The sequence below is a fragment of the Bombina bombina genome, chromosome 3 (genome assembly GCF_027579735.1).
Source record: "Bombina bombina isolate aBomBom1 chromosome 3, aBomBom1.pri, whole genome shotgun sequence".
Classification (NCBI taxonomy): Eukaryota; Metazoa; Chordata; class Amphibia; order Anura; family Bombinatoridae; genus Bombina; species Bombina bombina.
In genome coordinates, this window is record NC_069501.1 from 820,653,663 (window position 1) to 820,725,751 (window position 72,089).

A 72,089-nucleotide genomic window follows, 5' to 3' on the forward strand; every position below is an offset into this window, starting at 1 on the left:
ACAGCCTCCCAGACACTGTTCAGAGAGGTGTACTGTTTTCCCTCCTTGTAAATCTCACATTTGATGATGGACCACAGGTTCTCAATGGGGTTCAGATCAGGTGAACAAGGAGGCCATGTCATTAGATTTTCTTCTTTTATACCCTTTCTTGTCAGCCACGCTGTGGAGTACTTGGACGCGTGTGATGGAGCATTGTCCTGCATGAAAATCATGTTTTTCTTGAAGGATGCAGACTTCTTCCTGTACCACTGCTTGAAGAAGGTGTCTTCCAGAAACTGGAAGTAGGACTGGGAGTTGAGCTTGACTCCATCCTCAACCCGAAAAGGCCCCACAAGCTCATCTTTGATGATACCAGCCCAAACCAGTACTCCACCTCCACCTTGCTGGCGTCGGACTGGAGCTCTCTGCCCTTTACCAATCCAGCCAGGGGCCCATCCATCTGGCCCATCAAGACTCACTCTCATTTCATCAGTCCATAAAACCTTAGAATAATCAGTCTTGAGATATTTCTTGGCCCAGTCTTGACGTTTCAGCTTGTGTGTCTTGTTCAGTGGTGGTCGTCTTTCAGCCTTTCTTACCTTGGCCATGTCTCTGAGTATTGCACACCTTGTGCTTTTGGGCACTCCAGTGATGTTGCAGCTCTGAAATATGGCCAAACTGGTGGCAAGTGGCATCTTGGCAGCTGCACGCTTGACTTTTCTCAGTTCATGGGCAGTTATTTTGCGCCTTGGTTTTTCCACACGCTTCTTGCGACCCTGTTGACTATTTTGAATGAAACGCTTGATTGTTCGATGATCACGCTTCAGAAGCTTTGCAATTTTAAGAGTGCTGCATCCCTCTGCAAGATATCTCACTATTTTTGACTTTTCTGAGCCTGTCAAGTCCTTCTTTTTACCCATTTTGCCAAAGGAAAGGAAGTTGCCTAATAATTATGCACACCTGATATAGGGTGTTGATGTCATTAGACCACACCCTTCTTTGGGCAAAAGTCAGTATTTAGTGTGATCTCCCTTGGCCCTAAGCACATCTTGAACTCTTTTGGGGAGACTGTCGTGAAGTTTTCTGACGTAATTTTCTGTTATATTATACCAGGCTTCTTTCAGCACTTGGCAGAAATGCAGCCCCAAACCAGGACAGACCCTCCACCATGTTTCACTGAAGGCTGCAAGCACTCATTCTTCCATATTTCTCAAAATCTTCTTCTCACCTATTGTCAACGATTGACCCAAAAATTTCAAACATGGATTCGTCACTCCATAATATTTTTTTGCACTGATCTTCATCCCAATCTTTGTGAGCTTTAGCCTACCAGCCTCTGTTCCCCTTCCGAAAAATTGATTTCTTGGCTGCTACCCTTTCACAAGCTGATCAAGCTTCTTCGGACAGTAGAAGGGTCAACTTGGCATCCCGATGAAGCTGGCTAGATGCTCAGCCACGTCCTTGCTGGACTTCTTCCGGTCTCTCTCAAAGAAACTCTGAGAAACTTTTCATCAGATTTTTAAAGTTTTCGTGGCCTTCCAGTCCTTTTTTTGTCCTTGACCTCTTCTGATTCTTTAAACTTCTTTATAACAGCTTGAATACCACGAGGCATATTTATCAAGCTCTGTATTGAGCTTGATGCCCTGCGTTTCCGGCGAGCCAACAGAAGTTATGAAGCAGCAACTGTAAATCATGGACCTGCTGCATTGCTACATTGTATCTGCCTAGGAGACCCTTAAACAAGATGACGCTTTTGTGATGCGCTTCTAGCAATGGTCACAAGATTGAGCTTTAAAGTACATGCATCTACGTTATTGATCTTGTAAACTGGAATGAGCATTTGTGACTGTGAGTTCAATAATGCTTGTGCACAGCGCTGCCATCAGGGGGTGACAGGGGTTAATTTTGTCAGGGGCCCAATGGGCCAGGGGGGGCCCATGAGGCAAGAACTAAAAAAAAAAATATATATATATTTTGGCAGCCACCAGTGGGTACTACAGCAGAGTGCTAATTGAGCATGGGAAATGTTATTACAAGGAGTAAAGTATTAGCATTTGAGAGGATTTCTGAGTGTGCACTAAACCAATATGCACAGTGTGAGACAGACTTGGCACTGGCACTGTACAGTGTGTGCCTGAGTCAGACGGCAGATCACTTTCATTTGCAGAGGAGGTAGTACTTACTTAGCAAATGTTTTTTTATTTCTTTGTGCAATTTCGGATTGTAACTTCAGTGTGGTAGTAGTTGTATGGTGGTGCCATGGGTCCATAAAAACAATTTTGTTTAGCAGCAGTATATTTATGATTATTTGACAATGCTGTAGAATTTATATATTTAAAACCATGTAGAAATGGTTTTAAATATATGTCCTCAATACACAAATGGTAGGTGCCCTTTTGGCAGATTTTTATATATATATATATATATATATTACATTCCAGTTTACTGCCCCTTTTATGCAAGGACTTTCCAGATGCAAGGAGGCATTTTATCTTAGATTTTTACATCTTCATAAAATGTTATACTCTCAGACTAAGATTGCTCAGTGTTTGAAATGAGACAGGTTAACTTAAAACTGTTCAGTTTACACTACAGTTGACTTAATTTTGAAATACATACCAACAAGCCTAAATCCTGCATTTAACCAGATCTAATGGTATGAGTACCACAGCTTATGGATCCACCAAGACCATATAGAGTACAGCATTTTCAAAATCCATAAGTACAGCTAACAGATGGGAACATTTGTACACTATATTTGAAGTTGTGCTCTTGGTTGGGGAAAATGGGGAAAAAACAAACAAACATATGTCAACCTTTTAAAAGTGCTTTTCTTCATCTAGCCATTTACCCAGATCATTAATGTACAATTTTGAATTCACAAATTATTTTTGTTTGCACATTTACAAATATGATTCTTTAAAAAATGATCTCTTAATGTCTACATTTTTTTCATGCATGTCACACACTGTTGATTTAGGGGATGCAAGGTGCATAAATGTTTCCTCCTGTGAGTGTTTCTGTGGATGTCTGTGTTTATGTCTTTGTGCTTTGGTTTGTGTCTCTATGAGTGTGTATGTATTTTTTTCTGTGTGTCTCTCTGTGAGGGTGGGTGTGTATGTCTTTGTACATTTTCTGTGGATGTCTGTGAGGGTGTGTGCATACGTCTTTGAGCTTTTTCTATGGGTGTCTCTGTGAGGGTGTATGCATGTTTGTCTTTGTGTATTTTCTCTGGATGCCTCTGTGAGGGTGGGTGTGTATGTCTTTGTTTTCTGTGGATGTCTCTGTGAGGGTGTCTGTGTTTTCTGTGGATGTCTCTGTGAGGGTGTGTGTGTATGTATGTTTGTCAGTGTTTTCTGTGGATGTCTCTGTGAGGGTGTGTGTTTTCTGTGGGTGTCTCTGTGAGGGTGTGTGTATGTATTTGTGTATTTCCTGTGGATGTCTCAGTGAGGCTGTGTGTATGTATGTCTTTTTGTGTTTTATGTGGTTGTCTCTCTGTGTGTGTATGTCTTTGTGTTTTTTTCTGTGGGTGTCTGTGTGTGTGAGTATGTCTTTGTGTGTTTTCTGAGGCTGTCTCTGTCTGTGTTTCCTTGGGTGTATGTGCACGTTTGAGTTTGTGTGTGTGTGTGTGTCCATTATCTGTTCCTTTTTAGGACATTTTGACCTTACTACTGATTATTCACATCTTTCTACAGACTTTGAGACTAATGAGACCTTTCCGGAAGTCACCTAATCCGCCGTTTAACCTGTAAATTATTGTTTAGGCAGTTCAGGGCCCTTCCTTTCAGCAACTGCATGCTGTTGTCATCATTTAGTTGTCATCTTCCTTTGCAAAAAAGATAATCAGAACTCCATATTTTGTTTTCTAAATTTCATTTTTTTTTTTACAAAACTGTAGTCTACCTCATTACTTGTCACGTCAATGTAAACAAGGGCTGAGTGTCTGTTTGGGTGTCTGTCTCTGAGTGTGTTTCTTTGTGTGTCTGCTAGAATGTCTATGTGTGAATCCTAATGTGTGAGTGTGTCTGTGTGTTTGTATGTTACTACATTTACAAGTTTAAATAGACACTTAAGAATAAAGTGCATATACATTTTAGTCACTTGGGCCTAGATTTGGAGTTCGGCGGTAAAAGGGCTGTTAACGCTCCGCGGGCTTTTTTCTGGCCGCACCATAAATTTAACTCTGGTATCGAGAGTTTAATCAAATGCTGCGTTAGGCTCCAAAAAAGGAGCGTAGAGCATTTTTACCGCAAATGCAACTCTCGATACCAGAGTTGCTTACGGACGCGGCCGGCCTCAAAAACGTGCTCGTGCACGATTCTCCCATAGGAAACAATGGGGCTGTTTGAGCTGAAAAAAAACCTAACACCTGCAAAAAAGCAGCGTTCAGCTCCTAACGCAGCCCCATTGTTTCCTATGGGGAAACACTTCCTACGTCTGCACCTAACACCCTAACATGTACCCCGAGTCTAAACACCCCTAACCTTACACTTATTAACCCCTAATCTGCCGCCCCCGCTATCGCTGACCCCTGCATATTTTTTTTAACCCCTAATCTGCCGCTCCGTAAACCGCCGCAACCTACGTTATCCCTATGTACCCCTAATCTGCTGCCCTAACATCGCCGACCCCTATATTATATTTATTAACCCCTAATCTGCCCCCCTCAACGTCGCCGACACCTGCCTACACTTATTAACTCCTAATCTGCCGAGCGGACCTCACCGCTACTATAATAAATGTATTAACCCCTAAAGCTAAGTCTAACCATAATACTAACACCCCCCTAAGTTAAATATAATTTACATCTAACGAAATAAATTAACTCTTATTAAATAACTTATTCCTATTTAAAGCTAAATACTTACCTGTAAAATAAATCCTAATATAGCTACAATATAAATTATAATTATATTATAGCTATTTTAGGATTAATATTTATTTTACAGGCAACTTTGTAATTATTTTAACCAGGTACAATAGCTATTAAATAGTTAAGAACTATTTAATAGTTACCTAGTTAAAATAATAACAAATTTACCTGTAAAATAAATCCTAACCTAAGATATAATTAAACCTAACACTACCCTATCAATAAATTAATTAAATAAACTACCTACAATTACCTACAATTAACCTAACACTACACTATCAATAAATTAATTAAACACAATTGCTACAAATAAATACAATTAAATAAACTAGCTAAAGTACAAAAAATAAAAAAGAACTAAGTTACAAAAAATAATAAAATATTTACAAACATAAGAAAAATATTACAACAATTTTAAACTAATTACACCTACTCTAAGCCCCCTAATAAAATAACAAAGCCCCCCAAAATAAAAAATTCCCTACCCTATTCTAAATTAAAAAAGTTACAAGCTCTTTTACCTTACCAGCCCTGAACAGGGCCCTTTGCGGGGCATGCCCCAAGGATTTCAGCTCTTTTGCCTGTAAAAAAAAACATACCATACCCCCCCCCAACATTACAACCCACCACCCACATACCCCTAATCTAACCCAAACCCCCTTTAAATAAACCTAACACTAAGCCCCTGAAGATCTTCCTACCTTGTCTTCACCATACCAGGTTCACCGATCCGTCCTGGCTCCAACATCTTCATCCAACCCAAGCGGGGGTTGGCGATCCATCATCCGGTGCTGAAGAGGTCCAGAAGAGGCTCCAAAGTCTTCCTCCTATCCGGCAAGAAGAGGACATCCGGACCGGCAAACATCTTCTCCAAGCGGCATCTTCAATCTTCTTCCATCCGGTGCGGAGCGGGTCCATCTTGAAGCAGGCGACGCGGATCCATCCTCTTCTTCCGTTGTCTCCCGACGAATGACGGTTCCTTTAAGGGACGTCATCCAAGATGGCGTCCCTCGAATTCCGATTGGCTGATAGGATTCTATCAGCCAATCGGAATTAAGGTAGGAATTTTCTGATTGGCTGATGGAATCAGCCAATCAGAATCAAGTTCAATCCGATTGGCTGATCCAATCAGCCAATCAGATTGAGCTCGCATTCTATTGGCTGATCGGAACAGCCAATAGAATGCGAGCTCAATCTGATTGGCTGATTGGATCAGCCAATCGGATTGAACTTGATTCTGATTGGCTGATTCCATCAGCCAATCAGAAAATTCCTACCTTAATTCCGATTGGCTGATAGAATCCTATCAGCCAATCGGAATTCGAGGGACGCCATCTTGGATGACGTCCCTTAAAGGAACCGTCATTCGTCGGGAGACAACGGAAGAAGAGGATGGATCCGCGTCGCCTGCTTCAAGATGGACCCGCTCCGCACCGGATGGAAGAAGATTGAAGATGCCGCTTGGAGAAGATGTTTGCCGGTCCGGATGTCCTCTTCTTGCCGGATAGGAGGAAGACTTTGGAGCCTCTTCTGGACCTCTTCAGCACCGGATGATGGATCGCCAACCCCCGCTTGGGTTGGATGAAGATGTTGGAGCCAGGACGGATCGGTGAACCTGGTATGGTGAAGACAAGGTAGGAAGATCTTCAGGGGCTTAGTGTTAGGTTTATTTAAGGGGGGTTTGGTTTAGATTAGGGGTATGTGGGTGGTGGGTTGTAATGTTGGGGGGGGGTATGGTATGTTTTTTTTTACAGGCAAAAGAGCTGAAATCCTTGGGGCATGCCCCGCAAAGGGCCCTGTTCAGGGCTGGTAAGGTAAAAGAGCTTGTAACTTTTTTAATTTAGAATAGGGTAGGGAATTTTTTATTTTGGGGGGCTTTGTTATTTTATTAGGGGGCTTAGAGTAGGTGTAATTAGTTTAAAATTGTTGTAATATTTTTCTTATGTTTGTAAATATTTTATTATTTTTTGTAACTTAGTTCTTTTGTATTTTTTGTACTTTAGCTAGTTTATTTAATTGTATTTATTTGTAGCAATTGTGTTTAATTAATTTATTGATAGTGTAGTGTTAGGTTAATTGTAGGTAATTGTAGGTAGTTTATTTAATTAATTTATTGATAGGGTAGTGTTAGGTTTAATTATATCTTAGGTTAGGATTTATTTTACAGGTAAATTTGTTATTATTTTAACTAGGTAACTATTAAATAGTTCTTAACTATTTAATAGCTATTGTACCTGGTTAAAATAAATACAAAGTTACCTGTAAAATAAATATTAATCCTAAAATAGCTATAATATAATTATAATTTATATTGTAGCTATATTAGGATTTATTTTACAGGTAAGTATTTAGCTTTAAATAGGAATAAGTTATTTAATAAGAGTTAATTTATTTCGTTAGATTTAAATTATATTTAACTTAGGGGGGTGTTAGTGTTAGGGTTAGACTTAGCTTTAGGGGTTAATCAATTTATTAGAATAGCGGTGAGCTCCGGTCGTCAGATTAGGGGTTAATAATTGAAGTTAGGTGTTGGCGATGTTAGGGAGGGCAGATTAGGGGTTAATACTATTTATGATAGGGTTAGTGAGGCGGGTTAGGGGTTAATAACTTTATTATAGTAGCGCTCAGGTCCGCTCGGCAGATTAGGGGTTAATAAGTGTAGGCAGGTGTCGGCGACGTTGAGGGGGGCAGATTAGGGGTTAATAAATATAATATAGGGGTCGGCGGTGTTAGGGGTAGCAGATTAGGGGTACATAGGGATAACGTAGGTGGCGGCGCTTTGCGGTCGGAAGATTAGGGGTTAATTATTTTAAGTAGCTGGCAGCGACGTTGTGGGGGGCAGGTTAGGGGTTAATAAATGTAATACAGGGGTCGGCGGGGTTAGGGGCAGCAGATTAGGGGTACATAAGTATAACGTAGGTGGCGGTCGGCAGATTAGGGGTTAAAAATTGTAATCGAGTGGCGGCGGTGTGGGGGGACCTCGGTTTAGGGGTGCATAGGTAGTTTATGGGTGTTAGTGTACTTTAGGGTACAGTAGTTAAGAGCTTTATGAACCGGCGTTAGCCAGAAAGCTCTTAACTCCTGGCTTTTCTCTGCGGCTGGAATCTTGTCGTTAGATGTCTAACGCTCACTTCAGAAACGACTCTAAATACCAGCGTTAGAAAGATCCCATTGAAAAGATAGGCTACGCAAATGGCGTAGGGGGATCTGCGGTATGGAAAAGTCGCGGCTGAAAAGTGAGCGTTAGACCCTTTAATCACTGACTCCAAATACCAGCGGGCGGCCAAAACCAGCGTTAGGAGCCTCTAACGCTGGTTTTGACGGCTACCGCCGAACTCCAAATCTAGGCCTTGGTCAAAAATTGCACATGTCAAGGGGCGGCCCTGCTTGTGCAAGCAATTTGAAAAGGACTTTTGTGAACGAGTTTGAACTTAGCATGCATGTAGGAGCATCCCTATAAAAACCTGGTCAAGAAGAGGGGATCTTGTTTAGGGTTTTCCAAGGCCAGGTGCACATTAGCAAGGCAGTAGGTTTATGATTTACACAGTTTCGATAATGTTAAAATCTAGTGAAAGTCCTTGCCATAGAAACCCAAACTCATCACGCCAAAATGGAAACAATGTTTTAACAAACAATAGATTTAAATATTGTAAAAAAACAACACTTGTACAAATTTAAAAGCAATCCATACAGCGAAATGTTGCACAGTCTACATCACATCACATCCTGACAACATAAAGATATAATCAGGTGGTTTAGCAATGGTGCAAATAGAAATGGAAATATAGCAGCAGTATATTTATGATTATTTGACAATGCTGTAGAATCTCTATATTTAAAACCATGCAGAAATGTTTCCTCCTCAATACACAAATGGTAGGTGCCCTTTTGGCAGATTTTATATATATATATATATATATATATATATATATATATTACATTCCAGTTTACTGCCCCTTTTATGCAAGGACTTTACAGGTGCAAGGAGGCATTTTATCTAAGATTTTTACATCTTCATGAAATGTTATACTCTCCGACTAAGATTGCTCAGTGTTTGAAATGAGACAGGTTAACTTAAAACTGTTCAGTTTACACTACAGCTGACTTAATTTTGAAATACATACCAACAAGCCTAAATCCTACATTTAACCAGATCTAATGGTATGAGTACCACAGCTTATGGTTCCACCAAGAACATATAGAGTACAGCATTTTCAAAATCCATAAGTACAGCTGACAGATGGGAACATTTGTACACTATATTTGAAGTGGTGCTCTTGGTTGGGGAAATGGGGAAAAAACAAACAAACATATGTCAACCTTTTAAAAGTACTTTTCTTCATCTAGCCATTAACCCAGATCATTAATGTACAATTTTGAATTCACAAATTATTTTTGTTTGCACATTTACAAATATGATTCTTTAAAAAATGATCTCTTAATGTCTGCATTTTTTCATGCATGTCACACATTGTTGATTTAGGGGATGCAAGGTGCATAAATGTTTCCTCCTGTGAGTGTTTCTGTGGGTGTCTGTTTATGTCTTTGTGCTTTGGTTTGTGTCTCTATGAGTGTGTCTGTATTTTTTTCTGTGTGTCTCTCTGTGAGGGTGGGTGTGTATGTCTTTGTACATTTTCTGTGGATGTCTGTGAGGGTGTGTGCATATGTCTTTGAGCTTTTTCTATGGGTGTCTCTGTGAGGGTGTGTGCATGTTTGTCTTTGTGTATTTTCTCTGGATGCCTCTGTGAGGGTGGGTGTGTATGTCTGTGTTTTCTGTGGATGTCTCTGTGAGGGTGTCTGTGTTTTCTGTGGATGTCTAAGTGAGGGTGTGTGTATGTATGTCTTTCTGTGTTTTATGTGGTTGTCTCTCTGTGTGTGTATGTCTTTGTGTTTTTTTCTGTGGGTGTCTGTGTGTGTGAGTATGTCTTTGTGTGTTTTCTGAGGCTGTCTCTGTCGGTGTTTCCTTAGGTGTATGTGCACGTTTGAGTTTGTGTGTGTGTGTGTGTCCATTATCTGTTCCTTTTTAGGACATTTTGACCTTACTACTGATTATTCACATCTTTCTACAGACTTTGAGACTAATGAGACCTTTCCGGAAGTCACCTAATCCGGCATTTAACCTGTAAATTATTGTTTAGGCAGTTCAGGGCCCTTCCTTTCAGCCACTGCATGCTGTTGTCATCATTTAGTTGGCATCTTCCTTTGCAAAAAAGATAATCAGAACTCCATATTTTCTTTTCTAAATTTCATTTTTTTTACAAAAGTGTAGTCTACCTCATTACTTGTCAGGTGAATGTAAACAAGTGCTGAGTGTCTGTTTGGGTGTCTGTGTCTGAGTGTGTTTCTTTGCGTGTCTGCTAGAGTGTCTATGTGGTAATCTTTATGTGTGAGTGTGTGTGTGTGTTTGTATGTTACTACATTTACAACATTTACAAGTTTAAATAGACACTTAAGAATAAAGTGCATATACATTTTAGTCACTTGGTCAAAAATTACACATGTCAAGGGGCGGCCCTGCTTGTGCAAGCAATTTGAAAAGGACTTTTGTGAACGAGTTTGAACTTAGCATGCATGTAGGAGCATCCCTATAAAAAAACTGGTCAAGAAGAGGGGATTTTGTTTAGGGTTTTCCTAGGCCAGGTGCACATTGTCACGGCAGTAGGTTTATGATTTACACAGTTTCGATAATATTAACATCTAGTGAAAGTCCTTGCCATAGAAACCCAAACTCATCACGCCAAAATGGAAACAATGTTTTAACAAACAATAGATTTAAATATTGTAAAAAAACAACACTTGTAAAAATTTAAAAGCAATCCATACAGCGATAGAAAAATGTTGCACAGTCTACATCACATCACATCCTGACAACATAAAGATATAATCAGGTGGTTTAGCAATGGTGCAAATAGAAATGGATTACAATAGGTTTTAATGAAAGTCAAGATTGTGCTATTCCCTTTTAAAAACAAATGTAAAAGATGCCAGTACTGTTAGTTACAATCCCAACCGTGTGAATGTGACTTACAATCAAATACATTCAAAACAAGCCTTTTCTAGATGTTGGTGTACTGATATGACTATTGAAGTATGCCCATCATGCCAAGATACATATGGCATTCATATGGTTAATCAGTGTTGAGTATGGATTCTGATTGCAATAGGTTAATGTCACACATGTAAATGAGTATTTTCCTAGCACAGTGAACAAAGGGGTTACTTAATTGGAATATTTAGAAAAGAGGTACTTTACACACAAAACTGCATTTTCAGGAGCGGTAGGCTTTCAACAAGCTAAATGATAATGTATTGGGATCACTCGAGAAAATAATTTTGATCAGAAAGCCAAAAATCTTTATGGAAGAGAGCAAAACGCTGATAGATTGTGATTGATCCATAAGTACCTAGCCTTAAAAGGACACTGAACAAAATTTTTTTCTTTCATGATTCAGATATTAAGCAACTTTTTTATTTACTACTATTATCATTTTTTCTTTGTTCTCTTGCTATCTTTATTTGGAAAAGAAGTCATCTAAGCTAAGGAGCCAGACAATTTTTGGTTTAGGACACTGGACAGCACTTGTTTATTAGTGGGTGAATTTATCCACCAATCAACAAATGATCCGGCATCTAAACTTACATTCTTGCTTTTTAAATAAAGATACCAAGAGAATGAAGAAAATTTGATAATAGGAGTAAATTAGAAAGTTGCCTAAAATTGCATGCCCTATCTGAATCATGAAAGAAAAAATTTGGGTTCAGTGTCCCTTTAACTGTATGCATGCAGCTAGATTACGAGTTATGCGCACTATAGGGAAATTAACAAACACAACAAAAGTTGCATTATTCAACCCCCTATAGCACAGCCATTACAAGTTTTCAAACAGCTGGCTTGTGCGTGCGAAATGGTTGCATTGAGCTCCATACCGCAAAAAAACGCTGTTTTGACGTGCTCGTGCATGCTTTCCCCATAGACATCAATGGGGAGAGCGGGTCAGAAAAAAGCCTAACACCTGCAATCGCGGAATGAAAAGCTCCGTAATGCAGCCCATTGATGTCTATGGGGAAAATAAAAGTTAAGCTTAAACCTAACACCTGACATAAACCTGAGTCTAAACACCCCTAATCTGCTGTCCCGACAACGCCGCCACCTACCTACAGTTATTAAACCCTAATCTGCCGCTTTCGATATTGCCGCCACCTAAATAAAGTTATTAACCCCTAATCTGCCGCTCCCTATATCGCCACCACTATATTAAAGTTATTAACCCCTATTCCACCGCTCCCCGACATCGCCCCACTAAATAAAGGTATGAACCCCTAAACCTCTGGCCTCCCACATCACTACCACTAAATAAACCTATTAACCCCTAAACTGCCAGCCCCCACATCGCAACAACCTAAATTAAACTATATTAACCCCTAACCCTAAACCTAACCCTAACACCCCCTAACTTTAACATAATTGAAATAGAGCTAAACTAAAGTTAGTTATTAACTAAATAATACCTATTAAAACTAAATACAAACTTACCTGTGAAAATAAAACCTAAGCTAGCTACAATATAACTAATAGTTATATTGTTACAAACAAAGTTAATCCGACAGCGCTAACTCAGGTGACCTGTGCTCCCTGAACAGATGGGTCCCTAGTTACCCATAAAAGAGAATTACAGTAGAATGGTGTAAGGGGCGCCTAAATGAAAGGCTAGGTCTGGCGTGTAAGTATCTTAAATGATACAGAGAGGATTTATTGATGGATAAAACAGATAAAATTAGAAATTAGAAATAAGAAATTTACATACATTTACATGGATCCATGTTAACAGATAAGCACATTAGACAATAAATCATTAAAATCAAGTGATATAAAACCAAGGGGATACCCGGGTCTGTATTAAATGTGTGGTCCAGCAGAGCTTGAGAGGTGCAGGATAATGTGTGTCTACCTATTGGGTAGGTGATAACATATGTGGCTAGTTTAACTGAGCCTTATGGAGATCTTTACAAAAGATGGCCAGTGTGGCATAAACAAAAACAAGGAATGACACGACAGTTAAGTGCTAAGTGTGACACTGATGCACAGCGATATGTAAAATGCTATCTAAAAATACTGATTAGAGTAAACGTGTATAAAAAATTATAAAAATATACATAAAAAATATATATAAAAATATAAAAAATATAAAAAACAATGTCCAGTGGAAGAGTTAATAAATGTCCAATAATAAAAAATAATAAAAAATAGTATCCAAATATTAGTCCAAATTGTCCCAGTGATCCAATAGTGTTCCAATAGTGTTCCAATAGTGTGGTGTTGCTCCAAGAGAACAAAAAAGTGTAGAAAATATGATAATCCAAATAACTCAAAGTGGTAGTGATGTCAAGCCAAAAAACGAAAAAATGAAAAATTATATATATATATATATATATATATATATATATTTGATGAAAAAATTAGAAAAAATGTGGAAAAAATGTGTATAAAAATAATGTATAACACGTGCTGTTAGATTGATAATGTTCCAGTTAGGACACAAATATCCAATCTGTAAAAGAGAAATGATACAACATTGAGCAGTAATGTCTGTAATAGCTCTAATTAATTAGAATATAACTCACCAAATGTGTCGACGCGTTTCGGCCCTCCAATAGGGCCTTTCTCAAGGAAAGTGGACAACTCAACTGGAACATTATCAATCTAACAGCACGTACTACACATTATTTTTATACACATTTTTTCCACATTTTTTCTAATTTTTTCATCAAATATATATATATATATATATATATATATATATATATATATATATATATATATATATATATATATATATATAACTTTTCATTTTTTCGTTTTTTGGCTTGACATCACTACCACTTTGAGTTATTTGGATTATCATATTTTCTACACTTTTTTGTTCTCTTGGAGCAACACCACACTATTGGAACACTATTGGAACACTATTGGATCACTGGGACAATTTGGACTAATATTTGGATACTATTTTTTATTATTTTTTATTATTGGACATTTATTAACTCTTCCACTGGACATTGTTTTTTATATTTTTTATATTTTTATATATATTTTTTATGTATATTTTTATAATTTTTTATACACGTTTACTCTAATCAGTATTTTTAGATAGCATTTTACATATCGCTGTGCATCAGTGTCACACTTAGCACTTAACTGTCGTGTCATTCCTTGTTTTTGTTTATGCCACACTGGCCATCTTTTGTAAAGATCTCCATAAGGCTCAGTTAAACTAGCCATATATGTTATCACCTACCCAATAGGTAGACACACATTATCCTGCACCTCTCAAGCTCTGCTGGACCACACATTTAATACAGACCCGGGTATCCCCTTGGTTTTATATCACTTGATTTTAATGATTTATTGTCTAATGTGCTTATCTGTTAACATGGATCCATGTAAATGTATGTAAATTTCTTATTTCTAATTTCTAATTTTATCTGTTTTATCCATCAATAAATCCTCTCTGTATCATTTAAGATACTTACACGCCAGACCTAGCCTTTCATTTAGGCGCCCCTTACACCAATCTACTGTAATAGTTATATTGTAGCTAGCTTAGGTTTTATTTTTATTTCACAGGTAAGTTTGTATTTATTTTAACTATGTAGACTAGTTAGTAAATAGTTATTAACTATTTACTAACTACCTAGTTAAAATAAATAGAAACTTACCTGTGAAATAAAATCTAAGCTGCCTTACACTAAAATCTAACATTACAAAAAATAAAAAACACTAAAATTACAAAAAATAAAAAACCTACCATTACAAAAAATAACAAACAAAATTATGCAAAACAATAAAAATTATTCCTATTCCCCCAAACCACAAAATAAAACTGAAGTTGTTAAACCTAATCTACCCATTGCCCTGAAAAGGGCATTTGTATGGGCATTAAAAGGGAATTTAGCTCTTTTGCTTTCCAAGCCCTAATCTAAAAATAAAAACCCACCACAAAAAAATACATCAAAAATAATAAAAATTATTCCTTTTCTAATACCCATTAAAAAAACACCTCATGAGCAATGGCCTCTTGTTCATTAATATTCTTGGGTTTGTGTGCTGCAACCACCTTCTTCAAATCCCACCAGAGATTTTCTATGGGGTTCAAGTCAGGTGACTGTGATGGCCACTGTAGAATCTTCTAGGACTTCTGCAACCAAGCCTTGGTGGAATTTGAGGTATACTTGGGATAATTGTTCTGTTGAAAGGTCCAAAGTCGCCCAAGCTTAAGCTTCCTCACAGACAGCATGACGTTTTCTCCTAGGATTTCCTGATACTTCAATGAATCCATCTTGTCTTCAACAAGCTGCAGGCTTCCAGTGCCAAAGGATGAAAACCAGTCCCAGAGCATCACATACTATAGGTAGAGTGTTCTTTTCAGCGTATGCTTCATTCTTCTTCCTCCAGGCATAACGCTGATCCATGGGACAAAAAAGTTCCAGTTTTGTTTCATCGCTCCACAGAACAGAATCCCAAAACTTCTGTGGCTTATTTAGATTCTTTTCAGAACTTTGGAGCTGACTTTTTTTGTGTTTTTGGGTTAGTAGTGGTGTACGTCTTAGAGTTCTGGCATGGAAACCTTCCGTGTTTAGTATGCGCCTTACTGTGCAAACTGAAACTTCAGTGCCTGTTACCACCAATTCTTGCTGCAGGTCTTTTACAGTCACTTGAGGGGTTTTCTCAACCTGCCTTCTCAGAAATCTGGTTGCAGCCATTTATAGCTTCTTTTTTCTGCCCTGTCCAGGTAGTGTAAACACTGTTCCTTTAACTATGAACTTATGAACTATGCTTCCAACGGTGTCTCTAGGAACATTCAGTGCCTTTGCTATCTTTTTGTATCCTGTTACTTGTTTGTGAAGGGTGATGATCTCTTCTCTTAACTTTTTGGACCATTCTTTTGACTTAGCCATATTTATAACATGCAGTCAAACGTGACACTCATTATACCCCTAGCCAGTTCAGTTATTTCATGTGTTCTAGCTCATGCACACCTGGTGCAACTAATGAAGCCCTTGATTAGTTGCATCAGGTGTGCTTGAGACAATACCTGTTTTGCATATTTGTGCTGTAGTGAGGGATTAGTTTCAGGGGGTTAAATAATTTTGAAACTGCAGTTGCATTTTCAGTTGAATTTTGGGGAAACCACTTGAAGCATTTGTTGTGTTGAGCTATTTCAATTGCTTTTGTTTGATTTGTTCATTGCAAACAGCTGAAAATGTTGACTATAAACCTGATTTGCAATGGGGGTTGAATAATTTTGATTACAACTGGATATACATACATATCCATCTTTAGACCTCTATGTATTTCTATGTTAAAGCCCTTTTCAGACTTTTTTCCCCCTAACACCCGAGATCTCATATCATTGAGCATGTATAACTTTTTTGTGCAATATTTGTTTTGAATAATTTTATTAGATAGTGCTATTATGAGTGTAACTGTACTTTGTAATGTGTTTTGATGTGTTTTGTGCAACTTTTTAGTTTTGCGAATCAGTTAATGAGAGCTTTGAAGTTGCGGTAATCATTCTAGCTTTAATTGTGACCGCGTTTACTTTCGACTCATAATATCAGCGGTAAGCCCGATGAGCGCAAAACCCCACGATAAACCCCTTATCACTCACGTGCAAACGATTGCGCTACATTCGTAATCTGGCCCTAAATAAATAAATAAACAAATGATTATTCAACAAGTGTCTGCTAATGCATTTGCATGCAACTAAATTGAACACTGCCTGTACATGATTAATATGCAAAAGAATATTAAAATATCAGATGACATTGGAGGAATATATTTATGAGGGAACAAGTTTTACTGAGAGGACAGTAGTCTGAGCAATGGAAAAGAAGATTATAAAGATGTATTTTCATATGGGGACTTTGTTTTTAAAGGAATAGGAAAGTCAAAATTAATCTTGCATGATTCAGATAGAGCATGTAATTTTAAGACACTTACATTAACTTCTATTTTCAAATGTGCTTCGTTCTCTTAGTATCCCTGGTTAAAAAATGAATACACACATATCATACACTAGTGGGAGCTGCTGCTTATTGGTGCCTGCACACATTTGTCTCGTGATTGGCTAAATAGATATTTTCAGCTTCCTGTCAGTAGTGCGATGCTGTCCCTTCAGCAATGGATAACAAGAGAATGAAGAAAAATTGATAATAGAATTAAATTGGAAAGTTGTTTAAAATTGTATGTTCTATCTGAATAATAAAAGAAAATTTTTGGGTTTACTATCCCTTTAACTCGTTTCAAAAGTATTATAATCTGGGAATAGAGGGCAAAGTAGATTGAAATTAGATTTTAGCATATGTTAATGACCCTTTAAAGACATACTTTCTTTAGAAGTTATGAAAATGTATTTTAAACATGTAATGTCATACAATGATGATGGAAGCATTAATTGCACACTTGTCACCAGCTAAGTTTAATTATCTCTATAAGTGGTCAACTGACTAAAGGTTGGGTTATTAAGTGAAAAGTGACTAAGGTTAGTATACTTTTTAAGCATAGACTAGACTGCCAGAGTGGAGTCTGGAGAAGAGTTGGTTTGTAGCAATAAAACCTGATTCATTCAGGACACCACATTCATGGAGAGATGAGGATGATAACATAACAAATTCAGTTCCAAATCTGTGATCCTGGTACATCCCACAAGATACCTGGTAATCAATCTCCAGCAAGGAAGATTAATTAATTCTAGTGTAATAATATTTCAGTTTAACGTCTCCTTTTACATAATTACACATGGAACTTACTTCTTTTGGGTATAATTGCAGATAAACTAATCCCACATTAGGACAAATGAGAATAACATTACGTTAGTAAAAAGGCAACAACAAAACATAATTTATGTAAGAACTTACCTGATAAATTAATTTCTTTCATATTGGCAAGAGTCCATGAGCAAGTGACGTATGGGATATACAATCCTACCAGGAGGGGCAAAGTTTCCCAAACCTCAAAATGCCTATAAATACACCCCTCATCACACCCACAATTCAGTTTAATGAATAGCCAAGAAGTGGGGTGATAAAGAAAGGAGTAAAAAGCATCAACAAAGGAATTTGGAAATAATTGTGCTTTATACAAAAAATCATAACCACCATGAAAAGAGTGGGTCTCATGGACTCTTGCCAATATGAAAGAAATGAATTTATCAGGTAAGTTCTTACATAAATTATGTTTTCTTTCATGTAATTGGCAAGAGTCCATGAGCTAGTGACGTATGGGATAGTAATACCCAAGATGTGAAACTCCACAGAAGAGTCACTAGAGAGGGAGGGATAAAAATAACAGCCATTTTCCGCTGAAAAAAATTAATCCACAACCCAAAATATAAGTTTATTCCCATAAAAGAAAAGAAAAAACTTAAACATAAGCAGAGGAATCAAACTGAAACAGCTGCCTGAAGAACTTTTCTACCAAAAATTGCTTCCGAAGAAGCAAATACATCAAAATGGTAGAATTTAGTAAATGTGTGCAAAGAAGACTAAGTTGCTGCTTTGCAAATCTGATCAACTGAAGCTTCATTCTTAAAAGCCCATGAAGTGGAGACTGATCTAGTAGAAAGAGCTGTAATTCTCTGAGACGGGGCCTGACCCGACTCCAAATAAGCCTGATGAATTAAAAGCTTTAACCAAGATGCCAAGGAGATTGCAGAAGCCTTCTGACATTTCCTAGAACCAGAAAAGACAACAGATAGACTAGAAGTCTTCCTGAAATCTTTAGTAGCTTCAACATAATATTTCAAAGCTCTTACAACATCCAAATAATGTAAGGATCTCTCCAAAGAATTCTTAGGATTAGGACACAAAGAAGGAACAACAATTTCTCTATAAATGTTGTTAGAATTCACAACCTTAGGCAGAAATGTAAATGAAGTCTGCAAAACTTTCTTATCCTGATGGAAAATCAGAAAAGGAGATTCACAAGAAAGAGCAGATAATTCGGAAACTCTTCTAGCAGAAGAGATTGCCAAAAGGAACAACACTTTCCAAGGAAGTAGTTTAATGTCCAAAGAATGCATAGGCTCAAATGGAGGAGCCTGTAAAGCCTTCAAAACCAAATTAAGACTCCAAGGAGGAGAGATTGATTTAATGACAGGCTTGATACGGACCAAAGCCTGTACAAAACAGTGAATATCAGGAAGCTTAGCAATCTTTCTGTGAAATAAAACAGAAAGAGCAGAAATGTTTCCCTTCAAGGAACTTGCAGACAAACCTTTATCCAAACCATCATGAAGAAACTGTAAAATTCTAGGAATTCTAAAAGAATGCCAGGAGAATTTATGAGAAGAACACCATGAAATATAAGTCTTCCAAACTCGATAATAAATCTTCCTAGAAACAGATTTACGAGCCTGTAACATAGTATTTATCAGTGAGTCAGAGAAACCTCTATGACTAAGCAATAGGCGTTCAATTTCCATACCTTCAAATTTAATGATTTGAGATCCTGATGGAAAAACGGACCTTGAGACAGAAGGTCTGGTCTTAAAGGAAGTGGCCAAGGTTGGCAACTGGACATCCACACAAGATCCGCATACCAAAACCTGTGAGGCCATGCTGGAGCTACCAGCAAAAAAATGATTGTTCCATGATGATCTTGGAGATCACTCTTGGAAGAAGAACTAGAGGCAGGAAGAAATAAGCAGGTTGGTAACACCAAGGAAATGCTAACGCATCCACCGCCTCTGCCTGAGGATCCCTGGACCTGGAGAGGTACCTGGAAAGTTTCTTGTTTAGATGGGAGACCATCAGATCTATTTCTGGAAGACCCCACATCTGAACAATCTGAGAAAACACATCTGAATGGAGCATCCACTTCCCCGGATGTAAATTCTGAAGGCTGAGTTAATCCACTTCCCACTTGTCTACACCCGGGATATGAACTGCAGAAATTAGACAAGAACTGGATTCCGCCCAAAAAAGTATCCAAGATACTTCTTTCATAGCTTGGGGACTGTGAGTCCCACCCTGATGATTGACATATGCCACAGTTGTAATATTGTGTGTCTGAAAACAAATGAACAGTTCTCTCTTCAACAGAGGCCAAACCTGAAGAGCCCTAAAAATAGCACGGAGTTCTAAAATATTGATTGGTAACCTCGGATCTTGAGATTTCCAAACCCCTTGTGCTGTCAGAGATCCACAGACAGCTCCCCAACCTGAAAGACTTGCATCTGTTGTGATCACAGTCCAGGTTAGATGAACCAAAGAGGCCCCTTGAACTATACGATGGTAATCTAACCACCAAGTCAGAGAGAGTCGAACATTGTGATTTAAGGATAATAATGGTGATATATTTGTATAATCCCTGCGCCATTGATTCAGCATACAAAACTGGAGAGGTTTCATATGAAAATGAGCAAAGGGGATCGCATCCGATGCTGCAGTCATAAGACCTAAAACTTCCATGCACATAGCTACTGAAGGTTATGATTGAGACTGAAGGTTTCAACAAGCTAAAACCAATTTTATTCGTCTCTTGTCTGTTAGAGACAGAGTCATGGACACTGAATCTATATGGAAACCTGAAAAGGTGACCCTTGTCTGAGGAATCAAGGAACTCTTTAGTAAATTGAGCCTACAAACAATTCTTTGAAGAAACGACATTAGTTGATTTATGTGAGATTCTGCAGAATGTAAAGACTGAGCTAGTACCAAGATATTATCCAAATAAGGAAACACTGCAATACCCCGTTCTCTGATTACAGAGAGTAGGGCACTGAGAACCTTTGAAAAGATTCTTGGAGCAGTCTCTAGGCCAAATGGAAGAGTAACAAATTGGTAATGCTTGTCTAGAAAAGAGAATCCCAGAAACTGATAGTGGTCTGGATGAATCGGAATCTGAAGATATGCATCCTGTAAGTCTATCATGGACATATAATGCCCTTGCTGAACAAAAGGCAGAATAGTCCTTACAGTCACTATTTTGAAAGTTGGCACTTTTACAAAACGATTCAAAATTTTCAGATCCAGAACTGGCCTGAATGAATGTTCTTTCTTTGGGACAATGAATATATTTTAATAAAACCCCAGACCCTGTTCCTGAAACGGAACTGGTATGATTACCCCTGATACCTCCAGGTCTGAAAAACACTTCAGAGAAGCCTGAGCCTTTACTGGATTTGCTGGGATGTGTGAGCGGTCAGGACTCAGGAGGTCTTACTCTGAATCCTATTCGGTACCCCTGAGAGACAATACTCTGAATCCATTGATTTTGGACAGAATCTGCCCAAATGCTTTGGAAGAATCTTAATCTGCCCCACCTAGAGTTGGAATGAGAGCCGCACCTTCATGCAGACTTGGGGGCTGGCTTTGGTTTCTTAAATGGCTTGGATTTACTCAAACTTGAAGAAGTTTTCCACTTGGAACCATATTCTTTGGGGGGAGGATTGGGGTTCTGTTTCTTATTTTGTCGAAAGAAACGAAAATGGTTAGAAGCTTTAGATTTACCCTTAGGTCTTTTATCCTGAGGCAAAAAAACTCCCTTCCCCCCAGTAACAGTTGAAATAATCGAATCCAACTGAGAACCAAATAAATTATTACCTTGGAAAGAAAGAGATAGTAATCTAGATTTAGATACCATGTCAGCATTTCAATATTTGAGCCACAAAGCTCTTCTAGCTAAAATAGCTAAAGACATAGATTTAACATCAATTTTGATGATATCAAAAATGGCATCGCAGATAAAATGATTAGCATGTTGAAGCAAGTGAACAATTCTAGACAAATCAGGATCCATTTCCTGTTGTGCTAAACTTTCCAACCAAAAAGTTGATGCAGCTGCAACATCAGCCATAAAAATGGCAGGCCTGAGAAGATAGCCAGAATATAAATAAGCTTTCCTTAGATAAGATTCAAGTTTCCTATCTAAAGGGTCCTTAAAGGAAGTACTATCTTCCATAGGAATAGTAGTACGTTTGGCAAGAGTAGAAATAGCCCCATCAACTCTGGGGATCTTTTCCCAAAACTCCAAACTAACTGCTGACAAAGGATACAATTTTTTAAACCTTGAAGAAGGAATAAAAGAAGTACCAGACCTATTCCATTCTTTAGAAATCATATCAGAAATAGCATAAGGAACTGGAAAAATCTCTGGAGTCACCACAGGAGGTTTATAAACAGAATTTAAACGTTTACTAACTTTAACATCAAGAGGACTTTTTTCCTCAATATCCAAAGTAATCAACACTTCTTTTAACAAGGAACGAATATACTCCATTTTAAATAAATAAGTAGATTTGTCAGTGTCAATATCTGAGGAAGGATCTTCTGAATCAGAAAGATCCTCATAAGAGGAGGATAAGTCAGTATGTTTTCGGTTATTTGAAATTTCATCAACTTTATGAGAAGTTTTAAAAGACCTTTTACGTTTATTAGAAGGCAGGATAGCAGACAACGCCTTCTGAATCGCATCAGCAATAAAATCATGTATATTCACAGGGATATCATGTACATTAGATGTTGAAGGAACAACAGGCATTGTACTATTACTGATGGATACATTCTCTGCATGTTAAAGCTTATCATGACAACTATTACATACCACAGCTGGAGATATAATCTCCACAAATTTACAACAGATACACTTTGGTAGAACTGTTATCAGGCAGCAGGGTTCCAACAGTTGTTTCTGAGACAGGATCAGATTGAGACATCTTGCAAATGTAAGAGAAAAAACAACATATAAAGCAAAATTATCAATTTCCTTATATGGCAGTTTCAAGAATGGGAAAAAAATGCAAACAGCATAGCCCTCTGACATAGAAAAAGGCAAGAGGCATATAGGAATGGGGTTTTAAATAATGAAATTATTTGGCGCCAAGTATGACGCACAACGCAAAATGATTTTTTTTTGGCGCTAACAACATCTGGAAATGACACACTCGCGTCATTGCAGACTCAACCTTGTGCAGGGAACTCGGCGTCAACTAAGACGCCGGAAATGACGAATTTGTGTCACCGGACGTACGTTCATGCCAAAAATATTCTCCTGCCAAGAATGAAGCAATAAACATCAGCATTTTGTGACCTTGCGAGCCTAATTTGCCCATGAAAATTTTATGAAAAAGCAGTCAATTTGAAAAAAGACTATATCCCAGGTAAGAAAAATATTTTCCTAAATATGTTTTTTCCCAAATATGAAACTGATAGTCTGCAAAAGGAAATATACATAAACCTGACTCATGCACAATACATATATTTAGAACTTTATATTAATACATAAAGTGCCCAACCATAGCTGAGAGTGTCTTAAGTAATGAAAACATACTTACCAAAAGACACCCATCCACATATAGCAGATAGCCAAACCAGTACTGAAACAGTGGTTATCAGTAGAGGTAATGGAATCTGAGAGTATATCGTCGATCTGAAAAAGGGAGGTAGGAGATGAATCTCTACGACCGATAACAGAGAACCAATGAAAAAGATTTCCTGCGAGGAAAACCATAGAATTCAATTGGTGATACTCTGTTCACATCCCTCTGACATTCACTGTACTCTGAGAGGAATCAGGCTTCAAATGCTGAGAAGCGCATATCAACGTAGAAATCTAGCACAAACTTACTTCACCACCTCCATAGGAGGCAAAGTTTGTAAAAACAGAATTGTGGATGTGGTGAGGGGTGTATTTATAATCATTTTGAGGTTTGGAAAACTTTGCCCCTCCTGTTAAGATTGTATATCCCATACGTCACAAGCTCATGAACTCTTGCCATTTACATGAAAGAAACAGATATTTGTTCTACAGTCCACTATAGACCTCACAGAAGAAGATAACAGATAACTATAGAAAGCCTTTAAACAGTAGTACATTGGAATCTCAGACCATTGTTAGCATCAAACACATCTTATTCAGATTATTAGCACTTATATTACATTAATTCCAGTGTTTAAGGTAATACCTTGGGCACCACATCAAATTTCCCAGAGATAAATGCAGTACTCCTGTATATCCCTCTTATAGCCTTCTACTGGCCCTTATATAGGAAGTACTATCTTCCATAGAAATAGTAGTACGTTTGGCAAGAGTAGAAATAGCCCCATCAACTCTGGGGATCTTTTCCCAAAACTCCAAACTAACTGCTGACAAAGGATACAATTTTTTAAACCTTGAAGAAGGAATAAAAGAAGTACCAGGCCTATTCCATTCTTTAGAAATCATATCAGAAATAGCATCAGGAACTGGAAAAATTTCTGGAGTCACCACAGGAGGTTAATAAACAGAATTTAAACGTCTACTAGCTTTAACATCAAGAGGACTAGTTTCCTCAATATCCAATGTAATCAACACTTCTTTTAACAAGGAACGAATATACTCCATTTTAAATAAATAAGTAGATTTGTCAGTGTCAATATCTGAGGAAGGATCTTCTGAATCAGAAAGATCCTCATAAGAGGAGGATAAGTCAGTATGTTGTCGGTTATTTGAAATTTCATCAACTTTATGAGAAGTTTTAAAAGACCTTTTACGTTTATTAGAAGGCAGGATAGCAGACAAAGCCTTCTGAATCGCATCAGCAATAAAATCATGTATATTCACAGGGATATCATGTACATTAGATGTTGAAGGAACAACAGGCATTGTACTATTACTGATGGATACATTCTCTGCATGTAAAAGCTTATCATGACAACTATTACATACCACAGCTGGAGATATAATCTCCACAAATTTACAACAGATACACTTTGGTAGAACTGTTATCAGGCAGCAGGGTTCCAACAGTGGTTTCTGAGACAGGATCAGATTGAGACATCTTGCAAATGTAAGAGAAAAAACAACATATAAAGCAAAATTATCAATTTCCTTATATGGCAGTTTCAAGAATGGGAAAAAAATGCAAACAGCATAGCCCTCTGACATAGAAAAAGGCAAGAGGCATATAGGAATGGGGTTTTAAATAATGAAATTATTTGGCGCCAAGTATGACGCACAACGCAAAATGATTTTTTTTGGCGCTAACAACATCTGGAAATGACACACTCGCGTCATTGCAGACTCAACCTTGTGCAGGGAACTCGGCGTCAACTAAGATGCCGGAAATGACGAATTTGTGTCACCGGACATACGTTCATGCCAAAAATATTCTCCTGCCAAGAATGACGCAATAAACATCAGCATTTTGCGACCTCGCGAGCCTAATTTGCCCACGAAAATTTTATGAAAAAGCAGTCAATTTGAAAAAAGACTATATCCCAGGTAAGAAAAATATTTTCCTAAATATGTTTTTTCCCAAATATGAAACTTATAGTCTGCAAAAGGAAATATACATAAACCTGACTCATGTACAATACATATATTTAGAACTTTATATTAATACATAAAGTGCCAAACCATAGCTGAGAGTGTCTTAAGTAATGAAAACATACTTACCGAAAGACACCCATCCACATATAGCAGATAGCCAAACCAGTACTGAAACGGTGGTTATCAGTAGAGGTAATGGAATCTGAGAGTATATCGTCGATCTGAAAAAGGGAGGTAGGAGATGAATCTCTACGACCGATAACAGAGAACCAATGAAAAAGATTTCCTGCGAGGAAAACCATAGAATTCAATTGGTGATACTCTCTTCACATCCCTCTGACATTCACTGTACTCTGAGAGGAATCGGGCTTCAAAATGCTGAGAAGCGCATATCAACGTAGAAATCTAGCACAAACTTACTTCACCACCTCCATAGGAGGCAAAGTTTGTAAAAACTGAATTGTGGATGTGGTGAGGGGTGTATTTATAGGCATTTTGAGGTTTTGAAAACTTTGCCCCTCCTGTTAAGATTGTATATCCCATACGTCACAAGCTCAAGAACTCTTGCCAATTACATGAGAGAAACAGATATTTGTTCTACAGTCCACTATAGACCTCACAGAAGAAGATAACAGATAACTATAGAAAGCCTTTAAACAGTAGTACATTAGAATCTCAGACCATTGTTAGCGTCAAACACATCTTATTCAGCTGAATAGCACTTATATTACATTAATTCCAGTGTTTAAGGTAATACCTTGGGCACCACATCAAATTTCCCAGAGATAAATGCAGTACTCCTTCTGTATATCCCTCTTATAGCCTTCTACTGGCCCTTATATAGGGTATATAGTGTATCAATAGTTCATGTATTTCCTTTTCTCATTGGTTGCATTTTTTTGCACCTAATTGCATATTGTTTTTACACTTTTTTGGCTGTCACGCAACGTCAGTACCGCACTTTAAGAAAAGTCCTTTTTCAATGGGACTATCATAGCGCCAGTATTACGAGTTTTGCTGTGAGGCCAAAAAGTGAGCGGTACAGCCTAAAATGACAAGATCTGTACCGTCATCTAAAGTCAGTAGTTATGAGTTTTATGCTACAAAGCTATAACATAAAACTCATAACTAAACTGTTAAAAAGTACACTAACACCCATAAACTACCTATTAAGCCCTAAATTGCCACTATAATAAACCTATTAACCCCTAAATGTAACCTTAACTCTAACACCCCCTAAATTATATATAATTAAAATAAATCTAAATAAAACTTACTATTATTACCTAAATTATTCCTATTTAAAACTAAATACTTACCTGTAAAATAAACCCTAAGCTAGCTACAATATTACTAATAGTTACATTGTAGCTATCTTAGGTTTTATTTTTATTGCACAGCTATGTTTGTATTTATTTTAAATAGGTAGACTAGTTAATAAATATTTATATACAGTGTAGGTAGGTGGCGGCGAAGTTGGGGGTGGCAGATTAGGGTATAATAAATTTATGTAGGTGGAGGAGACATTGGGGACGGCAGATTAGGGGTGTTTAGACTCTGGGTTTATGTTAGGGTGTTAGGTTTAAACATACTTTTTTTCCCCCCATAGACATCAATGGGGCTGCGTTATGGAGCTTTTCATTCTGCGATCGCAGGTGTTAGTCTTTTTTTTAGCCGGCTCTCCCCATTGATGTCTATGGGGTAATCGTGCACGTCAAAACACTGCTTGTATTTGGGTGAAGCATGGAGCTCAACGCAACCATATTGCCCGCATAAGCTGTTTTTTTGCAAACCTGTAATAGCAGTGCTATGAATGGTGAGAAGTTAAAATAACATACAAGTAATTAGCGAGCCAGCCAAAACGCAAAACTCGTAATCTGGCTGAGTGTGGTAGATTTACCAAGCAGCGGATACTGCAATCTACCCCCGATGTTTCCGGTTTGCCGGAAACAAGAGTTAAGAAGCATTTATCGGAAGACCGCTGCTCTGTAATTCGGCCGCCACCTCTGAGGTGGCGGACTGCATTAATCCAGATCAGATACGATCAGGATGATTGACACCCCCTGCTAATGACTGATTGGCCGCGAATGTGCAGGGGGCGGCATTGCACAAGCATTTCACAAGAAATGCTTGTGCAATGTTAAATGCCAACAGCGTATGCTGTTGGCATTTAGCAATGTTGGGCAGACATGATTCGCTGTAGCGAATCATGTCCATCCGGCATTTGATAAATCGGCCCCAATGTCTGCTTTTGAGAGTGTTCAGATGATTATAGAAAATGTAAGTTAGTGCCTTTGCCAATTGAACATACTAGTGAGACAACTCTGATTTACTGTTATTTTTTCGGGATACAGAATTTTCAGATATGACTGTATTAATTGATTATAAGACTTTGTTTTACAATTAGTTTCTTATTTTTTTAGAACTGACTAATCTGAACAGTGCCTTGGTTATCTATTCTGCATTGTCCTCCTGTGTATGACCTGAACTGCCTTATTGATTCCCTCTGCATTTCCTCTTATACTCTTTTGTATGACCCTGCTTAACATGCTGATCATTCTTTTGGATACTGATTTTACATTTGTCACAAGCCCAGATTAAATAAAACCTGTACTGAAAACTAACGTGGAAAAAAATTTGCCAAAATATTTCAATTAAAACCTTACAGATGTGAATATTTTATAATTGTAAATATTTACATAAAACATTGAGTGTTGTGGTTGTAATTATTGTTTTTCAGTATTGAAAGTGGCTCACTAGTGATGTGGGAGATATGATGCATTGGGCACCTCACACAATTATGGCTCTTCATGGCAGAAACCTTAACTAATGAAACTCTTCAGCAACCTCACAAGCATCTAGAAATTTAGGCCATTGCTTTTGTTGCTGTCTTTTTTGCTTTTGTTGCTCTCTTTGTGGCTATTCATGACCTGCTTATCTGCTACATAACATCTCCGGCAAGTGACAAGATACTTTCTTTCTAATTGACTAAATTGAAAAAAGGTAAGGTTAGAGAAAAAAAAGGGAATATAGCACTCTTCTAACAAATATTACTTTTATTGGAAAACTAAGGTTAGATTACAAAAAAAAAAAAAATCTGCACTAAGATGTTTTGGGGGCTAAAGTTGGTGACTATGGAGTGTTGCGGTCTATGAGAAACTTGGTGTTCTCTATAAAAATATATGTATATGCTTATATACATATATGTTTATGTGTTAACATGTGTATATACACATATAAACACATAAAAAGTGATGTCGCGAATAGTTCGCCGGCGAACATAGCTTGTTCGTGTTCGCCGCAGTGGGCGAACATATGCGATATTCGATCCGCCCCCTATTCGCCATCATTGAGTAAAACTTTTGACCCTGTACCTCACAGTCAGCAGACACATTCCAGCCAATCAGCAGCAGACCCTCCCTCCCAGACCCTCCTACCTCCTGGACAGCATCCATTTTAGATTAATTTGGAAGCTGCATTCTTAGTGAGAGGAGGGACAGTGTAGCTGCTGCTGATTTAATAGGGAAATCGATAGCTAGGCTAGTGTATTCAGTGTCCACTACAGTCCTGAAGGACTCATCTGATCTCTGCTGTAAGGACAGCACCCCAAAAAGCCCTTTTTAGGGCTAGAACATCAGTCTGCTTTTTTTTTTTTTTTTCCTGTGTAATCTAATTGCAGTTGCCTGCCAGCGTGTGTGTCAGGCTCACAGCGTATACTGTGCCCACTTGCCCAGTGCCACCACTCATATCTGGTGTAACAGTAGTGTACATTTAAAAAAAACAACACTTTTTTGACTGTGAAATAATAGCAGTCAGTTTCCTTCACACGTGTGCGTTTCAGTGCCTGCCTGCCAGGGCACAGTGTCACCCCAGTTCAACTCATATCAGGTGTAAAAGTAGTGTAGATTTAAAAAAAACAACACTTTTTTGACTGTGAAATAATAGCAGTCAGTTTCCTTCACACGTGTGCGTTTCAGGGCCTGCCAGGGCACAGTTTCACCCCAGTGCAACTCATATCTGGTGTAACAGTAGTGTAGATTTAGAAAAAACAACACTTTTTTGACTGTGTTAAATAATAGCAGTCAATTTCCTTTACACGTGTGCGTTTCAGTGCCTGCCAGGGCACAGTGTCACCCCAGTGCAATTCATATCTGGTGTAACAGTAGTGTACATTTAAAAAAAAAACAACACTTTTTTGACTGTGAAATAATAGCAGTCAGTTTTCTTCACACGTGTGCGTTTCAGTGCCTGCCAGGGCACAGTGTCACCCCAGTGCAACTCATATCTGGTGTAACAGTAGTGTACATTTAAAAAAACAACACTTTTTTGACTGTGAAATAATAGCAGTGTCAGTTTCCTTCACACGTGTGCGTTTCAGTGCCTGCCAGGGCACAGTGTCACCCCAGTGCAACTCAAATCTGGTGTAACAGTAGTGTACATTTAAAAAAAAAACAACACTTTTTTGACTGTGAAATAATAGCAGTCAGTTTTCTTCACACGTGTGCGTTTCAGTGCCTGCCAGGGCACAGTGTCTCCCCAGTGTACTCATATCTGGTGTAACAGTAGTGTACATTTAAAAAAAAAAACACTTTTTTGACTGTTAAATAATAGCAGTGTCAGTTTCCTTCACACGTGTGCGTTTCAGTGCCTGCCAGGGCACAGTGTCACCCCAGTGCAACTCATATCTGGTGTAACAGTAGTGTACATTTAAAAAAATAAATAAAATTTTGACTGTAATAGATTGAATAGCTGTTAGTTGTCTGCAAGCGTGTGTGTCAGGCCTACACCGTCTACTCTGCCAACTTCTGCCAGTGCACAGTGCCACTCATATCTGTTGTCACAGTAGCTTGCACGCATAGTACCACTAATCGAAAAAAAAAAATGACAGGCAGAGGCAAGCCACCCCACAGGGGCCGTCGTGTTCTTGGTGCTGTGATTCCCTTTGGCCCTAGAATAATGCCCAGTGTTCAGAGGTCACGTACCCCGAACTCGAACAGTTCTGAGGACATAGTTGACTGGCTAACACAGGTCACCCAATCTTCTACAGCTTCTGCTCGGAACCTTAACGCACCATCCTCCTCCAGCTTAGCTTCGGGCACCTCTCAAGTTACCACTTGCCCGCCTGCTGCCACCACCAACACTAGCACCACAGCCGCTTCACTTGATCTGTCAGAGGAGTTATTTACACATCAGTTGGAAGAAATGAGTGATAGTGATGCGCAACCATTATTGCCAGAGGATGTAAATAACAGGGATATGTCTCAGTCAGGCAGCATTACACACATGGACGTACGGTGTGATGATGATGATGTTGCACCTGCTGCTGCTTCCTTTGCTGAGTTGTCAGATACAAGTGAAGCGGTTAATGATGACGATGTGTCCGTGGATGTCATGTGGGTGCCCGCTAGAAGAGAAGAAGAAGAGGGGAAAAGTTCAGATGGGGAGACAGAGGAGGAGGAGACGAGTTGGAAGCAGGGGGAGGTCGTCGCAAGGTGCTAGTGGCACAGTCAGACAGCATGCATCGGCACCCGGGGTCAGCCAGACAGCACGCCATTCAACGCATGCTGTTGCCACCACCAGAATGCCGTCATTGCCGAGCTCAGCAGTGTGGCATTTTTTGTGTGTGTCTGCCTCTGACAACAGCAATGCCATTTGCAACCTGTGCCAAAAGAAACTGAGTCGTGGGAAGTCCAACACCCACCTAGGTAAAACTGCTTTGCGAAGGCACATGATCGCACATCACAAACACCTATGGGGTCAAAACATGAGTACAAGCAGCACACAAACTCAAAGCCGCCATCCTCCTCCTGGTCCAGCATCTTCAGCCACGTCAACCACTGCTGTCCTCCTTGCCCCCTCTCAACCATCCACCACTACGTGTCTCGCCTTGAGCAGTTAATGCTCATCTGCCCACAGTCAGGTGTCTGTCAAGACATGTTTGAGCGTAAGAAGCCAATGTCACAAAGTCACCCCCTTGCCCGGCATCTGACAGCTGGCTTGTCTGAACTCTTAGCCTGCCAGCTTTTACCATACAAGCTGGTGGAGTCTGAGGCATTCAAAAAATTTGTAGCTATTGGGACACCGCAGTGGAAGGTACCCGGCCGAAATTTCTTTGCACAAAAGGCAATCCCCAACCTGTACTCTATTGTGCAAAAGGAAGTAATGGCATGTCTGGCACACAGTGTTGGGGCAAGGGTCCATCTGACCACTGATACCTGGTTTGCAAAGCATGGTCAGGGCAGGTATATCACCTACACTGCGCATTGGGTAAACCTGCTGACGGCTGCCAAGCATGGAATGCGTGGCTCTGCAGAGGAGGAGTTGGTGACACCGCCACAACTTGCAGGCAGGCCTGCTGCCACCTCCTCTACTCCTCCTACTCCATCCTCTTCCATAACCTCCTCGGCTGAGTCCTCTTCTGCTGCTGCGTCTTGCTCCACATCAACGACACCCCCCCAGCTCCCCAGTTACTATTCCACATCCCAGATACGGCAGTGTCACGCCGTCTTGGGGTTGACTTGCCTGAAAGCATAGAGTCACACCGGACCAGCACTCCTGTCCTACCTGAATGCACAGGTGGATCAGTGGCTGACTCCGCACCAACTGGAGATCGGCAAAGTGGTTTGTGACAACGGAAGAAATTTGGTGGCGGCATTGAATTTGGGCAAGTTGACACATGCTTTGTGCATAAGTACCCAGGCTTACAGGACGTCCTGAAGCAGGCCAGGAAGGTGTGTGGCCATTTCAGGCATTCCTACACGGCCATGGTGCACATTTCAGATATCCAGCAGCGAAACAACATGCCAGTGAGGCGCTTGATTTGTGACAGCCCGATACGTTGGAATACAACACTCCTAATGTTTGACCGCCTGCTCCAACAAGAAAAAGCCGTTAACGACTATTTGTATGACCGGGGTGCTAGGACAGCCTCTGCAGAGCTGGGAATTTTTTGCCACGTTACTGGACGCTCATGTGCAATGCCTGTAGGCTCATGCATCCTTTTGAGGAGGTGACAAACCTAGTCAGTCGCACCGAAAGCACCATCAGCGACATCATACCATTTGTTTTCTTCCTGGAGCGTGCCCTGCGAAGAGTGCTGGATCAGGCCGTAGATGAGCGTGAAAAGGAAGAGTTGTGGTCACCATCACCACCACTTATCAGCATCACTTGCTGGACCTGCGCCAATGCTGGAAGAGGATTGTGAGGAAGAGGAGTCAGAGGAGGAATGTGGCTTTGAGGAGGAGGAGGAAGACCAACCACAACAGGCATCCCAGGGTGATCGTTGTCACCTATCTGGTACCCGTGGTGTTGTACGTGGCTGGGGGGAAGAACATACCTTCAGTGAGATCACTGAGGATCAGGAACGGGACATGAGTAGCTCGGCATCCAACCTTGTGCAAATGGGGTCTTTCATGCTGTTGTGCCTGTTGAGGGACCCTCGTATAAAAAGGCTGAAGGAGAATGACCTGTACTGGGTGTCCACACTACTAGACCCCCGGTATAAGCAAGTGCCTGAAATGTTACCGAATTACCACAAGTCGGAAAGGATGCAGCAATTCCAAAATAAATTAAAAAGTATGCTTTACATAGCGTATAAGGGTGATGTCACAGCACAATGGGAATCTAACAGGGGAAGAGGTGAAAGTAATCCTCCTCCTCCCACGACCACGCCAGCAAGGACAGGATGCTTTACAGACGTGTTGTTGATGGAGGACATGCAGAGCTTTTTAAGTCCTATGCATTGCCACATCCCTTCTGGGTCCACCCTCAGAGATACCTCGCCTTAACTGCAGATATCGACACTCTGAGGAGCGATGAACCCCTTGACTACTGGGTGTGCAGGCTTGACCTGTGGCCTGAGCTATCCCAATTTGCGATAGAACTTCTGGCCTGCCCCGCTTCAAGTGTCCTGTCAGAAAGGACCTTCAGTGCAGCTGGAGGTATTGTCACTGAGAAGAGAAGTCGCCTAGGTCAAAAAAGTCTAGATTACCTCACCTTTATTAAGATGAATGAGGGATGGATCCCGAAGGGACTGACACTGGGCGATATATTCTACTAAAAAAGGCCTGATGAGATGAGCTGCCTTGGGCTAAAAATGGTCCACACGCTGCTGTACAGGGAGTGCAGAATTATTAGGCAAGTTGTATTTTTGAGGATTAATTTTATTATTGAACAACAACCATGTTCTCAATGAACCCAAAAAACTCATTAATATCAAAGCTGAATAGTTTTGGAAGTAGTTTTTAGTTTGTTTTTAGTTATAGCTATTTTAGGGGGATATCTGTGTGTGCAGGTGACTATTACTGTGCATAATTATTAGGCAACTTAACAAAAAACAAATATATACCCATTTCAATTATTTATTTTTACCAGTGAATCCAATATAACATCTCAACATTCACAAATATACATTTCTGACATTCAAAAACAAAACAAAAACAAATCAGTGACCAATATAGCCACCTTTCTTTGCAAGGACACTCAAAAGCCTACCATCCATGGATTCTGTCAGTGTTTTGATCTGTTCACCATCAACATTGCATGCAGCAGCAACCACAGCCTCCCAGACACTGTTCAGAGAGGTGTACTGTTTTCCCTCCTTGTAAATCTCACATTTGATGATGGACCACAGGTTCTCAATGGGGTTCAGATCAGGTGAACAAGGAGGCCATGTCATTAGATTTTCTTCTTTTATACCCTTTCTTGCCAGCCACGCTGTGGAGTACTTGGACGCGTGTGATGGAGCATTGTCCTGCATGAAAATCATGTTTTTCTTGAAGGATGCAGACTTCTTCCTGTACCACTGCTTGAAGAAGGTGTCTTCCAGAAACTGGCAGTAGGACTGGGAGTTGAGCTTGACTCCATCCTCAACCCGAAAAGGCCCCACAAGCTCATCTTTGATGATACCAGCCCAAACCAGTACTCCACCTCCACCTTGCTGGCGTCTGAGTCGGACTGGAGCTCTCTGCCCTTTACCAATCCAGCCACGGGCCCATCCATCTGGCCCATCAAGACTCACTCTCATTTCATCAGTCCATAAAACCTTAGAAAAATCAGTCTTGAGATATTTCTTGGCCCAGTCTTGACGTTTCAGCTTGTGTGTCTTGTTCAGTGGTGGTCGTCTTTCAGCCTTTCTTACCTTGGCCATGTCTCTGAGTATTGCACACCTTGTGCTTTTGGGCACTCCAGTGATGTTGCAGCTCTGAAATATGGCCAAACTGGTGGCAAGTGGCATCTTGGCAGCTGCACGCTTGACTTTTCTCAGTTCATGGGCAGTTATTTTGCACCTTGGTTTTTCCACACGCTTCTTGCGACCCTGTTGACTATTTTGAATGAAACGCTGCATCCCTCTGCAAGATATCTCACTATTTTTGACTTTTCTGAGCCTGTCAAGTCCTTCTTTTGACCCATTTTGCCAAAGGAAAGGAAGTTGCCTAATAATTATGCACACCTGATATAGGGTGTTGATGTCATTAGACCACACCCCTTCTCATTACAGAGATGCACATCACCTAATATGCTTAATTGGTAGTAGGCTTTCGAGCCTATACAGCTTGGAGTAAGACAACATGCATAAAGAGGATGATGTGGTCAAAATACTCATTTGCCTAATAATTCTGCACTCCCTGTATTTTATCTCTGAATGCCGGATGACTTGCGTGACTTATCCGCCACCAACTAGGGTTCAAGCCGCAATGTTTTAGGGCACTTTCTGTCTGGGAAACAAACATAATTTTTTCTGGCCACTGCTTGTGATAACTAGGTTCAAATAGATTTGTATATTTATTACAAAGTTTTATATTTTTATAAATTAAGTAAATGTTTGTATTCTTAATCTCCACAATACCACGGCTTAGATATTATGGTCATGTAAGAATACATTTTTACTAAATGATTTGTAGATAATATCACAATCTAAATATCTCTTTAGTTGTGAGATACTCAATATGAGATGAGGTAAAAAACAGATGAATATAGAAATGATAATGAGAATGGAAAGCAATGTAAATGATTGGAATCTGACACAGATAATATTAATTGGTGGTTCAGTGAAATAAAATGACTTATTGAACTTTGAATGTTACACTCTGATAATATGCTTTAGAGTGAATAATAAAGATCTTATTCTTAGTTATTGGTTTGCTTGAATCTTATAATCCAATAATGAAACACAGGAAATGCAAATGAATGAAGGTGATTGGAGACACAAGATGATATAAGCAAAGAAAATTCAGTAATGCATTACTATTAGTTATTGATCCAGCATGCTAAAAATTATCGTTGGTGCACATACCTTTCAAAGGTTAGTTTTGACAGAGATCGCAAGTCTTACTTGTTACACAGAGATCCAAACAACTTTACAAGGAGACAGGAGAGCAGCGTTCAGTGATCAGCAAGGTTACCGACTCTGGCGTGCTGCGCAGTAGAATCACTGTGAGCGGAGATGACGTCAGCTGATGGAGGAGCGTCTGTTCACAGTCTGTCTCGGCAAAGAGCTGCAGTAACTGTTAGCTTGTCGGAAGCAAAAGGTTAAGCTTCCACAAAAGTATAAATTAAACAAATTATGTTATTCTGAATTATGCCCACAAGATATAGGCAAATGTTAGATGAATCCTAATCTTAGGTTTTAGAGTTCAGGTTAGTTTAAGCTCAATATAAAATTAAGTTTAGAGAGTCTAAGTGGTAGTCACCTAACACACTTTAATAATCAAGCAATGACTCCTGGGAAAAGGTGGACTTAAATAGGATTCAATTTGGGGAGGAGATCTGGTGTCAAAGGTGTAGTGACAAACCAAATGCTGACAGATCCCCCAATTCAAGAGCCCCTTCCAGTAGACTGAGATCCCGGTTTAAAGGGATAGGCAAGATGAAAGTCCGCCAATAAATCGGGTGCATTCAAGTCACGCAACAGAACCCATGAGTTTTCATCATCACCATAATCCTTCCAATGGACTAGGTATTCAAGTCTCCCCCTGCGAAGTCTGGAATCCAGAATTCCATCAACTTCGTAATCCTCAGGATCAGGTAAGGTTAGTGGTGAGGTATTCCCAGTAGGAACAGCGGTCCCCAAATAAGGTTTTAAGAGAGACACATGAAATGAGGGGTGGATTTTCATTGTAGCAGGTAACTTTAAAGTCACAGCATTCTCGTTGATTATTTTAAGTATTGGGAATGGACCGATGAATTGGTCAGCTAATTTTTTACTTGGTACAGGTAATTTGATATTTTTTTCGTGGATAACCAAACCATATCATTTGGTTTATATCCTGGAGGTGGAACCCTCTTTTTGTTGTAGTATTTTTTCTGTGTTTCTTTAGCAGTAAACAAATGGTTCTGCAAAGTTTCCATTACATCTTTCAATGATTCAGTATAATTGGAAACTGATGGTGAATGGGAACAAGTTAGCGTATTCGGATAAGTACGTGGATGAAAACCATAAGTTGCGAAAAAAGGAGAAACTTTTGTTGAAGCATTGATTGAATTATTATAAGCGAATTCAGCGCTTGGTAACCAATCGTACCAGTCATCTTGTTGAGATGAAATGAAACATCTCAAGTACTGTTCGAGGATTTGGTTAAGACGTTCCGTTTGGCCATTGGACTGCGGATGAAACGCAGTTGTGAACCTAAGTGAGATTTGCAATGTTTTACATAAGTATTTCCAAAATTTTGAAGTGAACTGACTTCCACGATCCGTCACAATGGATGCTGGTAAACCATGTAGCCTAACTACATGACTTTGGAAGAATTTTGCAGTTGTAGATGCAGTCGGAGTTCTTTTTAATGGGATGAAATGTGCCATTTTAGTTAAATGGTCTATTACAACCATTATGGTGTTGTGACCATTAGAAATAGGTAAATCTACAATGAAGTCAATTGCTATCATATCCCAAGGTTTTATGGGAATGGGTAAAGGCGACAGGAGACCATAAGGTCTATGATGTTCCTTCTTTTTCTTTGCGCAGGTTTCACAGTTCATAATATAAGCATGTATGGCTGTTTTCATCTGAGGCCACCAGTATTCTCTACTGATAAGTTCAGTTGTTTTTTCAATGCCTGGATGACCAGCTAAGGGGGTATCATGATGTTGTTGGATGATCTGGTTTCTCAGGGTTTGTGGAACATAAATCAGACCTTTGTTCATGTATAGTCCAGATTCGGAATCTGGAGTACAAATAGGTGGAATTTCAGGATCGGAAAGTTGTGCCTGAATTATGTCAGATGTTTCTAAAACTACTGCAGCAATGATTTTAGATGGCGGAATTATATATGTGTTGATATGAGAGTCTTCTATTGTTTCAAATGAACGGGATAATGCATCAGCTTTTATATTCTTTGTACCTGGTATATGTGTAAGTGAGAAATTAAAGCGATCCAAGAATAGAGCCCAACGTACCTGTCTTGAAGACAGAGTTTTATTTTTCTTCAAATACTGAAGGTTCTTATGATAGTGAAAACCTGGAAAGGAATTGTAGTTCCCTCCAAGAGATGTCGCCAATGTTCCATAGCTGATTTTATTGCTAGTAATTCCTTATCACCTATTGAATAATTACTGTCTGCAGGAGATAATCTTCGAGAATAATAGGCGATAGGATGGAGATGTTCACCTTGTTTTCCAGGTTGTGAAAGTATGGCACCTATTCCAACATTGGAAGCATCTACCTCCAAGGTGTAAGGCAATTCAGGATCAGGTATACTTAACACAGGAGCTGTTGTAAACTTCCCCTTTAAATCTTGGAAAGCTTGTTCAGCGCTGGAATCCCAAATGAATTTTTGTTTACCTGTGAAACGGGTTAAAGGTTGGACAATGGTTGAAAAGTGATTAATGAACTTTCTGTAAAAGTTTGTGAACCCCAGAAATCTTTGTAAAGATTTCAAACTTGTAGGTCTTTGCCAATTGATTATTGCTGTTACCTTCTCTTGATCCATTTGAATGCCTTTAGGAGATATTATGTATCCCAAAAATTTGATGGTGTCTTTATGGAACTGACATTTTTCCATTTTAGCGTATAACTGATGATCTCGAAGAGTGGAAAGAACCCATCTCACGTGTTTTCTATGGTCCTCTAGATTTTTGGAATATATAAGAATATCATCTAGATAGACTATTACGCACACATCCATAAGTTCTTTAAAGATCTCATTTATGAAAAACTGGAATGTGGCAGGAGCGTTCGTCAGACCAAAAGGCATTACATTATATTGGAATAGCCCATATCTGGTTCTGAAAGCCGTTTTCCACTCATCTCCGGATCTCATACGTATTAAATTGTATGCTCCCTTAAGGTCTAACTTAGTGAATATGGTTGCTCCACTAAGACGTTCAATTATCTCCGGGATGAGTGGTAACGGGTATCTATTTTTTATGGTGACAGCATTGAGGGCTCGGTAATCTATAATTGGCCTAAGAGTGCCATCTTTGTTAGTAACAAAAAAGATAGCTGAGGCAACAGGAGATGAAGATGGTGATATAAAACCTTTTTTAAGGTTTTCGTCCAAGTATTCTCTAAGCTGTTTCAATTCTTTTTGTGAAAGAGGGAATATTTTTCCTGATGGTATTTCTACCCCTGGTTTGGTGTCAATGGGACAATCAAAATGCCTATGAGGTGGGAGAGATTCAGCATTTTTTAAATTAAACACATCATTGAACTCATGGTATTCGTTAGGTAATTTAGAGGCTATGTGTCCGATATTAACATATGGGTAACATGTTTTTAGGCAGTATTGTGATTTGAAAGTGATTAAATTTTGGGTCCAATCTATTGAAGGGTTATGTTTTTGTAACCATGGTAACCCAAGTATTATGGGATGAATTGAACTGGGGATTATATCATATGTTAAAAACTCTTTGTGACCATCTGGTGTGATGGTTAACAATGGAATTGTGTGATGAGTGATAGGTCCCTTTAAAATCTGAGTACCATCTATTACCCTTACAAAGACAGGAGATGATTTCTGCAGAATAGGTATTTTATTTTGTTTTACTATAGATTCATCAAGGAATATACCATCAGCTCCGGAGTCAATAATGGCTTCGTTCTGAAGTTGTAGACTGTCCCACTGTAAAGACAATGTTATTGATAGGTAAGAAGGGTTTTTCAATTTTTTAGATGCATAGTTAAGTGTCAACTTACCCTTCTTTTGACGAGAGAGGACAGGACAAGAAGTAACATTGTGATCTTTATTAGCACAATAGAGGCAAAGATTAGCGGATCTTCTCCTTTGTTTTTCTTCAAAACTAAGAGGTCCGCGAATGGTACCTATTTCCATTGGTACAGGTGTTGAGTGGGACTTATCTTGATAAGATGGAAAAGATCTTTTGGGTGTGCTTTCAAAATGATGTTTTTCCATCTTCCTTTCGCGATATATCCTATCCATGGCTATGGACAACTTGATTAAAGATTCCAAGCTTTCCGGGAAATCCACTCTGGAAAGTTCATCTTTTAGATGTTCAGATAAACCTAAACGGAACTGGTTTTTTAGACTTACTGAGTTCCACTCAGAATCTGTGGCCCATAGCTGAAAATCCGCTATGTAATCTTCCACTGGTCTTTTTCCTTGTTTAAGTGATCTTAATCTGTGTTCGGCGGTTTGCTGTTTATTTATGTCATCATAAAGTACAGCCATTGTTTGGAAAAAGTTTTCCAGGGAATTTAATATCGGATCTTCTGTTTCTAGAAATCTGTCTGCCCATGCTCTGGGCTCTCCAGAGAGGTAGGAGATGGTTGTGAAAACTTTAATCTTATCAGTTCGGTAAGTTCGTGGTTTTAGAGTAAACAATAAGATACAAGCATTCTTAAACTCACGAAATTTCGTGCGATCACCAGCAAATGGTATTGGGGGGTTAACCTGAGGTTCTGGAGTCTCATTAGCTTTTTGGGTGACAAATTCATTAAGTATTCTTTTTAGAGTGCTGTTTTCATTTTTTATTTCAGTTAAACCTTGGGCCAATATTTCCACTTTCTAGTTTAATGAGGAGATTTGGTTAGCCATTTCAACAGGATCCATGTTATACCTGGAAATATGTAGCTAAGATTAATTATTTAATTTTTTCAGGCTTGATTATTCTGTGATAACTAGGTTCAAATAGATTTGTATATTTATTACAAAGTTTTATATTTTTATAAATTAAGTAAATGTTTGTATTCTTAATCTCCACAATACCACGGCTTAGATATTATGGTCATGTAAGAATACATTTTTACTAAATGATTTGTAGATAATATCACAATCTAAATATCTCTTTAGTGGTGAGATACTCAATATGAGATGAGGTAAAAAACAGATGAATATAGAAATGATAATGAGAATGGAAAGCAATGTAAATGATTGGAATCTGACACAGATAATATTAATTGGTGGTTCAGTGAAATAAAATGACTTATTGAACTTTGAATGTTACACTCTGATAATATGCTTTAGAGTGAATAATAAAGATCTTATTCTTAGTTATTGGTTTGCTTGAATCTTATAATCCAATAATGAAACACAGGAAATGCAAATGAATGAAGGTGATTGGAGACACAAGATGATATAAGCAAAGAAAATTCAGTAATGCATTACTATTAGTTATTGATCCAGCATGCTAAAAATTATCGTTGGTGCACATACCTTTCAAAGGTTAGTTTTGACAGAGATCGCAAGTCTTACTTGTTACACAGAGATCCAAACAACTTTACAAGGAGACAGGAGAGCAGCGTTCAGTGATCAGCGAGGTTACCGACTCTGGCGTGCTGCGCAGTAGAATCACTGTGAGCGGAGATGACGTCAGCTGATGGAGGAGCGTCTGTTCACAGTCTGTCTCGGAAAAGAGCTGCAGTAACTGTTAGCTTGTCGGAAGCAAAAGGTTAAGCTTCCACAAAAGTATAAATTAAACAAATTATGTTATTCTGAATTATGCCCACAAGATATAGGCAAATGTTAGATGAATCCTAATCTTAGGTTTTAGAGTTCAGGTTAGTTTAAGATCAATATAAAAAGAAGTTTAGAGAGACTAAGTGGTAGTCACCTAACACACTTTAATAATCAATAGTGAAAAAGGGTGTGTGTACAAGCGCTAAGGTAATCCCCAAGCTGTATCCAAACAGAGATCCTAACCAACCTCCAAAAACACTTTTTTGGATTATATTTTATATTTTATTTTTTATTTTTTATGTTATTGCATATTGTGTATTTTATTTTTTATGTTATTGCATATTGTGTATTTTATTTAATTATATCTTAACCTCACTGGATTAAGTAGCTAGCATTTTTATATCCATTTGCACTCACTCACTATTTGATTGTATCTATACAATTATTTTGCTACCCCCTTTTTTTGCACTGCAGTGCATTTTTCTATTTTTTGGAACACTATTTTTGTAACACTAATTTTGAACACTATTGTTTGTATTATTGTTTATTAGTTTTTTGCTTGATGCACTTGCTACAGTTGTACTTAGGCTAATTCTGTTTTATCAGTATACACTCTTATTCTGGTGTACCACTCACACTGATCACCTGTTATTACCTTTGTTTTTATTGTAATTATCAGCTTTGGCCCTTTGAGCCTCTTCTGTAAGATATTCCTGTATTTGTAATTTTATTTATATGTGCTTTTTACATTTTTTATATATAGTCTTTTATTACTGATGCTTTTTAGCATGGTTCATTAAATAATCTTCTTTTATCTCTCTGTGAGTATATTTATCCCTTGGCCTCTTGTTGGCGCTGTATTCACTTCTTACTACTTACACTTTAATAATCAAGCAATGACTCCTGGGAAAAGGTGGACTTAAATAGGATTCAATTTGGGGAGGAGATCTGGTGTCAAAGGTGTAGTGACAAACCAAATGCTGACACTGCTACAGCAGTGGCTGCAACAATACCTAATTTTTCAGGCATGTGTACATGCCTAATTTTTCTGGCCTCTGGTGCTGCACTGTGGCTTCAGCAAACCAAACAAAGAAAAAGCACATAACAGGGATTAAACTGATAGGAATAGTACTACTTAACACACCACTCCTATCTGGTGTCACATTAGATTGCACGCGCAGTGCCCCAAATTTGAAGTAGGAGGTTCCAACCAAGCATCTTTTTCCATCTCCCGGTCCCTAAAATCAATGCCATATACACGTCCCCTGATAGGGGACGTAACAGGGATTAAACTGATAAGAATAGAACTACTTAACACACCACTCCTATCTGGTGGCACATTAGATTGCACGCGCAGTACCCCAAATTTGAAGTAGGAGGACTAGGACTGACCAAGCATCTTTTTCCATCTCCCGGTTCCTAAAATCGATGCCATATACACGTCCCCTGATAGGGGACGTAAAAGGGATTAAACTGATAAGAATAGTACTACTTAACACACCACTCCTATCTGGTGGCACATTAGATTGCACGCGCAGTGCCCCAAACTTGAAGTAGGAGGACCGACCAAGCATCTTTTTCCATCTCCCGGTTCCTAAAATCGATGCCATATACACATCCCCTCATAGGGGACGTAACAGGGATTAAACTGATAGGAATAGTACTACTTAACACACCTTATAATAACGCAGAGAGAGGCAATGCAGAGAAAGGAGTCTGAAGAAGAGGAGTCAGAGGAGGAAGGTGGCTTTGAGGAGGTGGAAGACCAAACACAGCAGGCGTCCCAGGGGGCTTGTTGTCACCTTTCGGGGACCCTTGGTGTTGTACGTGGCTGGGTGGAGGAAGAGACCTTCAATGACATCAGTGAGGACAAGGAACGGCTAGCTTGGTATCCAACCTTGTGCAAATGGGGAGTTTGCGGTTGTGCAAATGGACTGTTTGCGGTTGTTTGCAGTGCGTTAAACGGAGAGTTTGGTCTGTCACTGTGAAGCGGGCATAACCCTTACACTACCTGATCAATACAACATCATACCTGATGTTTTAAAGCACGTTATTCCAAACAATTTAGGAATGTTAAGTGATTTATGCCCTTTATGGATTAAAACCAGACTCTGCATCAACTATGTAATTTTCCATGGGAGTTTTGCCATGGATCCCCCTCCGGCATGCCACAGTCCAGGTGTTAGTCCCCTTGAAACAACTTTTCCATCACTATTGTGGCCAGAAAGAGTCCCTGTGGGTTTTAAAATTTGCCTGCCTATTGAAGTCTATGGCGGTTCACCCGGTTCGCCTGTTCGCGAACATTTGCGGAAGTTTGCGTTCGCCGCTCGCTAACGCAAAATTTTAGGTTCGCGACATGACTACACATAAATATATATGTATATATTCATATAATCCATTAACAAAACAAATAGCAGATGACGGTATTAAGCTGAGTTAAGAATTTTGATGTTTTTAAAACTATACTTGACAATTTGATACGTAATATAACCCTGCAAAGACATTATCATGATACACCTAAAATAGGGGACAACCTTACTATTTTTAGCGATGGGTATCATGGTTTATCAGATAAGCATGATAGAATATCATTTAGAGAGGTTTGTGATTCAGTGACACTGGAGCATCTTCCCAGAGAAGGGCTTTGTCAACATAACTCTGATTCTTCAAATGCATTCAGTTGATTCAGAAATCCTTCCGAATTTTACCCTATACGCAGCAGGGGGCAGACAATGGAAACATTTTTCAAAAGAGTTGAGAGGGATCTTATTGAATTAAATACTATTAACAAACATGTCAAACCTAATCTGACGAAACTTGAAAAAGCAGCTTTGGAGGAACTTATGAGCAGAGAGGACATAGTGATCCGTTCAGTGGATAAAGGAGGCTCTATAGTCATTATGAATAGATCCGATTACATAAATGAGGCTTTGCGCCAACTGCTCGATGCAGATAACTATGCCTCTCTGCCCTCGGACCCCACTCGTGCTTTTCAAAGGGAACTTTTAAGTATCTTGAACAATGGTTTGGAGAATGGGCACTTTTATCAGAAAACCTTTGAGTTTTTATGTGTGGACAACCCTGTAGTGCCCACTTTCCACCATCTGCCCAAGATACACAAATCCCTTAGTTGCGTCAAAGGACGCCCGATAGTCAGCGAGATCTGTTCCTTATTAGAACATGTATCCCAATGATTTGACAGTATTCTCCAACCTTTTTTTACCTCCCTCTATAGTCACTTGAGCGACACTAAAAGTGTTTATACACCTTTTAGAAGATATGAAATGGGAATATAATTCCTTTAAATGGGCCACTATTGATGTGGTGGCTCTTTATTCTTCTATCCCCCATCAAGAGGGTTTAGAAGCCATAGCTTTCTTCCTGAAGCATTACTCTTATTATTCTGATGAATTTCAAAAGTATATTTTGAGGATTTTACGATATTTGCTAACCCATAATTACTTTAATTTTTAGGGGGATTTCTATCTCCAGCGATGTGGGACAGCGATGGGGGCTAAATTTGCCCCCTCATACGCCAACCAATTTATGGGTTGGTGAGAGCTGTCCCACGTCTATGGAGATGGAAATCCCTTGAGACATTTAACCCATTATTACGGACGCTACATAGATGATTTGCTACTGATTTGGTTAGGTACTGCGTCCGAATTTACTGAATTTGTTAAATACTTGAATCTCAGCAGGATTGGTCTACAATTTACTAGTGAATTGAGAAGCAATACTATTGACTTCCTTGACATCACATTAATTGGAACAGTAGAAGGGAGGATTGTTACTAATATGTTTAGGAAACCGACAGCAGGCAATGCTCTTCTACATGCAAAGAGCTGCCACCCTAGGCATGTCTCATTTGCTGTGGCCAACGGCCAATTTATAAGGGTTAAGAGGAACTACACATTGACTGATACATGTACTGAACAGTATAAAGACCTCAAACGGAGACTCAAAGAAAGGGGATATCCTGACAAAGTCATTAAAAAAGCTGAATAACAAGTGGCCAATATAGATAGATCTAATCTTGTCCAGACATGTGCCAACACTAGACAGGAGTTTAAAGGTGTCCCATTTGTAATGGAATATAGCAATACGTATACTGACATCTGCAAGATCATTAACAAATCACTTTGCTTTTTTGGCTGCAGATGACAAATTGGAAAACTGTGTCTCTAATGGGCTACGATGCTCTTACAGAAGAACTAAAACGTTTGGTAACGTCTTATTCCCCTCTACCTTACCTGACCTAAAAAGACCTGTTAGCTCCTGGCTAAATCATAAAGGACTTTATAGATGCCTACAGAAGTGTAGAGTATGTGAATTTATCTTAGCCTCAGACAGATTTAAGTCTGAGGCAACGGGAGAGATTTTCCCTATTGAGAGTTGCCTGAAAAGCACTTTAATGTACGTTATTTATGTCCTTACTTGTGTCGCCTGTCACCTTCAATATGCAGGTCTCACCACTAATGAGGTAAAGGTGCGCATCAGAAATCATTTGTCCACTATACAAGCTGGTGAAGCGACTACATCCCTTGTGCAACATTTTGCAGGATGCCACCATAAAAGCATTTCTACTTTTAGGTGGCAGGTGATAGAAAGGGTTACATGCCCCCCTAGGGGGGGTATCGGAATAGGTTACTTCAGAAGAGGGAGATGTGGTGGATTTTTTATTTTTTTATTTTTTATAACATTTATTTATTTCCAACACAGAGTACAATCCAATAAAGATCCCACCTTTACATACCCTGCAGGGTCAGGTGTAACAGCAATAGAAAAGCATAAAACAAACAAACGAAAAATACATTTTTCATAGATACATTGATTAGCTGGAAAAAATGTACTCTCAAATAGCATAATTTGTACAAAATGTTGGCTTTTTCTTTTCTTTTTTTTTCCTTTTTCAAAACAAATTAGAACAATATTGATCATACCCACATACTACCTATTCATACACACATACAACCCAAAAAGAGAAAAGAGAAAAAAAAAAAAAAAAAAAAAAAAAAAAAAAGGGGGGGGGGGGAGGGGGGAGGGAAAGGGAGAGGGGAAAAGGGAGCTCTCAAAATCCTCTCTCACTAATTTAAGTCTGTGACTAAATCTATGTCCCCTAAACTTAGCCTTATATTTCTCTATAATTAGTTATCCATGTATGTGGGAAAAGATCTAAAGCTACAAAGTCCATAAAAGAGCTTGAAGACAAGAATGGCATCAAAATAACTTTTTGTATCGCTAAGGGGTATGTTTTGATAATCGGGAGCCAGCCTGCTATGAAAATTTTTATTCTCTTTTCTGATATAGTTTCTAGATGGACTGACTCATGTATGATTTGAGTTTGAATCTCTTGTAAAATCTGCGAAAATCCAGGAGCTGAAGTGTCCTTCCAATGTTTAAGAATTTGGTGTCTAACAGCTAGTATGATGTTATTTAAAGTATGAGCATAAAAGCCCCTATTACTGGGAACATCTAACCAGATTATCTCATCAAGTGACAGGATAATAGTTGATTTATATTGTAAATTAAACCAATATTCTACCTTACGCCATAGTTGTATAATTTTTGGGCAATACCAGAACATATGTAAAATATCAGCCTTCGATTTGTTGCATCGGGGACAATTCCCGTTGCAAGTAGAATAAAACTTAGCTAATCTTAACGGGGAAATATAGTAATTATTAATAAGTTTTAGATGAGATTCTCTCCAACTCCTAGGAATTTCACATTTTTTTACATTTATCAAACTACGTTGAATTTTACCAAAATCAATTGAAGGAAAAAAGGGAGTCCAAGATAGTATCAATTTATTTGACAGGATTAATGCTTGTTTAGAAAGCATAATATCATATAAAAGAGAGATGGACGGGTTTTCTAATGCAAATTTTTGAAGACATAGATTGATATCCGACCATGCATTCAATTTACTCATATCCCACTTACATGAATTAATAAAATGACGGACCTGTAAATAAGCAAAAAAGTTGGAACTAGGTAGCTGAAAATGTTGAGAAAGAATCCCAAAGGAAATTAGTTGCCCATCTTGCGGCAAAATCTGACAAATATATTTAAGCTCTTTTTCAGCCCACTCTCTAAAAACTATTTGTTTAAGCCCGGGAGAGAATTGAGGATTTCCTCTGATCGGTAAAAATACCGAAAATGAGTAATCTACTTCCAAGCTTATACAACACTTCTGCCAAGCCGCGACAATGTTTCTAATGGAAATTAGCGAGAGTATCTGTATTGGTAAAAGATGAATAGGACAATGTAATATCGCTTTCAGGGCACAAGGAGAAACCATATAAGTCTCCATCTCTATAGACGACACTAATTATTTCTCCACAATCCAATCCATCGCCGTTTTGGCTAGACAAGCCCAATTATATAATTTAAAGTTGGGAAAAGCAAGGCCTGCTGCTTCAAAGCATTGCATAAGTCTATCTAAAGAAATACGTGGTTTCCTGTTGTTCCAAATAAATTTGGAACAGCAGGAATATAGTCTACGCAGATCCTTGTTAAGAATAAATAGTGGAAGATTCTGAAGAGGGTAAAGTAGACGAGGGAAAATGAATGTCTTTATTAGATTTACACGGGCCGTGATAGATAGTGGAAATGTCATCCATAACTCCAAATCTGATATGACTTTAAGAAATAATGGTGAAAAGTTCAACCGATACCAATTTTTCGGATTTTTATGAAGTACTATACCTAAATAAGTTATTGCCTCAACCTCTTTAAATGGATGGTCTTGTAGGCTATTCCTAGATTTATTAATCCACATGAGTTCACTTTTATTAAAGTTTATTTTATAACCCGCAAACGAACTGAACTCATCTAGACATTGTAATGTGGTTGGAATTGAATGAGCGGAGTTTTTTAAGAATACCAATAGATCGTCTGCATACAGCAGGATCTTAAGAATATAGGAGCCCATACTGATTCCCTCTAACACATTTCTTAGGCGAATAGCTAAGGGTTCTAGTGCCAAGTTAAATAAGAGAGGGGACAACGGGCAACCCTGCCTTGTTCCCCGTCCTAAAGTGATTTTTTGAGATAGCTGGCCATTCACAATAAGAAAGGAAATTGGATTTCTATAGACTTTTTGAATAAATTGTAAGAATTGATTCTTAAAGCCAAATTCCTGTAGTACTCTAACTAAATGGGCCCAGGATATAGCATCGAATGCTTTTTCAGCATCTAAGGAAAGAATCGCACAATCATTTATCCAATTCTTTTTTCCTTTCTCATTTAAAAAATGAGAATAATCCAGAAAAGTCACTATTTTCCTTACATTCTTAATAGAAGTCCTAGATCTAATAAAACCGGTTTGATCTGTATGGATAATGTTATCCAGCAATGAGGAGAGCCTGTCAGATATAATAGCCATCAAAATTTTATAATCTGTGTTCAACACAGATATGGGCCTGTAAGAGGCTGGTTCTTCCGGATTTTTACCCTTTTTAAGAATTAACGTAATGTTGGCGGCTAAAAAGTAAGAAGAGATGGAGCTATCTGACTGGAAGTAGCTATTAAACAACCTTTCCAATGTAGGAATGATTTCCGGGGCTAGTATCCTATAAAATTCTATCGGGAGGGAATCTGGGCCGGGGGCCTTATTTAGTCGCATCTTATCTATCATTTTTTTTATTTCATCTGCCTCGATTGGAGCATTAAGCAATATCAAATCCTCTTCCTGAACTTGCGGTAGCTTTATATTTGACCAAAATCTCTCTTGTATATATACATTACTATCCTGCTTCGAATATAGTTTCTGATAATAGGAGAACAGAATTCTGCTAATTTCCATTGATTCTGTATGGCATACACCATCTTCTTTCATAGTTAGAATAAAATTCTTTTTCTTTCTATTTTTTATTAATTTTGCTAGGTATTTAGTTGAATCTCCATAAAGACTTCTAAATTGGCTATTGAGTTTTGATTCTTCAATATGGGATTTCTGGTCTAAAAAAACATCTCTTTCTCTTCTCGCCTCCTGATATTTATTCCACTTACTTATAGAACGCTCCTCAAAAAATTTTCTGTAAGCATTTCTAACACTATTAGAAAGCTGAAGTTCTCGAGCCCTAGCCTTTTTCTTACTATTTATTAGATAACTCATAATTTCACCTCGTAAGACAGCCTTGGCCGTCTCCCAGAAAGTCTCAATTCTATCAGCCGAGAAGAAAGCAATATTATGTGTACAGTAGTCCCTCCATTTCTGCTTAAGCCAATTAGAAAATCTGGGACTATTCAAAAGATATCGTGGAAAATATAAAAATTGCGTTCTTTTCGAGAAACTAGATGAAGAGGGAAGAGTGAGATGAACTATTGCATGATCGGATATCAATATGTCACCAATTCCCGGATTAGTTTGAACAATTGAAAGAGTCTCAGATATTAAAAACAAATCGATCCTAGAAAAAGTTCTATGGGCTCTCGATTCACAAGTAAATGTCAAGGAATCAGGGTGTTTAACTCTCCAGATATCGACCAGTTTCAACTTTGTGCAAAATGTTCTAAAATATTTGGCAGTTTTCTTATACTCTTTAGCATCTGTATTGCAGAACCTGTCTAATTCTGGAAAAAGTGTCATATTGAAATCCCCTGCTAAGATAAGTTTTTCCCCCACGAAGGGAAAGATCTTAATTTTTATTTTTTCCCAAAAACTTTTACTATTTTTATTGGGCCCATATACATTACATAAGACATATACTGCTTGATTGATTTGAATTTGGAGTATGATATATCTTGCCTCTTGATCTTTCTCTATATGTAAAATTTTGTAGTCAAGGTCTTTATGCAATAAAAACGCTACTCCACATTTCCTGTCTATACTTGCCGCGGCAACAACTTCACCCACCCATTTAATTTTGAGTTTTGCAGCTTCTATATCGGTAAGATGGGTTTCTTGAATATAGGCAATATCTGGTCTCTTCTTAGCAAGAGTTTTAATTATAAGCTTTCTCTTCTTAGGGGAAGATATACCTCCTACATTCCAAGAACATAAATTTAATCCAGTCATTTCATCCTAAAAAGATCTTTTAACTCAATCATTCCTACTTTCCCAAGGATGAAACATAGCCGAGAGAGAGAAGAGAGAGAGAGAAGGGACAAAACAAAAAAAAAAAAAAAAAAAAAGGGGGGGGGGGAGGAAAGGCAAAAAATTTTTAAAAATAATTAAAATGACATAACATCTACCAACACACACCCCATTCATCCACATATATACCACAAATAGCCTGGCGAACATTAATCTATTCATAATAAAGCATAACTTGGCTGTATCAATTTTCATTTTATAATTTTTGAATAAGCCACCCCTCATACTATATTCACATGAAGGTTTTAAATTTCACATATACCAAACAAACGTCCTTAAGATCTTCAAAAAGTACAATTCTTATGTCTCTTAATTAGCACCCTGCAAGTATGAATAGCAAATTATCAGGTTTCCCCTTTTCACTTCGGCTTTTATCCTTTTCGTTTTCCTCCAGACTTTAACTTTCCCTTTAGAAAGACAGAGAAAGTGAAGTAGGCCGTTTGTAGGATTTTTGCCTCAACAGCCAGCTAAAGTTAGTAAGGCCACCTTATAGGAGAACACCTATATACCAAATATAAGGAGTAGGGTGACCTGAGTAAATATATGAACAGCGTATCCGACATAGAGCATAATACACAGTAATCTCTTTAAAGGTTAACTGACTCTCTTCAGACCAGCCGGTCTAGCAAAGTTAATGACAAACAAAGGCAGATACAGTAGTGATACTTGCGGCAGCAACAATTTCTAGAGGCTCCCCGTCGGTTTGGTGCTGGCACTCGGATTATCCCAAAGCGGCTGTGTTTGCTCCCAGCAAACCCAAGGAACCCGGTCCACCGCCTTGACTCAGCAGCCCAGCTCCCGATGAGGTTGGTCGGCCCAGCACGGATCCCTCCGCGAAGCGACGAACCTCCTCACCGGCACTAGCTTTTCCTCCGGCTTCCTGTCAGGCACTGCAGGAAGCTGTCCGTGGCGTGTCGGGTCCTTGTCCTCCGTACAGCAACCAGCTACCACACACTGGTTCCGGAACTCTAACAGCCAGGTAGGGGGTATTTAGGATATTTAATTACCCCAGGATGTTGCCGCTTAGCTTTGTGCCTTCTGCCAGGTACTCATTCAGCACACATTCAGTCCAATAAAAGATAGGGACTTTTCCAGCTTCTCTACAACCAGGGCCTCCTGGCTGCGAGTATTACCACACTGATATCCCCACTAGGTTGCTGGGGTAAGTGGTTAGAAAGCTCGGGTAAGATTTTTTCAGCGGTGCTTGGTCACCGCACAGCTCTGGAGCATGCTGTTCTCAAGCTCCACCCCAAACGGAAGTCCCTCGTGGTGGATTTTTAAGCTCCAGACTAGAGTTCCTACTGGTTTGAATTCTGAATATAATTTAATCAATTATTTGCAATATGAATGCCATCATCCTATATGTTCTTCTATATCTCCTTCTTTTAAACAGACTCCTCTCTTTTAAACACCTTTGGATTCCTGGACTTTATTATTTATTACTCAAGTCCTATGCCCACTATTGTATTATTGGTTATTGATAATAACCTGTCATGTGTACATATGTATATAAGTATAAGTGTAATTTTTTTATAAGATATTTTTATATTGCTTTATCTAGGGGTCTCATGATCACTTATATATAGTGGAGTAAAAATATTTTGGCACAATGAATGTGTAATATCGCATATGCAGCATATATCTGTGGAATGATTGAATTTTCATGTCACTCCCTCACCTTTTGCTTTTTTCAATTAGTGAGTGTACATATGTGCTCATAGACATTCATCTATGAATACATCTTTATTAGATTATAACTTGATAATTTGTATACCTAGAGTTCCCATCTCAGTCAATCTAAATATGTTTATTGTCTGTTTCGATGTATTAACACATGATAATGAAATGGGCTGAGACCTGCACAAAAGTATTGCAGAGTTCTATTTCAATATGCATCATTCTGCATATGATGTGTCAAGCACTTCATTTACTTACATAGGTTCAATGGGATCTATTACATTTAAATTCATGTTTGTAATGACTCTTCTTTGTTATTGTTGTTACTATAATCTAATTATTCCTTACTTTGTTTATGCAAATGTTTAGTCCTTATTTAAAGTCCCTTTAGTGATTCTAGGCATTGTGAGTAATTGCCCTAGGGCACTATTAATGTATACACACTTAATAGCATCACTTTACAAAGCTTTGATTTTAACCTATCAGAAGCATTCCTGTTGCTTTTAAAGGATTACTTTCTGTTATAATTTTTAAGCTAAACAACTAACATATTAAAGTTAATAAACATTAATTAAAACCTACTGACATATTTTCTCCAAAACGAAGTTTCATAACGTTCTAAAAGTTATATCTTTTATTCGCCGATGATGTCACGTTATCCTGCCCACTATTTTCAGCACTGAGTGTTCAAAATACTTAAACCAATAACTTTGTGTTTAAAGGGCCATTTTGAAACCTAGGTATTGTAAACGGATTGGTACAGAGCAAAGGATACCCACGGAGTGGGTTTGGAAAACAATAAAATTTGCAGACAAGATTTCTGATATACGGTAGAGATATGTTAATGAAATGCTATTGATAAAAAGCGTATTTGGGGTAGTTAGTTAGAAACAGGCATAGAAAATATTTACTTACAGTGGCCCTTTAATGGTGTACAGGTGCCTTATCCATTAGCTATTATTACCATCTTAGGGCCGAAAGATATCAGCGGATATCCTGTAACCTGATGATTGTGTGATCCATGGATGCCTTTTAACTCAGCTATTTAATAAAGAAGAAAATTTCAATACCGTCATCTACTATTTGTTTTGTTTTGGATTATCTTCATACCGGGCAGCAGAGACGGCAGTTTGAGCCCTTGGGTCCCTTGGCAGCAGTTGATTCCTCACGGCAGGAGTACAGTGTTAAGCCAATTGGATGAGCGGAGTCATGTGACATTCCACGCTTATCAGTACGCCCCCTCCTGCAAAGCGGGATGCCGGATCGCTTGGGGTGAGAAGAGGCTCCACGAGAGTTTGGCATGACCAGGTGCAACGAGGAAAGGGTCTGGACCGGTGGCAGTGAGTGTGGGTCTACATGACCGCTTAAATATTGTCTATCTCATCACCGCTATATCTAATTACCGGAGCTCACAAGCGGATCATTTGTTTGGTCCCTCCTCACTGGTCAGTTGCATTGCTGGCGTGTATAGGGGGAAGTCGAAGCATTACACCGCTTGGGGTCACGGAGAGTTTGTTACCCATTCACTGCCATTGTGACTTTTTCTATAGTTTATTATGTATTTCCTTTGCAAAGTCTAATTTGGAATACAGTCCTAGAAAAGAACAGTGAACTTTTTTCTTGTTATATATATTTATATAAATATATTTATATATGCTGCACATCGATGCGTGACTTACCCCTTTTTCGTGAGCATAATGCTTTTGTGCAACTCGCGTTCGCATTGCACCTCACTTGTAATCAGTGTTCCCTCTAAGGCCAGTTTTGTGAGCGACCCAGCAGTGAAACAGTTAATTAGAGCATTTAGCAAACAGTACACAATGCAGACTGCAAGGTGCAGTTCCCTTATTAACTGTTTCGTTGCTTCACAAGACTGGCCTTAGAGGGAACACTGCTTGTAATACCAGCGCACATTTACCTGCACTGGTATTACTAAGTTGAGTGCAAATATTAAAGAGACAAGTGTATATGCAAATATATACAGTAAAGCGCTAAGAGAACACCCCAATGTGTATAATACAACAACTACAAATCATACAATGTATAGGTACATAAACTTTTGTAAGATAGTAGGTAAATCACAAATAATGCACAGGTGGCTGGTATATATTCAACCAAATACAGGTACTTACAAATCAAAGTCCGTAAATATGGTTAAGTTAATGCAGGGTAATTTGATACTCTCAGAGTTCACAGTGAAAAATACAGTCCCGCAGCTCCTCTAGGTAAACTTCCAAGGTTCCCACGTAGCTGTACAAAAAAGAAAAAGAGAGAGGAGCGCCGACTCAAATGTAGGGTAAAACAGTTTATTATTACAAAAACAGTGACTCAAACACACTCACAAGATATATTTGGGTATAGTTCATATCAAGGCCGACTGCCGTATATATCCCCCTGATATCCGTTCAGGATCTTTCCAAAGTTGTAGGATGTGGTATCAGGGTATCCGTCTCTCATGCTGTGTGTTCCGTCCTTTCAATACCGCTCTGCAGTCGCGGGTAGTGACGTCATTAGAAAGTTCAGCGTGGAGTCTCGGTTGTTAGGAGTAGAATGATACGCTACGGATCCCTTGTGGGACAAAAAGGTAGCGAACTGGGGTATTACTTCAACGCGTTTTGTCCCGATCGACGGGACTTTATCAAGAATACTGAAGCTGCTCAATTTGGACCTTTTTATACCGGAAGTTTAACTAGTAATAGTCCGGTTCAGAATTAATGTCAGTCCAAGTAAAGTATAAAAGTTCGCTAGTAATTGCAATGCTCTTATTAAGATGCCACATTACTATCAATTAGGGTATATAAGATGTTAAAAACAACATATCGATGTAATAAAGAATGACAAAAGAAAAATACATATTATAAATGCCACCTAGCAAAGGCTAATTCATACATTATAAATATTAAAAGAACCCATATATTAGGTGCAAGTTAAAAACGTATATAAAATCCATTGATTAATAAAACAATACATACCTATAGTTCCTATGTTATTCACTCGTTAAATCAAAATTTATAATAAGTCTCATAAATTTATATTTCAATATGATGTCTAAAAGCTCGCTGAAAAGAAAAAAATAATCAATGAAAATCAAAAATAATAATATATGTCATTACATACAATAGTAAAAATTATATGTCTGGGGTATGTAAAATATAAATACAATCCATTAAAATGTAAAAAGATAATTTCAAGATAAAACATGTATAAAAACTAATAATTCATAAAAAGGCTTGTATATCTAATTCAATGTTTAACCCTTTTGGTTCTAAACAATCTAAAGTTTTAATCCAATAGGTTTCCCTTTGTCTTAATTTTAACAACCTATTGGTGTCCCATTTGTCTGGTGCTACCCATTTGATAACTTTTATACTAAGATCTTTAGGGTTCTGATTGTGGCAAATTTTAAAATGGTACGAGACACTGTGGTTATCAAATCCTGATTCTATATTTTTTACATGTTCTCTGAGTCTGTATTTGATTTTTCTTTTTGTCCTACCTATATAAATTTTTCCACATTTACAGCTTAATTGATAAACAACTTAAGTGGTATGGCAAGTGCATCTAAATTTACACTTATATGTCTGTTTGCCATTATAGTTGGTAAAGGTAGTATGGTTACTATCAATTAGAGGGCACATAATACATTCTGAGACTTTGCATGGATACAGGCCTACATTGCTACCACACCAACTAGTTAATGTACCATTTGATGTTTTGTGTCTAAGTTTAGTAGGTGCTTAATAGTTTTTAAGATCTTTATTCTTCCTAAAGATAACTTCAGGTTTATCACTTAATACCCTTTGTAACACAGGGTCAAGTTTTAAAACATTCCAATGTTTATTGATTATCTTTTTAATCTGATAATGTTGATTATTATACCTTGTAATAAATTTGACAGATCCCTCCTTAGTATTATTTCTAAAGGTCTTTATATCTTTATTCCCTTTTTGATTCGTAATGAGAGCTTTTCTGTCCATATTCAGGGCCTTAGTTTTAGCAATTTCAAGTGATTCTCTATTATAACCTTTCTCTAAAAATGTATCTGTTAGAAAATCTGCTTCTATTTTGTAGTCTTCTATATATGTACAATTGCGTCTGATTCTCTGATATTGCCCTAGTGGAATATTGTTTTTCCACTGTTTATAGTGGCCACTTTTGGCATTTAGCAGACCGTTTCTATCTGTGGGTTTGCGGTATTTTTTTACACATACTTTATTAGTGTGAGTGTCACAATATATTACCAAATCTAAAAATGATATATATTCTAATGAGCTTTCATGTGTGAACTTCAAATTAAAAAGATTGCCATTGATATGAGAAATGAATTTTTCTATTTTATCTTTGGGGCCCTGCCATATTATTAAAATATCATCTATATATCTATAGTATTTAAAAATATTGTTTAAAAAGGGGTTATTGTTCCATATATAGCTGTTTTCAAATAGGGACATATAAATATTAGCGTACGATGGGGCAAAGGTAGTCCCCATCGCCGTTCTCTGTATCTGATGATAAAAAATCCCCTCAAATAAAAAATAGTTATGTGTTATGACAAATTGAACAGCATCCTCAATAAATTTTCGTTGCACTTCTGGTAGGTGGCTGTTACATAGTGTCTCTCTGATTGCTGCTATACCTTTTAAATGAGGGATACTGGTATATAATGCGGCTGCATCACAAGTAATCAATATATAATCTTCCTGCCATTCTAGGCCCTCCATCTTGTTGATAACATCAATCGTGTCTCTGAGATAGGCTCTAGAAGAAGTAACAATAGGTTTTAAAAAAGAATCCACATATTTGGATAAATTATCACATAAAGAGCCTATCCCAGAGACAATGGGTCTACCTGGAGGGTTGAGGGGATCCTTATGGATCTTGGGTAAGTGATAAAAACATGAAATTTTGGGGGCCACTTCATATAAAAATTGATATTCTTCTGTATTTAAAACCTTCATTGACTTGGCTTCATTTAAAAGTATAAATAATTCTTTCTTGAATTTCTCAGTTAGGTTAAAAAGTCAAAGGCAAATAAGTGTCTCTATCTGATAGTAGACGCTGTGCTTCTGCTAGATAGTCTCTACGGTTTTGCACCACTATACCGCCACCCTTATCGGCAGCTCTAAATATGATATCATTGTTTAAACTCAATGTTTTGAGGGCCATCCTTTCATCTTTAGAAAGATTATCATTATCTGGTCTCTTTTTGTTTATAGTTTTATTAGACAGTTCCTCAATATCTTGGCATGCTAGCCGATTGAATATTTTTATATACTCAGTTTGACTATGAATGGGATAAAATATAGATTGACGTTTCAATGGACAATGTTTCACAGCAAAGTCATCACTATCCTCATATAGTGATAGACCAGAAAGATTGAGATCTGCTCCCAGTGTATTACCATCTATATTTTCTCCCTTACTTTCTAAGATCTGAATATCCTCATTACTTACATTATCTATATTTTCAGGTGTATTACTGTGTTTAGAGAAATATCTTTGTAATGTGACTTTTCTCACAAACTTTTGAATATCAATGTAAAGGTCAAAATAATTAGGAGTACTATTAGGGGAAAAATTTAAACCCTTAGTCAGTAGTCTTAATTCACTTGTAGAGAAGCTTTTGTTGGATAGATTAAAAATCATCTTGCTATTGACCTCTAGTATCCTCTCTCTTTGTTTCTTTTTCCTTGATTTGGATCCTCCCCTATTTCCTCTTGGTCTAGTTCATCTATAGTTCTTTTGGGGTTTCTTTGGTTTAGGGGTTTGTTTAAAAAATTCTCCCTCCCTAGGTTGTGCCCTTCTGTATAGTACTGGTGTTGTGTCTGTTGTTTGTACTGTTGCTGTCCTAATTTTTGCCCCCCCCCCCCCCCTTGTTGTCTCCAGGGGGGTACCTCTAAAAAATGACGGTTATCTTGAATTTGAGAATCGGCTCGATTACTTGCTTTTGGTGTGTAATTGGATGCTTGGTTAAAATCATTTTTATTTTTATTTGAATTTTTTGGTTTAGCCCCTTCATATTGCCATCTAGGTGACTGTGGTTGTTTATCAAGGTTGAAAAACCTATTATGGGTAGGGACTTCCTGCCAAGCACTTTCCTCCCTGTATTGATAATTATTCCCTGAACCTCAATTAGGGTAATTCTGGGTTCTGTTGAAATTACCTTTTTGTTTATTTTTCATATGAAAATTAGGTTTGACCCAATCCCCTCTAGGAGTCTGATTTCCATAAATGTTAGTTTTACGTGGACCTGCAGATGTTCTAAAATTATTAGTACTATTAGGTATAGCAGGGAGTGGTTCCCTTGTCTGACTATGATGAGATTCAGATTGTGTAGCAATATTTGTCTCTTCCTGACCCCTATTTCTTTGTGTTAAATTTTTCTTATAAGAATACACTTGGTCTGTTTTAAAATCTTCCAAGTCTCTTGGTAACTTTTTAGTTTTGTTGATTTGTAACTCACTAGAAAAAGAATCTACCCTTTGTTGAATATTTTTTATTTAACTCTTTCCATTTTTGTATATGTTCGAAGGGTTGTATCTTAGTTACAAGGGTATCTATCTCTGTTTTTAAAGAGTTCAATTTGTATTCTCTATATTTAATTAATAATTTGATGAGTGCTTTAGAACAGGCATGTAAAATCTGTTCCCACTCGAGTTGAAATTCAACTTCATCCAAATTGAACGCTGGAAACTTAAAAATCCTAAGTCCCCTGGGTATAATGTCATGAAGAATATAATTGTCCAGGAGTACTAGATCTTGCGATTCTTTTGCGTCTTTCAATAACAGTTTTTCTAGATCTCTAAATAATGTTATAGGGTCCACTAAGGGATCTGTAATAATATTATTACCTTCTAGTAGGTTAGATGACCTTTGTCGATTATTGCGCCAGTTATTATCCCCAAACTGGATATGACCTACAGGGTTATCCTGAATAGGGTTACTTTCACTAACATATTCTAATTCAGTATTATCCATATGATATAGATATTGAGGGGAGGAGCTGCTCTACTAGGAAATAGAAACAATAAAAAAGAGACAAGTGTATATGCAAATATATACAGTAAAGCGCTAAGAGAACACCCCAATGTGTATAATACAACAACTACAAATCATAGAATGTATAGGTACATAAACTTTTGTAAGATAGTAGGTAAATCACAAATAATGCACAGGTGGCTGGTATATATTCAACCAAACACAGGTACTTACAAAATCAAAGTCCGTAAATATGGTTAAGTTAATGCAGGGTAATTTAATACTCAGAGTTCACAGTGAAAAATACAGTCCCGCAGCTCCTCTAGGTAAACTTCCAAGGTTCCCACGTAGCTGTACAAAAAAGTGCAAATATTGCTTTCACTGAAGCAGAATTTTGCGCTCAACTTGTAATATGGCCCTAAATACATAGAATACAAGTGTTCTGTGACAACCCAATCATGTATTAAACCCAGAGGGAATCAATAAAAAACAAATTTATAAAACCATTTAGTAATAGTCATATAGGAGAGCCTACATTTAAAAATTGAATTACACTTATCAGTTAGACCTGCCACACCCAAGCCGCACACAGACCTCACCTGATGGCATGTATGTAATGTAGGCAGGGATATTATAGGGATCTATGCAATCTAAATAATTTAAAGGGACAGTCTAGTCAAAATTAAACATTTATGATTCAGATAGGACATACAATTTTAAACAACTTTTTAATTTACTTTTATCATCAAATTTGTTTTGTTCTCTTGATATTCTTTGGTGAGAGGTAAAATCTAGGTAGGCACATATGCTAAATTTTAAGTCCTTGAAGGCCGCCCCTTATCTCAGTGCATTTTGACAGTTTTTCACAGCTAGACAGCTCATGTTCATGTGTGCCATATAGATACAATTGTACTCACTCCCGTGGAGTTATTTATGAGTCAGGACTGATTGGCTAAAATGTATGCCTGTCAAAAGATATGAAATAAGGGAGCAGTCTACAGAGTCTTAGATACAAAGTGATCACAAAGGTAAAAAGTATATTAATATAACCGTGTTAGTTATGCAAAACTGGGGAATGGGTAAAAAACTATTATCTATCTTTTTAAAAAATAAAAATTCTGGAGTAGACTGTCCCTTTAAACAAGTGTTGCACATATTATTAATAGAACTAATAGTAAATCCAAATACCTCATCATACTCAAATTTTTCTAATTATAATATGGCACATAAGCAAATCACCATGAGGCACCTCTTTCTTTTTCTTATAGGAAACCATGAGTTGCCTCTTTCTATTTCTTATAGGAATATGAGAACATAAGCAAATCAAGTCACAAAAGACCCTATAAAAATTGTGGCACCATAACGTTATTATTGAGAACCACACAAAATAGTCTAGTTAATATGATAATGCAATGTTCTTTTAAATACACAGGTAAAGGACTCTAAATACTGTGTCACCTACTGTTTGTGTTTCTTATTGTTGTAAAGCATTTGTGCATATTAATGAAAAACCTTTCAAGGAGATCCTTTTGACAATAGGGCACCATAGAATTATAATCAAACCATATTTAAATTGCAGCGGTTTCATGAGCAATGCTCCTCAGTTCTCCGTAAAGTTAGCAGTAGTCTCTCAAAAGCCTCCAATAGCATTATGTATGGGATATAAAAATGCTGAAGGTTGAAAATGTTCTGTTCTCATGATAAAACATGAATTGCATATTATCACTCCATACTAGTGCCATATAGGGGGAATCACTCCAAAGCACTAGGTGTAATGAGAGCTCTCCAAAAGTAGTAACAACTTCCACCTAGGCCAAGTTATACCCTCTTCCTTATCTTGTATGGACTGTGTGTGGAATTTTTATTCTAGCACTACTTTCTTTTTTTTTTATTTAGTCATTGAGGGATATTTATCAAGCCGTCAACCGCAAATACGCTGGAATTCCGCATCGTAATTGTGGCGAGCCTGATTCGACCCATTTATCAAAGCCTACGAACCTGCAAAAGTTGAAATTTGTGACGTAACATACGATCCGCCGGTCTCAATCCGACACAGATCAATGCCTACGTCATTACAGATGTTACAAATACAAATTCGGCACTATCTGACAACTTTTGCCATTTATCAAACTTCTAACAGGTATGCTCGCCCCTATTCCGGCCCAGCGTACCTGGTTTTCAATCCACCACCCTGGAGGCCGCGGATACCATAGGAATCAATGGGAGTCTGACAGTAGCGAAAGCTAATGATTGATGCTGCCAGATATACCATTGATTTATATGGTAGAAAACCAGTAAAGTTTACACCTAACACCCTAACATGTTCCCCAAGTCTAAACACCCCTAATCTGCCGACCCGACATCACCGCCACCTACATAAAGTTATTAACCCCTATCCCGCCACTCCCGGACACCGCCACAACTAAATAAATGTATTAACCCCTATCCCGACGCTCCCCGACACCGCCGCAACTAAATAAATGTATTAACTCCTATCCCGCCACTCCGGGAGCCCACCGCAACTAAATAAATGTATTAACTCCTATCCCTCCACTCCCAGAGCCCACCACAACTCTAATAAAATTATTAACCCCTATCCCGCCACTCCCGGACCCTCTGCAACTAAATAAATGTATTAACCCCTGGCCTCCCACATCACTACCACTTACTAAACCTATTAACCCCTAAACCGCCAGCCCCCCACATCGCCATAAACTAAATTAAGCTATTAACCCCTAAACCTAACAACCCGCTAACTTTACATTAAATATTAACTCATCCCTATCTTATAATAAATTTAAACTTACCTTTAGAATTAAAATAAACTATATTAAACTACTAATTAACCTACCTTAACTATTATCCTACAATTACATTAAACTATATTAAACTATTAATTAACCTACTCTAACTATTATACTAAAATTACATTAAACTAAAAATTAAATTAACTATATTACATATTTAAACACCTAACCCTACTCAAGTTATTTAAATCTACTATTAAAAATTACTAAGTTACAAAAAAATAACAACTAAGTTACACAAAATAAAAAATAAATTATCAAATATTTAAACTAATTACACCAAATCTAATAGCCCTATCAAAATAAAAAAGCCACCCAAAATTAAAAAAACCCTAGCCTACACTAAACTACCAATGGCCCTCAAAAGGGCCTTTTGCGGGGCATTGCCCCAAAGAAATCAGCTCTTTTACCAGTCAAATACCCCCCAACAGCAAAACCCACCACCCACACAACCAACACCCCTAAATAAAAACCTATCCAAAAAACCTAAGCTCTTGCCCTTAAAAGGGCATTCAGCTCTTTTACTGCCCAAAGTCCCTCACCTAACTTAAAACCCTCCCAATAAACCCTTAAAAAACCTAACACTAATCCCGAAGATCCACTTACAGTTTTCGAAGACTGGCCATCCATCCTCATCCAAGCGGCAGAAGTCAGCAGCGAAGCCGGCTGAAGTCTTCATCCAAGCGGGCCGAAGTCTTCATCTAGATGGCATCTTATATCTTCATCCATCCGGCGCAGAGCGGCTCCATCTTCAAGAAATCCGGCACGGAGCATTCTCTTCTTGCGACGTCTCTTGAAGAATGAAGTTTCCTTTAAATGACGTAATCCAAGATGGTGTCTCTTACATTCCGATTGGCTGATAGAATTCTATCAACAATCGGATTTAAAGGGGAAAAAATCCTATTGGCTGTTGCAATCAGCCAATAGGATTGAGCTTTCATCCTATTGGCTGATCCAATCAGCCAATAGGATTGAGCTTGCATTCTATTGGCTGATTGGAACCACCAATTGGCCACAAATCTGCAAGGTGTGGCGTTGCACCAGCAGTTAACAAGAGCTGCTGGTGCAATGCTGAATTGCTCTCCGCATTCAGCAAGGTCTGTCGGACCTGATCCGCACTGTCGGATCAGGTCCGACAGACCTTTGATAAATAGGGGCCTAAGTGTGTGTATATATATATATATAAATCAATACAAATTTTTGCATAGAAAATTAGCACATTGCTAATTTTCTATGCAAAAATTTGTACTGATTTACATGGAGGATTTTAATCTCAGTTTTGTATCTCCCCCATAATTTTAATACATTTTTTAATATATATATATATATATATATATATATATATATATATATATATATATATATATATATATATATATATATATATATATATATATATAAACTCTGCAATATACTTTAATTATTTATTCTGACCCCTTTTCCTGTAATTCCATTCTGAAATTGCAAGCATTTCAGTTCCTGTTTGAAATGGAAGTGTAGAACACTGTTATATTCCACACAGCCATTTGGCTGCACACTCTAGTGACCATTTATAACTGTCCCTAATTGGCCACACCAGAGAAGGTAACCTAAGTTACAACATGGCAACTCCCATTACATTAACCTATTATAACCTATTATAACCAGGTTATTATAACCTATTATAAACAGGTATCCCCCAGAGGCTCACCATAGGTCATTGAAAAAAATACAGTAATGTATCTGCACTCAGACTACAAATCTCCTAGGCCTAGATTTAGAGTTCGGCGGTAGCCGTCAAAACCAGCGTTAGAGGCTCCTAACGCTGGTTTTGGCCGCCCGCTGGTATTTGGAGTCAGTGATTAAAGGGTCTAACGCTCACTTTACAGCCGCGACTTTTCCATACCGCAGATCCCCCTACGCCATTTGCGTAGCCTATCTTTTCAATGGGATCTTTCTAACGCTGGTATTTAGAGTCGTTTCTGCAGTGAGCGTTAGAGCTCTAACGACAAGATTCCAGCCGCCTGAAAAAAGCAGGAGTTAAGAGCTTTCTGGCTAACGCCGGTTCATAAAGCTCTTAACTACTGTACCCTAAACTACACTAACACCCATAAACTACCTATGTACCCCTAAACCGAGGTCCCCCCACATCGCCGCCACTCGATTAAAATTTTTAACCCCTAATCTGCCGACCGCCACCTACGTTATACTTATGTACCCCTAATCTGCTGCCCCTAACCCCGCCGACCCCTATATTATATTTATTAACCCCTAACTTGCCCCACACAACGTCGCCGCAAGCTACTTAAAATAATTAACCCCTAATCTTCCGACCGCAAATCGCCGCCACCTACGTTATCCCTATGTACCCCTAATCTTCTGCCCCTAACATCGCCGACCCCTATGTTATATTTATTAACCCCTAATCTGCCCCCCACAACGTCGCCGACACCTACCTACACTTATTAACCCCTAATCTGCCTAGCGGACCTGAGCGCTACTATAATAAAGTTATTAACCCCTAATCCGCCTCACTAACCCTATCATAAATAGTATTAACCCCTAATCTGCCCTCCCTAACATCGCCGACACCTACCTTCAATTATTAACCCCTAATCTGCCGACCGGAGCTCACCGCTATTCTAATAAATGTATTAACCCCTAAAGCTAAGTCTAACCCTAACACTAACACCCCCCTAAGTTAAATATAATTTTTATCTAACTAAATAAATTAACTCTTATTAAATAAATGATTCCTATTTAAAGCTAAATACTTACCTGTAAAATAAATCCTAATATAGCTACAATATAAATTACATTTATATTATAGCTATTTTAGGATTAATATTTATTTTACAGGTAACTTTGTATTTATTTTAACCAGGTACAATAGCTATTAAATAGTTAAGAACTATTTAATAGTTACCTAGTTAAAATAATAACAAATTTACCTGTAAAATAAATCCTAACCTAAGTTATAATTAAACCTAACACTACCCTATCAATAAAATAATTAAATAAACTACCTACAATTACCTACAATTAACCTAACACTACACTATCAATAAATTAATTAAACACAATTGCTACAAATAAATACAATTAAATAAACTATCTAAAGTACAAAAAATAAAAAAGAACTAAGTTACAGAAAATAAAAAAATATTTACAAACATAAGAAAAATATTACAACAATTTTAAACTAATTACACCTACTCTAAGCCCCCTAATAAAATAACAAAGACCCCCAAAATAAAAAATTCCCTACCCTATTCTAAAATACAAAAATTACAAGCTCTTTTACCTTACCAGCCCTGAACAGGGCCCTTTGCGGGGCATGCCCCAAGAATTTCAGCTCTTTTGCCTGTAAAAAAAAACATACAATACCCCCCCCCCAACATTACAACCCACCACCCACATACCCCTAATCTAACCCAAACCCCCCTTAAATAAACCTAACACTACCCCCCTGATGATCTTCCTACCTTGTCTTCACCATGCCAGGTTCACCGATCCGTCCTGGCTCCAAGATCTTCATCCAACCCAAGCGGGGGTTGGCGATCCATAATCCGGTGCTCCAAAGTCTTCCTCCTATCCGGCAAGAAGAGGACATCCGGACCGGCAAACATCTTCTCCAAGCGGCATCTTCTATGTTCTTCCATCCGATGACGACCGGCTCCATCTTGAAGACCTCCAGCGCGGATCCATCCTCTTCTTCCAACGACTAGACGACGAATGACGGTTCCTTTAAGGGACGTCATCCAAGATGGCGTCCCTCGAATTCCGATTGGCTGATAGGATTCTATCAGCCAATCGGAATTAAGGTAGGAATTTTCTGATTGGCTGATGGAATCAGCCAATCAGAATCAAGTTCAATCCGATTGGCTGATCCAATCAGCCAATCAGATTGAGCTCGCATTCTATTGGCTGTTCCGATCAGCCAATACAATGCGAGCTCAATCTGATTGGCTGATTGGATCAGCCAATCGGATTGAACTTGATTCTGATTGGCTGATTCCATCAGCCAATCAGAAAATTCCTACCTTAATTCCGATTGGCTGATAGAATCCTATCAGCCAATCGGAATTCGAGGGACGCCATCTTGGATGACGTCCCTTAAAGGAACCGTCATTCGTCGTCTAGTCGTCGGAAGAAGAGGATGGATCCGCGCTGGAGGTCTTCAAGATGGAGCCGGTCGTCATCGGATGGAAGAACATAGAAGATGCCGCTTGGAGAAGATGTTTGCCGGTCCGGATGTCCTCTTCTTGCCGGATAGGAGGAAGACTTTGGAGCACCGGATTATGGATCGCCAACCCCCGCTTGGGTTGGATGAAGATCTTGGAGCCAGGACGGATCGGTGAACCTGGCATGGTGAAGACAAGGTAGGAAGATCATCAGGGGGGTAGTGTTAGGTTTATTTAAGGGGGGTTTGGGTTAGATTAGGGGTATGTGGGTGGTGGGTTGTAATGTTGGGGGGGGGTATTGTATGTTTTTTTTTACAGGCAAAAGAGCTGAAATTCTTGGGGCATGCCCCGCAAAGGGCCCTGTTCAGGGCTGGTAAGGTAAAAGAGCTTGTAATTTTTGTATTTTAGAATAGGGTAGGGAATTTTTTATTTTGGGGGTCTTTGTTATTTTATTAGGGGGCTTAGAGTAGGTGTAATTAGTTTAAAATTGTTGTAATATTTTTCTTATGTTTGTAAATATTTTTTTATTTTCTGTAACTTAGTTCTTTTTTATTTTTTGTACTTTAGATAGTTTATTTAATTGTATTTATTTGTAGCAATTGTGTTTAATTAATTTATTGATAGTGTAGTGTTAGGTTAATTGTAGGTAATTGTAGGTAGTTTATTTAATTATTTTATTGATAGGGTAGTGTTAGGTTTAATTATAACTTAGGTTAGGATTTATTTTACAGGTAAATTTGTAATTATTTTAACTAGGTAACTATTAAATAGTTCTTAACTATTTAATAGCTATTGTACCTGGTTAAAATAATTACAAAGTTACCTGTAAAATAAATATTAATCCTAAAATAGCTATAATATAAATGTAATTTATATTGTAGCTATATTAGGATTTATTTTACAGGTAAGTATTTAGCTTTATATAGGAATCATTTATTTAATAAGAGTTAATTTATTTCGTTAGATAAAAATTATATTTAACTTAGGGGGGTGTTAGTGTTAGGGTTAGACTTAGCTTTAGGGGTTAATACATTTATTAGAATAGCGGTGAGCTCCGGTCGGCAGATTAGGGGTTAATAATTGAAGGTAGGTGTCGGCGATGTTAGGGAGGGCAGATTAGGGGTTAATACTATTTATGATAGGGTTAGTGAGGCGGATTAGGGGTTAATAACTTTATTATAGTAGCGCTCAGGTCCGGTCGGCAGATTAGGGGTTAATAAGTGTAGGTAGGTGTCGGCGACGTTGTGGGGGGCAGATTAGGGGTTAATAAATATAACATAGGGGTCGGCGATGTTAGGGCAGCAGATTAGGGGTACATAGGGATAACGTAGGTGGCGGCGGTTTACGGAGCGGCAGATTAGGGGTTAAAAGTGTAATGCAGGGGTCAGCGATAGCGGGGGCGGCAGATTAGGGGTTAATAAGTGTAAGGTTAGGGGTGATTAGACTCAGGGTACATGTTAGGATGTTAGGTGCAGACGTAGGAAGTGTTCCCCCATAGGAAACAATGGGGCTGCGTTAGGAGCTGAACGCTGCTTTTTTGCAGGTGTTAGGTTTTTTTTCAGCTCAAACAGCCCCATTGTTTCCTATGGGAGAATCGTGCACGAGCACGTTTTTGAGGCCGGCCGCGTCCGTAAGCAACTCTGGTATCGAGAGTTGTATTTGCGGTAAAAATGCTCTACGCTCCTTTTTTGGAGCCTAACGCAGCATTTGTTTGAACTCTCGATACCAGAGTTAAATTTATGGTGCGGCCAGAAAAAAACCCGCGGAGCGTTAACAGCCCTTTTACCGCCAAACTCCAAATCTAGCCGCTAGAGTTTAGCACAAATCTAACTTTAAAAGAGCGAAAGAAAATACTCAAATGTTCTAGCGCATTTTACTTATATTATTGCACCATTGAATGTATCCCAAAAAAGAGTGCACTAAGTGACAGCAAGGACCCCCTGTAGTACAGATCATTTTACTTTTATTGCTACATACACTGACATACAGTGACTATGAAAATATTATTAGTTTAGGCTCTTCTTCCAAATGGCATGCCTTCCAAAACTAACATAAAATGTAGCTAAAATTAATTTTATTGGAGCAAATAGGGCAGTGAAGGCGAACATTGGCACTCCAGTTGTTTCAGAACTACATTTCCCATGATGCTTGACTGGACTGCAGAGGGCCTAAGAATCATGGGAAATGTAGTTTTGAAACATTTGGGGTTCTAAGGTTTGTTATCACTGAAATAGGGGTTGTCTATGCATATACTAGCTCATATATTTTTCAAATGAATTATGGCGAAAAAAATCTACCATCTACCAAGTAATCATTTCTATAGTTAAGACTTATGATCTTTTTCAAGAAAATGTTTGCTTTGAGGGGATTAAGTAGTAGAAGAAAAGTTTATAGTTCTTGGCATTAGATAAAAAAACTACAAATGGAGAATAATAATACATTATTGTTACCACTACTAGAATTATTAATAAAAGCATTATTCTTGTTATTAATGGAACCAAAAGCGTGGGTATTCCTGGCCTAATAACAATTGTAGCTAATATGTTTTATTGACAATATATATTTTACTTATATTTTCTATAGAAACATTATTTATTTATTTTTTTCTATCTTAAAAACATGTATTACTAGAATAATGCATGTAACTTTTTAATTCTGTCAGCAGGTTTAAAAATGGTATGTCTCAGTTTGTGTAAAACAGACACACTCACTTACAAAAACAAAGGTCAAAACTTTTAAAATGTCACTTCTACAGTTTTGCATAGAAAATACATTGAGTCTGTAGGAGGGCTACTTGTCCATAGAAACAGGCTGTAGGAGAAGAATGTAATCCTGCTGGTGTAGTTTCCACTTTCCCTGGCAGCTGCAGTCTAAGCAGAAAAGCTCAGTATGGGCCTATTGTTACCCCAGCTGGGTAATAGTTTTCTTATTTTACAGTCAGCAGCCAAGTGGGGGGGTTGGGTGTTGCAATAAAGTCCCTTCCAATAAAACTTTAAGGAACAGATCACTTTCTGTTCTAGTATTACAGTCAAGGATCTATAAATCTTTAACATCATTTGGATCCTCTGTCATGGTAATTAACACATTGGAGAAACAGATATTTTTCCAAAGGAACTTGCTGGTGGACGATATGCAACTTTATTAGAAGTGCACCACTTTATTTTTCTCACACTGTGTCTACTAGGGGGAGCAACCAAATACCACTGATCATCAGATGATCAGAAAATCTAATTATTATTTTTTAAAAACGATAAAACTTCTAATCAACATCATTTTGATATAAAGATATACTGCTGAATAACTGTTGTATATTTTTATGATATATTACATTTAACCATTGTAATGGATAAAGGATTTTTTTTTTTAAATATTTTGAAACATTTGAAAAAAATATAGTAAAAATAAGTTACCTAAAATATCCACATTTAGGTTTAGATTACAAGTGGAGCTGTAATTAAGTTAACTTTTTGTGCTGGTCTGGTAGCGCTGGTATTAAAAGTTGAAAGTCATATTTTTGCGATTGCACAAAAACCAACGTGCAAAAAGTTCATGTTCGCAATATCACAGTAACCCCATCGAATACAATAAAGCATCAATGTTAAAAAGAACTTAACACCTATGCTCCCACATTAACCCACTTCACAATAAGCCCACTAATCTAATAAACCCTAAACCACGACAACCCCATCCCAAACTTCCCTGCTACACTATTAACCCCTTAAACACCAACCCCCACTACAATAAACTCCCTACACTATTAACCCCTAAACTGTCACATCCCCCACTGCAATAAACTCCCTACTCTTTTGCGTCATGAGCGGTTCGGTACTAACTTGCAAGTTATTTCCACCGCTCACCTCCCTATAGCGCTGCTATTACAGGTTTGCAAACACCCGGCGTTAACAGGCAATATTGCAGTGTTGAGCTCCATACCGCATACAAATACCAGCACTGCTTTGAGCTGGTTTTACGTGCTCGTGCACGATTTCCCCATAGACATCAATGGGGAGAGCCGGCTAAAAAAAGCCTAACACCTGCAATAAAGGAGCGTAAAGCTCAGTAACGCAGCCCCATTGATTCCTATGGGGAAAGAAAAGTTATGTTGACACCTAACACCCTAACATAAACCCAGAGTCTAAACACCCCTAATCTGCTGCCCCCGACATCGCCGCCACCTAGATTACACTTATTAACTCCTAATCTGCTGCCCCTGACATCTCTGCCACCTACCTACACTTATTAACCCCTAATCTGCTGCCCCCAATGTCGTCGCTACCTACCTACACTTATTAACCCCTAATCTGCCGCCCCAACGTCGCCACCACTATACTAAAGTTATTAACCCCTAACCCTAAGTCTAACCCTAACCCTAACCCTAACACCACTAACTTTAACATAATTAAAATAAATCTAAATAAAAATTACAATTAACACTTAAATAATTCCTATTTAAAACTAAATACTTACCTAGTTAAAATAAATACAAACTTAGCTGTGAAATAAAAATAAAACCTAACCTAGCTACAATATAACTTATAGTTACATTGTAGCTATCTTAGGTTTTATTTTTATTTCACAGCTAAGTTTGTATTTATTTTAACTAGGTAGACTAGTTAGTAAATAGTTATTAACTATTTACTAACTACCTAGTTAAAATAAATACAAATTTACCTGTAAAATAAAACCTTACCTGTCTTACACTAACACCTAACATTACAATACAATTAAATAAATTACATTAATTAAATATAATTAACTAAATTACAAAATAAAATAAACACTAAAATACACAAAATAAAAAAAAATCAAATATTTAAACTAAGTACACCTAATCTAATAGTCCTATCAAAATAAAAAATTCCCCTCAAATAAAAAAAACCTTAGCCTAAACTAAATTGCCAATAGCCCTTAAAATGGCCTTTTGTGGGGCATTGCCCCAAAGAAATCAGCTCTTTTACCTGTAAAAAAAAAAAAATACAAACAACCCACCAACAGTAAAACCCACTACCCACACAACCAACCCCCCCAAATAAAATCCTATCTAAAAAAACCTAAGCTCCCCATTGCCCTAAAAAGGGCATTTGGATGGGCTTTTCCCTTAAAACCTAACACTAACCCCCAAAGATCCACTTACAGTTTTTGAAGACCAGACATCCATCCTCATCAAGCCGGGAGAAGTCTTCATCCAAGCAGGCAGAAGTCCTCAACTAAGCCGGGAGAAGTCTTCATCCAAGCGGCAAGAAGTCATTCTCCAGACGGCAGAAGTCTTCATCCAGATGGCATCTTCTATCTTCATCCTTCCGACGCGGAGCGGCTCCATCTTCAAGACATCTGGCACGGAGCATCCTCTTCTGTTGATGGCTACTGAAGTTATGAAGGTTCCTTTAAGGTATGTCATCCAAGATGGCAACCCTTGAATTCCGATTATCTGATAGAATTCTATCAGCCAATTGGAATTGAAGGTTAAAAAATCCTATTGGCTGATGAAATAGATAATAGAAGTAAATTGGAATGTTGTTCAACATTGAATTCTCTATCTGAATAATGAAAGAAAAAATGTGGGTTTAATGTCCCTTTAAGGGTTAATAACTTTAGTATAGTGGCGGCGGTGATGTTGGGGGTGGCAGATTAGGGGTTAATAATATTTAACTAGTGTTTGCGATGCGGGAGTGCGGTGGTTTAGGGGTTAATATGTTTATTACAGTGGCTGCAATGTCCGGAGCAGCAGATTAGGGGTTAATAATTTTATTTTAGTGTTTGCGATGCGGGAGGGCCTCGGTTTAGGGGTTAATATGTAGTTTATGGGTGTTAGTGTACTGTGTAACACTTTAGTTATGAGTTTTATGCTACAGATTTGTAACATAAAACCCATAACTGCTGACTTTAGATAGCGGTACGAATCTTGACGGTATAGAGTGTTCCGCTCACTTTTTGGCCTCCCAGGCAAAACTCGTAATACCGGCGCTATGGAAGTCCCATTGAAAAAGGACTTTTTAAAAGGTGCGGTAGTTACGTTGTGTTACGGCCAAAAAAGTGTGCGGTACATCTATACCTGCAAGACTCGTAATAGCAGCGTTAATGAAAAAGCAGCATTATGAGGCTTTTTCAATTCATAATGCAAAACACGTAATCTAGCCGTAAGTTATTTTGCTGTTAAAAAAATAAATAAAATCCTATACTAAAGAAAAAAAGTTAAAAAAATCTATCCTAAAAAAAAAAGGCCCTGAAAAGGGCGTCAGTGATTAAGCTCTTTTGATGTTTTTTAAAGAAACAAAACAACCCCCCCCAACAAATACTAAAAACAACTTTTTGAAAAAAGCTATCCTAAAAAAGGGCACTGAAAA